Source organism: Ceratotherium simum, chromosome 21, assembly GCF_057802395.1.
Source record: "Ceratotherium simum simum isolate JZ-2026a chromosome 21, ASM5780239v1, whole genome shotgun sequence".
In the NCBI taxonomy this organism is placed as follows: domain Eukaryota; kingdom Metazoa; phylum Chordata; class Mammalia; order Perissodactyla; family Rhinocerotidae; genus Ceratotherium; species Ceratotherium simum.
Window position 1 is genome coordinate 27,201,340 of NC_141920.1, and position 57,667 is coordinate 27,259,006.

Consider the following 57,667-nt stretch of genomic DNA (forward strand, 5'->3'; position numbering starts at 1 on the left):
AGACATTCTACTGTCTGCTCTACTCAAATATCTATCGGATGCACTTTGAGAGAAGAAAAGCACCGGAGACTGCTGGGGGAAGGGACAGCTTCACCTCCACACAAGTGTTCTTCTCTTTTGTTTCACAAACCACCAGATGAACACAGCTGAGCACAAGGCAAGCTTGTTTAATAATCCTGTCTGTCTATTTGGCTTTCTTCTTTTGCTTGCTTTCTGTGGTCACTCAACCACCCTTGGTCAGAATAGCCACCTCGAGACATTGGTAGTAAGGGATAGTGTTATCTGCAGTGTTCAATTCTCAGACGTGCTACATGAATATTTTCTGCCTACAGAATTCAGACTCGGTTTGAGGAAATGTGGTGTGAGAGAGGTGCCGGCAGCTTAGGCTATCCACCTCAGTTCCTATTCAAACAGGTAAATTCTTAGTAAATAAGATAGAAGCAGGGTTTGATCCCGAGAAAGATGAGGGAAGGCGCCATTATGCTCTGGGAATTGCTGAAAGGGGCCCTGGGTTCAGAAAGAATGGTAACTAAAAAGGAGAAAAGCTGCCATATGACAGATCTCCATTTGTAGAATGCTAAGACATTGCACTTGGTACCTCTTCTTTCCCACGAGTTCTGATCCAGAAATGTGCCCTGGGAACTGAGCAGCTGAGTTAAAATATAACTCAAGGCCCACTTGAGTCGCCATCTTCCTGAGGCACCGTGCCAGCAAGGTGCACCAGTGTGGCAGACCTGGGGACTCATACTGTCCCCTCAGGCTTGGCTCATGGACTCAGACACCACATGGAAGCGCTTCCAGCCTGGATTAGTCATTCAATGGGCCTTTAATACAGACAAAGGCAACAACTGCACATTAGTGTATTTCTAAAATTGGGCAAGTTCTTGGTCTCTATCTCTCTCTTACAGACACACATGGACACACTCAAAGAACACAGGCACCATTGTGCTTGCACACTCACACACACTTATGAGCTTCTCTTAGAGGAAAAATGAGTAACATTCACCTAATGACCAACATAAAATAAGCTTTGAATTTCAATAACACAAAGAACTAAAACTCACAAACCGAACTAGTATATGTGAATGGGAATTCCTAACTCTCTCCTCTGAGCATATTCATCGCACAGCCACTCCTGCCATCACCTTAGGCTCTGCCTGAGGGGAGCCACAGTTCTAGGAGTAAAGGCAGGCAGGATTCCTTTGCTTCCATCTATTATGTCTTCCCTTCCCACTGCACCGAGCCTCATGTCTCTGTCTCTACAACTGCCCCGTCACCCTTATGCTCTCTATGCAAATACGGAACAAAATGGGGAACTCAAAAGTGCCACTATATATCTCATTCCCCTAACTCTAGTCCCATCAGAGAAGGCAGAACCAGCCTCCCTTCTCTCACAAAACAGGCCCACTGCAAGGCACGCTCTGGAGACAGAGGATGGACCTAGGCAGGGATGCTCAGAGTATGCGTGCATGGGAAAAGATGGTGACAAATGAAGCGTAAAGTGACATGGTGTATGGACATGGCATCAGCTTACAGATTTACGTCTTTGACAGGATGGTCATGGTTTTGAGGTTTTAAAGAAGCTGTTTCCCTAAAATCTCCAAGGAGGCAAAGGGAATGTTATTTCTATTGCTTCTGACATTAAATCCTTCAGGAGCAGAAATTGGTAGCTTCCTTGGAAAACATTTCCTCATTCAGCAGATCCTAACCACAGATCCACCTCTTACCAAGGTGCATGGATTGTGCCCATTGGGGGCTTGGATTCAAATGAGATTTCTCACTCCTACCTACAAGAGCAAGCACCTATTCAAGTTCTAGGGCTTTCACTTTTCAACCTCACTGTCATTTTATCCTAGAGGCCCCACAGTCTTGGGCCTGCTAAGGTGACTGCTGATTCTGCCCTACTGTTCAGCAAGGAGGGAGCCCAGTGTAAAGAACAGACTAGAAAAGGAGAGGGGAGAGGGAGGGCGGGCAAGGGAAGGGAGAGGAGAAGAAGGCAAGGGAGAAGGGAAGCAAGGTCACTGGTCATTCTCTTGCTTTCCACTTCAACTATCGCACTTTACCTTAGCCATGCATTTCTGAGATGCTAATTAAAGGATGTTTTCCAGAGGAGCTGAGTGCCAGATTACGACCAATACGTTTCAACCAGATTAAGTTGGTTAATCTGCAAAGAGGCCATTGCTTCTCCCCAGGGGAATGGTTCTGAGTTTGGGCTCCAGTTCTCTCTGCAGATTTTTGCTCGTCTCTTCTCTCAGAAGGCAAATGCTGTTTACACCCTGGGAGAGGAGGAACTGGCTTTACTTCGGAACCAGCCCCCGAGACTGTGGATAAAGCTGAGATGCAGGGGTTCCTGAGGAAGAGGAGGAGGATCCCGACTTCCTTCCACTTTTAGGCCTGCAAAAGTCAAGCACATGTTTACATTACCATCCCATCTCTGTCTCTGACACAGATCAGACTCCTTTCCCACCAAGTGCCATTAACATTTCAAGGTAGCTATTCCTCAATGGCCTGAAAGTAAGTATACTTTCAACTGTAAAACCACGAGACTGGTAGAGCCTGACCCTCTGTGCATGACCAACACGACCTGCCAAACAAGGTGTGAACCTCGGGGAAGGGACTCTTGATGCGCAGCAGTTGTTCTTCCATTTAAATCAAATCTGGCCCATCTTCTCCAAATTTGCAAAAAATATTAGGTAGAATTTCTTCCATTTTTGGTTTTTCACCCAGTTGTTTTCCTTAAACTTCTAATCCAGAATTTAATAAGATGGAATTTCTAATTTAGCAGCAAATTAAGAACTTGGTTATTGGGGCCGGCCCAGTGGTGTAGTGGTTAAGTTCGGTGCGCTCTGCTTCAGCAGCCCGGGTCCACAGGTTTGGATCCCAGGCACAGACCTACACCACTCGTCGGTGCCATGCTGTGGCGCAACCCACATATAAAACAGAGGAAGGTTGGCAACAGATGTTAGCTCAGGGCCAATCTTCCTCACCAAAAAAAAGAAAAAAGAACTTGGTTATTTTTTTTTTTTCATTCTTTCCACGCCCCCCCCCCCCCAAAAGCCTCAGTAGATAGTTGTATGTCATAGCTGCACATCCTTCTAGTTGCTGCATGTGGGACGCGGCCCCAGCATGGCCAGAGAAGCGGTGCATCGGTGCGCGCCCGGGATCCGAACCCCGGCCGCCAGTAGCGGAGCGCGTGCACTTAACCGCTAAGCCACGGGGCCGGCCCAAGAACTTGGTTATTTAAATGGGTGTGGTAAATCTAGCACTGAGGCTCAGAGCCTGGGTTGTAGATTTAGATAGACCTGGGTTTGAACCCCGGCTCTGCCACATACTTCCTTGACCTTGGTTACTTTCTTAAATTCTCTAAGTCTCAGTTTTCTCCTCTACAAAATGGGATTGATGATAATATTTACCTCATAAGTTTTTGCAGGAAATCACTAAGAGAATTTTTTTTAAAGCACTCAGAACTGCCAGGTACCTGGTGTAGACCAAAGAACTGTCCTCTACCTCATTAGAACACATGCTCCTTACAGTGGGAACGGGGCACATTGGGCCCTGTGGTATTCAGTACACCTTGCCTAATGCCTGAACCATAAATATTTGTAGAATAAACGAATAAACATAGGAGTAATGGGGCAGTATTTCCTGGTGTGTTCTGTAAAGCATTCCCTGATAAACAAGCACTCTCACCACCCTCTACCTTCATTTGTCCTGTTCAAACATGCTCTGTTCAAACACAGGTCGTCAAAAGCCACTCACCTGGCCTTGGATTTCTTATTTGCAGTGCTTTCAAAGGATGATGCATCCACCTGTATCTCATCTTCATCCTGCAGAGCTGCATCCAATGCAGCCTGGACTTTGGGGGCAATGGCAGGGCCCTCGTAGTCTCTGGTGGTCCGGCTGGGCATGTCCAGCTCTAACAGCACAATGTTTTCTGCCTGCAGAAGCACCAGCCATAATCAGCTAGGCTGGCCCCCAATCAGACACAGAGAGCACAAGCAATCTAGACCCCCTCCAGGAAAAGAACTGCAAATTGCTTGCCCTTCAGAGCCTACCAGGAGCCTGCCTAGAAAAAGTGATGCCATTTTATAACTTCTCCTAGTGGAATCACAAAGGATTTTTATTTCCTTCTCTAGGCTTTTCTCTATTTTCCTTTTTTTTTTTTTTAATTTTTTTAACAATGAACATGTATTATACCTTAGGGGGAATAATCAGGGAAAAATAATAAATTAAGTAAAACCCATTTATTGCAGACAATGTGAAAATACAAAAAGGCATAAAGAAGAAAACAGTAATCACCAACAATCTCACCACCTCCAGCAGCTTTGATGAACATTTTGGTCGCCAAGGGGAGGAAGCAGGGGTGGTGTGTGTATGTGGAGGTATATGGTGTTATGTATGTACGTGCATGTGTGTGGCAGTGTATGCACTTGTAACCACGCTTTAAAATCATTCCGGCCCCGCCTCACAACTGGCCTTGTGGATGGATTCCCTCACTTGATAGCCTGTGGTGGGCCTCTTCCTAGCTCCCAGATACCGAGACAAGTGTGTAGAGGGAAGAGCACCCACAGTTACACATCTTCTCCTCTAGCTCCTCCCACTCAGCGGAGTTCAAGTCCCAGGGCTCCAGAGGTGACAGGGGGGCCACTCCCTAGAAGGTGGGGAGAGAGAGTGGCTTTATATATTGAGATACTGCTTAAAATTTCTCTTAATGGAGTGGGTCCACTGAGAAAAACATCTGAGAGCTGCAGCTTTAAATTCTACCTTTGGATCAGGTTAGCTCCTGGAAATCCACATATTTGACTTGTAGGCTTTAAAGTCATGTTTTTGGCTTAAGACGTAAAATAACCAGCAAGATACATACTCTCTGAAACTGCTAGAAAAATGCTTCTGAGGATTCTGCCACATCACTCATCTTCCATTATATAAAACCCCACCTAATACATCTTTTTTGCTTTTGTTTTATTTCAAATAACTCAATGCCAGCACCTGAGGAGCTAACTAATCCTCATCTGTTTTGCTCTGGCTGCCAAGGGAGACTCAGAAACATATTAAATTTTTTAAATGAAAATCTTTCACTATAAAAAATAATACAGGGTCCCCACTGACAGTTATAAAATACAGATAAGCAAAAAGAAGAAAATTTAAATTGAGTGCACTTCCATTAGCCAGAGATGACCAGTTCAAATTTTGATATATTTTGCACCATATTTTTAAATTAATATATACACTTCCAGTATCAAGTGCTTTATAACTTAACAATACACTGTGTCTACTGGTTCATCCACTTACCAGCTACCTACTAAGCCACAGGCCCTACTGCAGAGAGTAGGTGGGAGGTTTCAATTAGAGAAAACAATACAGTGCTGAATATAGTGTCTGGCACACAGCGAGTGCTTATAATTAGAAGCTCATACAGTATTATTATTGTAAAATATGTTTGGGTCATTAAATAGCTCTTCAATTATGTCACTTTAAATATCTACGTGACTGCCCCACACTATGGTAAATGGAAGTACCATAATTCTTTAACACATCTCCATCTCCTGTCACTAGACATCTACCTTCTTTCCAGTCTCCCACGGAGCCATTTTGAAGCTTATTGTTAATGTTTATTGGCCACTATGGACAGTATGTTTGTACTCTCCTCCTTCCCTAGTCCTGATTTCCTAAATCTCCTTCTATTTTACCTTTCTAATTATTATTACTTTTTATTGTTCTTTTCGTTAGCTATATATTTATATTCATTTATTATTTATTATAATTGTTATAATTATATAAATGTCCTCAGGTGCCTCTGGAAAGAGTCAGGATACAAACTCTTGTGACTTTGCAGAACGGTGCCTAAGGGTTTATATAAGTCTAAATTCCTCTAAAAGAGCGAGGAGAAAAACGTAAGAACAATCTTCTCACCCTATATCGGGCCTCTGGACGAATCATCATGGACATTCTTGCGTGTTGGCTCAATGGTCTCTTATATCCCACAGCTGAGACTGGCCGCTTCATCATCTGCTGATTCCTGGAAATGGACTGCAGTGGTTAAAGCCCTGGCTGGAGTGTGTTCCACAGTGCCAGGATTTTGGTCCTGTGGAACCAGCACTCAGAAGACTCTGAGCCCACTTAAATAGAACCTGAAGCAAGTAACTCCCTGGACTGAGAACTGACATGTAAATGGAGCAGGAGCTGCTTATATTTTCTGCTTGAGTTGCTTTCTGATTCAAACGCGAGCATCATGCGTCTTTTAAGCTGGAAGGGATCAGAGTCATCATCCAGTTCTTAGATGGCTGGCATGAAGCACAGCTGTCAACACTCGCTACCCCTGCATCCTTGGCAGATTATCTGCCATTTTTCTAGCAAGACCCAGACTTAGACTGAGAATCCTTCTCAACACTGTGTCAGACTGACACACAAGATAACACCTATGTGCTGCCCCTCAATTGGCCTAGTACGCTTCACTTGACAGCTGTGGAAGCTGAAATGTAGGAACTTGGAAAAGGTCATTGGTTCACTGTGATAAAGTCTTCCAATTCCTAATACCATACTCATCATCAAACTTTTACTTCATGGACCTATGGCAGTCACAAAGTCAGAGAGGTAATTGGTTCCTAGCTTAAATGAATCAAACTGTGTTCTCACCATACCCCTCTGGCCAAGTCCAGCTTATCAACATTCTTCCCCTCTTCCCCACCTTAAAGTCTACTTAAAGTCAATAGTGACTTACTCCAGTCTGGTTATAGGATGTAATTTCCAATGATCTTCCTCTTCATCAAAGAAGGATCTATTCATAATTTTACTTTTTTCTTCCAGAGGGATAAAGTTTTCTATAATAAGATGCCTGTAAGAGCACACATACATGTGAATACAGATGGAGTGTTGGCTATCTGGTCCCACCTACTGAGTAATTAGATAAGAGTCAAGTCATTCAGCACACATTTACTGAGCAGGTACCATGAGACTACCATCATACAAAGAGCTGGGATACAGACACAAATGACATTAGTCCCTGCCTGAGACAGACAGGTAACAGTGCAGCACTCTTAGGTATGACAGGCACTGATAGTGGTCTGCTCTAGGAATATGAGAGGTCACTTCTGCCCAAGGAGCAGCAGCTTGAGGAGGTGAAAGGACCGAAGAGGGAGGTAATGCCTGGGCTTGACTGGAGTGAATGCGTGTTAACTGAAATATCTTTTGGAGGGCCACTGGTACTGCTAACCCAGCTCATTAACTTCCAAAATGCTGAAAACAGATCAGAAATTAAACTGCCTGCTTCCAATCTCGTGGATTGTTGCCCAAGCTGGAAAACTTCACTTGCTAATCACCAGGACAAGAGCAGGACTAAATGGATTTCAGTCCCTTAGACCACTAAGAATGAAGACCATTCCTGAGGAAAGCCTCTGCCTGAGAAGCACCCAGGGAACACAGCAAACAGTGAAACTGGAACCCACTGGGTTGTGTCTCTCCATGGTGACGACTGTCTCCTGCCACATCTCTGTAATCACTCTTACATAACCTCACGACAGAACAATGAAAAAGGGGTGTGGGAGAGACGCACAACAAACACCACAGAGGTGTAGGGTACTGACTGTGAGAAACAGGTTGACTCACTATTTATTCAAAAGATAGAAACAGAAGATATAACAATGAAAATGGTTACATTAGGGAAAAAACATTTTTGAGAAATGAAATTTTCTCTTTATTTGACATATAAGAAATTATTTTTCATAACATATATTTGTTTTTTTTCTGATTTTAAAGATCCTAGTTATACATTAGGAAATGTGAAAAATACAATTACACCCAATTTCACAATCCAGAGATAGCTATTATTGATATTTTTGTTCTTATCTTTTTTCTAGGTATAGTTACCTAGAAAGAGGACTGACACATATTTAATTTTAAGGGCTCCTTTTCGAATTTAAAACTCGGTCATTAAAAGAATTCCTCTGAAAAGTTCTTCCTTAAAGAAAAATTCTAGCTAATTCTGTGGAAGGACTGATATAGAAAAACACCATTCTGCAACCCGTAATGAAATAATGGGGATCCAAAGATCATTGTTGGTTGAAACCATTAGCTCAGCGATTCTCAAGCCAGGCTGCAAATTAATATCACTTAGAGAGTTCTGAAACATATCCTGCCCAGACCTCAAGAGAGACCAATGGTTCTCAAAGTATGTTCACCAAACCAGCAGGAGCAACAACTGGAACTTGTTAGAAATGCAAATTCTCAGGCCCCAACCCAGCCGTACTGAATCAGACTCTCTAGGTGCGGGGCCCAGCAACCTGTGTTTAACAAGCCCTTCAGGTGATATGGTGCCTGCTCAAGTTTAAGGTACCAAATCCGGGCCAGCCCCGTGGCTTAGCGGTTAAGTGTGCACGCTCCGCTACTGGCGGCCCAGGTTCAGATCCCGGGCACGCACCGACGCACCGCTTCTCCAGCCATGCTGAGGCCACGTCCCACATACAGCAACTAGAAGGATGTGCAGCTATGACATACAACTATCTACTGGGGCTTTGGGGGAATAAATAAATAAAAGTTTAAGGTACCAAATCTGCCCTAGACCAATTAAATCAGAATCTCTCGGGTGGGGCCCAAGCATCACTATTTTTAAAAACGATGATTTTAAAGATGATTTCAGCATGCAGCCAAGGTTGAGAACCAGTGCTTCAGAGCATGCTTTCAGTTAAATGGAAATAAGGAAGATAGAGACACAAGCTAAATGACACCATGGAGAAGCAGACAAATCCAGAATGTGGGATATTTCTACAGGCTATCTGACCCACCTTTTTCAACAAGTCAACCATGAAAAAAGTTTTTAAAAGGAAAGGGGAGTACTCCAGATTAAAATAAGCTTAAGAGACATAATAACCAAATGCAATATGTGGTTCTTATGTAGATTTTAACATGAACAAATCAAGAAAATCTAAGTATGGACAGGGTATGAGATAATTCTAAGAAACTTATTGTCAATTTTGCTAGGTGGAAAGATATCATTGTGTATATAAAAGTCAATTGTATTTCTATACACTAGCAATAAACATTTTGAAAATAAAATTAAGAAAACAATTCCATATACAATGGCTTAAAAAAAAATACTTAGGTATAAATTTAACAAAAGAAGTGCAAAGACTTGTGCACTGAAAACTACAAAACATTCTTGACAGAAATTAAAGAGGATCTAAATAAATGAAAAGATATCCATGTTCATGGATCAGAACACTTAATATTGTTAAGATGACAATACTCTTCAAATCAATCTACAGATTCAACACAGTCCCTATCAAAATCCCAGCTGGGGGGCCGGCTCCGTGGCTTAGCGGTTAAGTGCGCACGCTCTGATGCTGACGGCCCGGGGTCGGATCCCGGGAGCGCCCCGAGGCACCACTTCTCCGTCCAACGCGAGGCCGAGTCCCACGTACAGCAACTAGAAGGATGTGAACCTATGACATACAACTATCTACTGGGGCTTTGGGGGGAAAAAACTGAATAAATAAAATCTTTAAAACAAAAAAACAAACAAACAAACAAAAAAAAACAAAATCCCAGCTGGCTTTTTTGCAGAAATTGACAAGATGATCTTAAAATATATATGGAAATGCAGGGGACCCTGAATAGCCAAAAACAATCTTGAAAAAGAACAACAAAATTAGAGTACTCACACTTCCTCATTTCAAAACTTACTACAAAGCTAAGTAATCAAGACAGGGTGGTATTGGCATGAGGACAGACATACAGATCAATGGAACAGCATTGACAGTTCAGAAATAAACCCTTACATCTATGGTCAACTGATTTGCGACAAGCATGCAAAGACAATGAGAGACAGTGCCTTTTCAACAAACGGTGCTGGGACAACTGGATATCCACACGCAGAAGAACGTACTTGAAACCCTACCTCAGACCATACGCAAAAACTAACTCAAAATGGATTATAGTCCTAAATGTAAGACCTAAAACTGTAAGACTCTTAGATGACCTAAGAGAACTGAAAACATAAGTCCGCAGCAAAACTTGTACACAAATATTCACAGCAGCATTATTCATAATAGCTAAAAAGTAGAAACAACCCAAATATCCATCAACTGATGAATGGATAAATAAAATGTGGTATATTCATACAATATAATATTATTTGACCATAAAAAAGAATGAACTATTGATACATGCTACAACATGGATGACCCTTGAAAACACTATACTAAGTGAAAGAAGCCAGTCACAAAAGGCCACATTACTCCATTTATAAATTTATATGCAATGTCCAGAACAGACAAATTTACATACAACAGCAAAAGTTCAAGCAATAAAAGAAAATATAGATTAATTGGGCTACATCAAAATTAAAATCTTTTGTGCTGTAAACAAAACACCATCACGAAAGTAAAAAGACAAGAATGGGAGAAAATATTTGCAAATCATATATCTGATAAGAGACTTGTATCCAGAATATATAAAGAGTTCTTTATTTATTTTATTAATAATAATAAAAAGTTAAAATTGGGTTAAAAATAACCCAATTTTATTTTATTTATTTATTTATTTTTTAATTTATTTTTCCCCCAAAGCCCCAGTAGATAGTTGTATGTCATAGTTTCACATCCTTCTAGTTGCTGTATGTGGGACACGGCCTCAGCATGGCGGAGAAGCGGTGTGTCGGTGCGTGCCCGGGATCCGAACCCGGGCCACCAGCAGCAGAGCGCGCGCACTTAACTGCTAAGCCACGGGGCCGGCCCAAAAAATAACCCAATTTTAAAATGGGCAAAGGATCTGAACACACATTTCTCCAAAGAATATATACTAATGGCCAATAAACACATGAAAAGATGCTCAACATCATTAGTCATTAGGGAAATGCAAATCAAAAACACAATGAGATACTACTTCACACCCAGTAGGATGACTATAATAAAATGTATTACAATAACACATGTCATCAAGGATGTGGAGAAATTCGTGGTGGAAATGTAAAATAATGCAGCCATTTTGGAAAACAATTCGGCAGTTTCTCAAAAAGCTAAACATAGAGGTACCATATGACTTAGCAATTCCACTCCTAGGTACATATCCCGGAGAAATGAAAACATGTCCATAAAAAACTTGCACGTGAATGTTCATAGCAGCATTATTCATAATAGCGAAAGACTGGAAACAACCCAAATGTCCATTAACTGATAAATGGATAAATAAAATGTGGTATATCCATAAATACAATATTATTTGGCCATAAAAAAGAATGAAGTACTGACATGCTACTTCAACATGGATGATCAACAAGGATCAACAAGGATGATCCTTAAAAACATCATGTTAAGTGAAAGAAACCAGTCACAAAAGACAACACATTGTATGATTCTATTTATATGAAATGTCCAGAATTGACAAATTTATACAGATAGAAAGCAGATTAGTAGTTTCTTAGGGCTGTAGGAGGGAGTAATGAGGAGTGACTGCTAACTGGTACACGTTTCTTTTGGGGGAGGGGGACAAAAATGTTCTAAAATTAGATTGTGGGGATGGTTTTACAACCCTGTAAATATATTTTTTTTAAATAATTTTATTTATTTATTTTTCCCCCAAAGCCCCAGTAGATAGTTGTGTGTCATAGCTGCACATCCTTCTAGTTGCTGTATGTGGGACGCGGCCTCAGCATGGCCGGAGAAGCAGTGCATCGGTGCGCGCCCGGGATCCGAACCCGGGCCGCCAGTAGCAGAGCGCCTGCACTTAACTGCTAAGCCACAGGGCCGGCCCTATTTTTTTAGAAAAATTGACTTGCATACTTTAAATAGGTGAATTGTATGATACATGAATTATATCTCAATAAAGCTTTCTTAAAAATAGCATTGTGGTTATGTACGTAAGTATGTAGGAGTGAGATAACATGAGGTAAGATTTGCTTTAAAATGTTTTTATGAAAGATAGATGACAAAAGAATCTGGATGAGGGTATTTGGGTGTTCATTATACCATTCAGAAAATTCTAGTTAATGAAAGATTCCCTCTTATCAATTGATAGAGGTGAGGCCAGAGCCTTTAAAACATTCAAGGGAGGGTGGAAGGAAACTCGAGAAATCATCTGGTGAAGTCATTCAGGTAACAGAGGGGACCCAGAGACAGAGGGTGACTTTCTCAGGAATAAACAGAAGACAGACAAGGTGGCAGGAGATGAGCTGGAGAGAAGAAGGCAGGGGCCCTGTCCTCAAGGACTGGTTTCTCACTTAACGGACAAGGACCTGGCAAGCGGCTCGGGGTGCCATGGAAGGCACAGAACTTACTTGAGTTTCAGCTCCCTGGTGAGCTCATTCTGGGTCTGCTCCAGCTCCTGACGCTCCTTGATGTGCTCCTCCTGGAGGTCATGGATCTCTGCCTTCACCGCCTGGAGCTTGGAGAAGAGCTGGAACAGAGGGGAGAGGCAGGTGAGGAGGCCGGCCCTCCAGACAACAGAGTTCTCCCTTTCCCCCAGGTCTCAAGACGCCTCTGCCCGGCCTCGTTCCTTTTATACCTTTTTGAGTTTTTTGGTCTTGATGTCCACCTCTTGCTGCAATGAGCTGTATGTCTCTTTCAGTTCCAAGGTCTCCTCATCTCGACTTTCCATCTGTTGCTGGATTTCTCTTTCCCGACGTTTCTGAGCAACATCACAGAATTCATCAGCTTGCCTAGAGACAATGTCTGTACAAGAACACAGGGCTGGCTGCTCCAGATCTGAGTCTCCCACTAGGAAAGGGCCAACACATCTCATTTCCATTCCCTTTGAAGAGTCTAATACAAGAGATATTTGCTCCGTAGCACTAATGCACCTTGCCCCACCCCATTCTCCCCAAAAAGGAATGAAAAGTTACCTGCTCTGCAATTTCCTGCCGCTTCTGCTCCAGGATTTTCTGCTGTTCATTTGTATGATCTACTATATTTTTTCCTCCAACAAGCAGCTTACTCTCCATGGCCTGAGTGAGAAACAAGTAGAATCCATCTCGTGAATGGTCTCCCTCAGAACGTATCTCCTCACAGAGAGGCCCGCAAAAGATCAAGAGCTCAGGATGGAGCCAAAGGGGGTGAACTCTGGAGAAAAATATATGGTGCTCAGCTGTGCTCTTCCCATCACTGGGGTGGGGCTAAGATGGCTCCATGCAGGCTTTACCTTGGAAACACTGGAGATACAGCTTCTCCAGACATACATGAATTTCAGCTTTCTTTAAAAAAATATTTTTTTGGTTCATTTACATAAAGTATTAACCCCACCTGGAATATATTAAGCACCTCCTATGTGCTTGTACTGGGGTTACCAAGCTGAGAGTCCACTGAGGGCCACAGACAAGTAAGCAGCCTCTTACCATATGGAGTCAGAAGCCATCATGAGGAAGAGACAGAAATAATGGGAGAGGCACACTGGAGGGAGAATTTAGGCTTTTGGAGGGAGTCAGGGAAAGTTTCCTGTCTCAAGGGACATCAACACAGAGTACTGAAGTAAAAACAGGAATTAGCTAAGAAAAGAAATTTTTTGTGAGAGGGTAGGGTAGAGAGTGGTGATACACGAAGTTGGCAAAACAATCAGGGGTCAGTTCAAAAACCTCCAAGCCCTGTTAAGGGAGACTAAACTTGATCCCGAGAACCACAGGAACCACTGACTGGCTCTTTGAGCATGAGGGTACACAATCAGAGATGTGTTTTAGAAACATTACTCCCCTGCAACAGGAAGAAGGATTGGAAAAGGGCAGGCTGGGTGGAGGGAGACCAGACAGAAGGCTGTTTGGGGGTCCAGGCCCGGGCCAGGGCAGTAGTGGCAGAGGAGGGCAAAGTGGATGGCTCCAAGAGATCCTGATGAGGCAGGATTCAGAGGCCTTAGGACTGACTGGGCCCTAAGGGAGAGGGAGGGGCAGCTAGCAACGATAACTCTTAGGAGTCTGGCTGGACTGAGAAAAGGCAGGCAGGAGCAGGCTCTGGTGGCTGTGGGCATCTCCATGGAAGTGTCCAGCAGGCAGAGGCTATTGGGCTTGGATGTTAGGAGACAGCTCTGAGCTTGTTATACAGATTGAGGGCCTTCAGCAGTTAGACGGTGGCTGAAGCCATGGGAATGATTTGCACTTGAAAAGCTTGGAATCCAGAAACTCCACAACCTTGCTTTTTTTTTTTTTTAATTTTATTTATTATTTCCCCCAAAGCTCCAGTAGATAGTTGTATGTCATAGCTGCACTTCCTTCTAGCCGCTGCATGTGGGACGCGGCCTCAGCATGGCTGGAGAAGCAGGATGTCGGTGTGCGCCCGGGATCTGAACCCGGGCCCCCAGCAGCGGAGCGCACGCACTTAACCGCTAAGCCACGGGGCCGGCCCTACAACCTTGCTTTTAAGAAACGTACAAACATTAACTGTAGCCCTGCTGCCATCTTTCAGTGAGCCCTTGAAACTGTTTCTCTTCTCTCAAAACGAAGGGCCTGGATTAATTACTAACCCCACACACACACCCTTCCAGCTCTAAAATTCTTTTGTCCTATGATTTTACAGCATCAGGGGATTGAGAAAGACAGAAGTAATGTCATTCTCCCATAAACAAAATGTGTAGGAGATTCAGTGACCTTGAGGTAATGCTGAGTCTTGCCACACTCGGCTTCTAAGAGTTGCCGAAATATCCTAGGTTGTTTAGAGGGTCTGGGTGTTCCCGGGCTTGAATAACAGATGTGATCCTACAAAATAGCACGCAAATCAAACATGGGCACACCCAGTTACACTTCAAGCGTAGGAGTGAGGAGGGGTGAAGTGACATGTGACATAATGGAATCCCGTAGTGAGCCCCTCCCTGGAACAAAGTTACCTCCTAATTGTGTTGTATATGACTCCATTCTCACATCAGGTCATGAAAGTCCTGGAAAGGACCCCTGCCTCTGAAGTAAAATAGTGCCCAGTTCTGTGAAAGGACTACTATGAAGCCACAGACAAACAAAGTACAGCTTCATATAGTGGGGGAATGGGAGGCAAGAAAGAGATCACTTGTCATTTTTAAATTAATAAACACAGACACATTTTAGAGTAGAAATCAAAGCGCATAAATTCAATGAGATGGAACCCAACACTTCAAAGGAATTCTGGCTTGTAGTCAGGCAGTGGTCATCCTCAGACTTCCAGGGCTAGCTTTGCACTCTCCTCTGCCATTAAATCCCTGTGGCAACCCAGGGTCCAGGCACCTGATGGAATTGTATACTGCCACCAGAAAGAAGACTCAACACAGGGGAGCCTCCACACTCGAGAACACCACTCAGCCACCAGCACATGGGGGTTGGAGGTTGGGGGAAGGGGTTGACTACAAGGGAGCATTTGGGGGGTGATGGAACTATTCTATATCTTGTGTAATCAGGGCACTGCATATTAAAACCACAATGAGATACCATTTTATATCCAACAGATATACAAAGATTAAAGTCTGATAATCACAAGTGCTGGTAAGGAGGAGGAGCAACCAGAACTCACACCCTACTCTCGGAAGCTTCAATTCACACGTCCACCTTAGAAAACAAGACATTATCTAGTAAAGTTGAAGGTGCACATACTCTAGGACCTAACGGTGCCAGACAAGAAGTTCTTGCACATACATGTTCTCCTGGAGCCAAGTACAAGAACATTCATAGCAAAAAATGGAAACAACCCACACCATCAGGAGAATGGAATACCACGGAATTCTCAGAACAGTAATAATGAATGAATCACAGCTACAGGCATCAATATGCATAAATCTCTTTAACATAACATTGAGCAAATAAAAGCAAATGGCAGCAGTGGGATTCCATATAAAAGTAAAAATTATGTGAAACTAAAACTATCTTTTATTTAGAGATATATACTTATATGGGAAAACTACAAAGAAAAGCAAGGAAACAATAAACACTAAATCCAAGATAATGGTTACCCCTGGGAGAGGTGGGGGGCACAAAGAGCTTGTAAAGATATGGATGCTGTTCTACTTTTTACACTGGGGTGGGGTGTATATGGATGTTAGTTTTAGTGCTGTTTTTTTATACCTTGCACATATGTAATAATTATTCTTACTATGAATCCAACATTTAATTTTTTTTAATTTGAAAAAATAGTTTTTCTTCATTCAGTTCAATTCAACAAATGTTTATTGGGCACTGGATATCATGGAGGGGTTGGGAACGCAAAACCAAGAGAGACATCATCCCTCATATAATTTCTTTGATAAAACAAAAAGATTTGAAAGAAAAAAGGAAGGGCCTAAGGAAGGGTACAGTACCTTAATTTTGGCGCCCAGCATCTCAGCAGCATCCTTCTCCCGCCGCAGGTCCTCCATCTTTTTCTCCTTCTCCTTCAGCAGCCTCATCTTCTCCTCTGCAACCAAGCTGTGGTCCTCTACAATGGCCCGCTTCTCGATTTCCAGTTTTTCTTGCTGTTCCCTCCAGTAATCATCCTTATCATCCCCTTCCTCTTCACCCTCTTCTCCCTCCTCCTCCTCCTCTTCCCCACCCCCACCGCTGCCACCACCTTCCCTCCGCTTCTCTCGCCTCTTCCTCCTGCCAATGGACCGTTTTTCCAGCTGGGCCTTGAGCCGAGCAATCTCTTCCTGGAATTCTCGAAGGAGGGCATCTTTAGGGTCCTCATTGACCCTTGGCTTGTTCTTAATGTTTTTGGCACGGTTAGCATATCTCAGAGTGGTCAGAGTCTCTTCTACATTGTAAGAGGCAGGCCCCACGTTGGCTACCATCACAGTTTTAGCATTGCCACCGAGAGAATCTTGGAGGAGCCTGGTAAGTTTTGAGTCCCGATACGGAATGTGAGTGCTTTTGCCGTCCACCAGGGCAGAGATGACATTTCCCAAGGCTGAAAGGGACAGGTTGATCTTGGTCGCTTCCTTCAATCTTTCCCCTTGCGCACCGGTCTTGGCTTGCCGTTCACTACCAGCAAGATCTACAAGGTTCAATTTCCCTACACGGATATGGTTTTCTCCATCAAGGCCCACCTCGCTGCACTCAATAGTGATAACAAAAATCGCATGAGAACGCGAACTGTGCTCGTTCATGTTGGTAGCACCGACAGAACGGTTCTGGTTCCCCACATTCATCACGTGCTCTATTTCCTTCACACTCTTGGTGACAAAGGAAGATAGGTCTTTCACATACACTCCAGTGTCAGGCCTCTCTTTGAGCTCCAGCCTTTTGGTCTGATCCTTTGAGAGCAGATCTCGGATCTCCTCCTGGTAGATCTCTAAGTAAGAAGCCCTGACCAGGTACTGTTGATTCTGGGATCGAGAGATATGGGTGAAGATGTGATCAAATGAGTTAGGGATGACCCCTCTTTTTTCAGGGTCACCACGGACTCCTTCCATTGTGTAGGTTTTCCCAGTCCCGGTTTGTCCATAGGCAAAAATCGTCCCATTGAAACCCTGCAGGACGGAGTCCACGAGCGGTCGGAAGGTCTCATCGTAGAGTTCAAACTGCTTGGCATTCCAGTCATAGACTGCATCAAAGGTGAAGGTCTTGGGCATTTCATGGGCCACTCCTTTGGGGTTCTTCACAGACACCTGCCCCAGCTTCACATCCACATCCACCACCTTGTCATACGAAGCAGCCCTTTCCTTGCCATTCATGGGCCGACAGCGAACCACCACCCTGACTGACTCTGAGCTTTTTAACTTGGACATGATGAACTAGCACCGGGTCAATCTTGAGGGCTCTGAATCCAAAATGTCTCAGGATGCTAAGGTCCTAGAAAAAAAGCAAAAGTAAGTAAGGATAGTACAGTTGTCACTGGAGGCTGCTCAATAGCAGCTGACATATCCAAGCCACCTTCATCTTGCTAACCTTCTGATGGCTACATTTAATAGCTTTACTATACTGTGTATCTCCTCATGGGATTTTAACCAGCTTCAGTGGAAAAATAAACACTCTCATCCACCAATAGTGTTAACTAGTCTGTCTTCCCTTCAACCAACATTTTATCTTAAACTATAGGCTGAGGTAGCTGGAAACCTTTTAAAAGCCTGGATAATCTTATATCCTGTTGAACCACTAAAATCTTTACATAGAGCAATTTGGAACTATCTATTAAAATTTTAAATATACATACCTTTTGAGTAGTTGTACTCTTAAGAATTTATCCTACAGATGCATTGTCTTGTACCAAGACATATGGACAAGGATATCTGTTGTGGTACTATTTGTGGTAGCAACAGATCGTGGACTCAGAGGGGACTTATTAAACAAATATTTATTTAATATACAGTGGAATCCTATGAAGTTATTTAAAAGAATGTGCTAATCTAAATGTAATCCTATACCAAGATATGTTGTTAAGTGAAAAAAGTAGGTGAGGAACAGTGTGTATAGTATAATTTATACAGTATGTGAGAAGCAGGATACATGCATGTTAGGCATACAATTTTATTAGAAGTATACGTGTAAAAATGATAACAGTGGCAGCCTCAGCAGGGGAACTATGGGAACAGGGGTCTCGGAGGTCTAGGCAGAGAGAAAAAAACTTTCACTGTATATTCATTTATTTGTACTGTTTGAATTGCCTCTTTTGTGCTGATAATATTTTTCAATTCTAAAATCATCAATAAAAACTGGTTTGTGCCAATGTGTTCAAATAAATGAGGATGTGGTATAATGCATTACATAGAAAGCACCTATCGGATCAGTGAACTTAGAATTTGAATGCAAATAAGAAATTAGGTGTTAAAAAATTTTAAAGTAAAAACAAAAAAGAGAACTTCACTTAGTGCCAGAAAACTCAAGGAGCAGAAGAAAAGATGATTAGGGGCCGGCCCGGTGGAGCAGCAATTAAGTGCTTGCGCTCCGCTTCGGCGGCCCAGGGTTCCCAGGTTCGGATCCCAGGCGCGCACCGCTTGTCAAGCCATGCTGTGGCGGAGTCCCATACAAAGTAGAGGAAGATGGGCATGGATGTTAGCCCAGGGCCAGTCTTCCTCAGCAAAAAAGAGGAGGATTGGCACTGGATGTTAGCTTGGGGCAAATATTCCTCACAAAAAAAGAAAAGATGATTAAATGGGTCCTTTGGGAAGCGGGAGGGAGCAAGCAATAAGAGTAAAGTGGTACAGATGAGGACCTCAAACTCCTGAAAACCTCCGTGTGGGGGTTTTTAAAAATAGGTAATTCACACGGTTCTTGATTCAAAAGGCCCTTCAGTGACAGGTCCCTCTCCCTCAACTGTTCTCCCGTTACCCAGTTCCCTGCCCACAAGGCAAGTGTTATTAGATGTTTCATCTTCTTGAGTAGTTTATGCATAACAAGCAAATATGTATTAACACATACTTATCTCCTCCCTTTTTACACGGCCTAGTATGCTATACAGTAATACACAGTGTCCTGCATCTTGCTTTGTCTCACTAAACAACATATCTTGGAGTTTGTTCCCTCAGTAAATGTAGAGCTGCCTTATTCTTTATGACAGCAGCAAACTATCTCACTGTATGGAAGCATCATAATTTATTTAACCACCACTCTAGCACTTAAGCTGTTTCTGATCTTTTACTGTGAAAAACCTAGGACTACGTCCTTTCATGTGTGGATATATGTAAGGATAAATTCCTAGAAGTAGAATTGCTGGATCACAGGATATACGCATTTTTATTTTAATAGATACTTAGAACAGCGATAACAACATTCTTTTTAGTTGTGAGAATGACCCACTCCCTGCCAACGAAAGGGTGGGAGAATATGAAGCAGTGATGGGCCACTCTAGGCATATATGCTGCAGGTTAACAAATAGAGAGAGTCAATATTTTCCCCCACTGATCTCTCATGAACTGTTCTTCTGCTAAGCACATGGAAACACAAAAAGTTACTTTTCACATTTCTTCTAGTTGTTACATGTAATAAAATGTCTAGAATAAAGAACCGAAGACATCTTACCCTTTCTGAACCTGTTTTCTGTAAAACAAGGATAATTCTCCTTCCTTATGGATGATTGTGAGACTAAGAGGCACTGACAAAGGTGGAAGTTCTTTGTGAACTAATATAAAGCAAGATTAAAATTATTTAACAGATTCATCCCAAACCCTTGTAAAACGGTCATTCCAGAGAATACCAGTGAGCCCTAATTTTATGCATTAAACATAATCACTAGACTAACATTTTCTCTGGTTCAGTTTGTAGTCATCACCCCCCCCAAAAAAAAAAATCAGATTAAATTGAGATCCAAATACCTAATCAATGTTCAGTTAGAAGTAAATCTCAAGCCATTTAAAGAAAACTATGTAAACAGCAGCCCTTCATTCATCACCTTCTAGATGCTATTGGAATTTTGCCAGATGAGAAGAAAGAACCAGATGTTAGAATGGCAGGTCTGTCTACTACGTCTCCTTTTCTTTTCCGGGGGAATAGCCCCCAAGCTACAGCTGTGGCCCATCCCTTGCCTGTCCCTCCCTCCATTTCAACAGAGGCCTGCAAAAGCTGTCTAGGGGCCAAGCTCAAACCCAGTCCCCCGAGCTTCCTTTGGGGGGCGTCTGCTGCAGTGCATGGGACGGTTAGACAGGATCCTAGACTTGGAGTAAGAAACCTAAGGGGGTAGGTGGGGAATGGGTCAGTGGAGAGGACCTATTCTTCTGCATTACCTACCCCTGAAGAGGCAGAGCTGTCCAGCTTTTACCTATTAAAGATTGTGTCCCCAAGCCTGTTCGGAAAAAAAAAAGCCTGCAGCAGGCTGACCTTGACATTCAGTTGCTGATGTTCAGCTGTTATAGCCCAGTATATTTTTTGAGCTCTCCAAAACGATAAAAACAAAAGAATGATAATGACCTACAATAATCTGAAATATCTTTTAAAAAGAAGGAATTCCCAAAGCCTGAGTCCCCTTAATTAAATCTCCACAGAACACAGAACACCATTTCTTTTCTGAACTCACCGAACTTGACTGAGCTAGTCATGTATTACTGACATACTATTTCAGGAAGATGGACTAATTTAATTTCCTACCACGAGGGCTTACAATCTTGCTCTGGGTCCTCCTCAAAGGAGAGGGTTTTCTTGGAAGGATGCCCTGATCCTCTTTCTTTATTACCTTCCTTCTTCTTCTTCTAGTTGGTCTCATTACAGTGATAAATCTTTAAAGGAACTCGCAGCACTGCTAGGAAAGAAGGATCGCCTTCATCCTGAAGACTTTTTCTGCTAGAACTTGTCATTCCAGTGTTAACGACCACTGTGTGAATGGCTACTACATGTGAAAAAGTGAGTTTTTCCCCAACTTCATCTCTTTTGTCTGCTGAGGAAATCAGTGGCACATTTCTCAGGGCAGCCGCACTCTTCCAGACTATTCTCCAACTCTTTCATGTTTGGCTTCAACCCTTACCTTTGCTAGTTGTCGTGGAGTCTTACCTCAAATTCTAGAACTAGGTGTGGATTGGATTCTCAATAACTATGGGCTTCCTATAGAGATTCTAGGACAGAGGTCACAAACTGCTCATATTCTACCTAAAGCATTTTATTTTGCCCACCTATTGTTAAGGGAAAAAAAACCTCGGCAATTCCACTCTTATATACATGTATGTCCTGGTGAAAATCCTTTGCACGTGCACACAAGGAAACATGGACAAGGATGCTTCCTGCAACATCATTAAAATAGTAGAAAAACTGGAAACAACCTAAATATCCATTTATAGGAGAAATAAAGATAAAACATGGTATACAGTCATGCACCACATAATGACATTTCAGTCAATGGACCGCATATACGACGGTGGTCCCATAAGATTGGTACCATATAGCCTAGGTGTGTAGTAGGCTACACCATCTAGGTTTGTGTAAGTACACTTGATGTTCGCACAACGACGAAATCACCTAATGACACATTTCTCAGAACATATTCCTGTTGTTAAGCAATGCGTGACTGTATTCATATTATAGACGGTATACTATTAAGTAGTAAAAAGGAATAAATTAGAGCAGGGGTCAGCCAACTACAGCTACAGGCCAAATCTGGCCCACAGTCTGTTTTTGTAAATAAAGTTTCACTATAACACAGCCACGCCCTTTTGTTTACATATTATCTCTGGCTGCAGTAGCTACCAAATAGCAGAGTTGAGTGGTTGCAGTAGAGACAGTATGGCCCACAAAACCCAAAATATTTACTACCTGATCTTTTACAGAAAAGTTTGCCAACCCTGAATCAGAGGTATATATATTTACATGGATAAATAAATAGGTTGAGTGAAAAAGCAAGCTGCAGAGTGATAACTATGATTAAAGACTTATAAAACAATATGGTGCTCATGGATTCGCATTTATGTATTTATTAAATACAGTCACGTGTCACTTAAGGACAGTGACACGTTCTGAGAAACGTGTCATCAGGCGATTTCATTGTTGTGTGAATATCACAGAGTGTACTCACACAGACCTAGATGGTATAGCCCACTACACACCTACCTGGCTGTATGGTAGTAATCTTACGGGACCACCGTTGTATATACGGTCCATTGTTGACCAAAATATCGTTATATGGCACATGACTATATTTCTCCTACAACTGCCCAGCCCAATCTCCTATTAGTGGCGCCTGACTGTATAAAAAATAAGATAGAAGGATATGCAACAATTTATAATAGTGGCTGCCCAAATTGGGCAGGGTGAAGTGTAAAGAATGGGACTAGAAATGGGAAGGATACTTCAGTTTTATCTGTAATATTTTATCATTTCTCTTAAAAAAAAAAACAGAGAAATGAGGCTTGAAGCAAATAAGAGAAAATGTTAATGACTGTCAATTCTGGCTGTTTCCTGTATTATTCCCTGAATGTTTAAAATTTCTCAAAAAAAAAAATACCGCCAATTTCACATTTTAAAAAACAGATTTTCTGCTTCTCTGGGAGAATGGGAATATCTGACAGCTCCAGGCCTGTGCCCCGAGTGGCAGCATTGGGGACCTGAGCAAGAGCTGCCTCTGGTGGACCTAGCCTCTCCAAGTCTCCCCAACCCTCACTCTCTACTATCTCACACCCAGTATGCTTTGTTCATTTATACTTCCTGCCTGGCTGCTGTAGGCATCTCTGTCTATGACCAAATTCATGTATATATGGTCTGAGGAAGAAAGGCCTGCCATGCTGGTCCATCTTTTTAAATGACATTTACCACGGCTCTGTAATGACATGGAAAATGCTTATCATAAAATGAAAAAGCATTTTACAAAATCGAATGCATGCAATCACAATTGTATAAAAATAAGACACACATCAAAACATCAATAGTGGTCCACTTTGGGTGACGGGACTACAGGTGATTTCCCCTACTCCTTCAACATTTCTGTGTTTCCCAAATTTTCTTTAATGAGTATGTGGTATCTTCAAATGGGAAAAAAAATAAAAGTTTCACAATTCCCCAGAAACATCCCTGCAAGGAGGAGCAATCTGTGGGCACAGAGTGCACACTAACACATCTTGAATCAATACATTCCAACACAATGTCCTCTAAGATCAGACTAGGCAATCACCTGCCAACTGCATGGCCTGGAGTTCAAGGACTCAGAGTGTGTGAAAGGCAGGCCGAGCCACAGATCACACCGGCCATCAGAAAAGCACTGCAGGGCTGGCCCCGTGGCTTGGCGGTTAAGTGCGTGGCTCCACTGCTGGCGGCCCGGGTTCGGATCCCGGGCACGCACCGACGCACCGCTTCTCCGGCCATGCTGAGGCCGCGTCCCACATACAGCAACTAGAAGGATGTGCAGCTATGACATACAACTATCTACTGGGGCTTTGGGGAAAAAGAAAGAAATAAAAATAAAATTATAAAAAAAAAAAAAGAAAAGCACTGCAACACTCGGGCAAGGCGATAAAAGCGACTCCCTGTTAACCAGCCCAAACCAACTCCCTCTGCAGGTTTCTCTCAGGGGAAGCAGCTGTTTCTACTCTGTATCCACCTCATCGCCATCAATACTACTCTCTTTGACAACCATCGCTAACTGTTTTGAAGTATCAGGACTCCTTATTTGCAATCCCTGAACCATGCCAAGAAAGCAAGTCCAATTCTAGGTCTCTGGTGCTCAGGATGGCCAGTTACCACAATGGGAGTTACACAATTTTCAAAACAAAGGTATTCATTTCCAGTTGAAAACTAACATCACTGCCCTGCAGAACTTTTAAAAGGACATGGGATTTGTGTTGTGTTGAGGGAATAGTTCTATACTTGCTTATATGTGCATAAAAAATATGTGGAGGGAGGGCCGGCCCGGTGGCTTAGCGGTTAAGTGCGTGCATTCCGCTACTGGCGGCCCGGGTTCAGATCCCGGGCGCGCACCGACGCACCGCTTCTCTGGCCATGCTGAGGCCGCATTCCACATACAGCAACTAGAAGGATGTGCAACTACGATATACAACTATCTACTGGGGCTTTGGGGAAGAAAAAAAGGAGGAGAATTGGCAATAGATGTTAGCTCAGAGCCAGTCTTCCTCAGCAAAAAGAGGAGGATTAGCACAGATGTTAGCTCAGGGCTGATCTTCCTCACAAAAAAAAAAAAAAAATTAAAAAAAAAAAATGGAGGGAAATGCAAGAGCCAGATAACAACCCCGGGTGCCTGTAGGGAAAAGAGCTGGGTGGCTGAGGGCCAAGAGTAGAAGGGAGACGTTTCACTGTATACCTTTCTATATCGCAAGTTTTTTTATTTTTTTTCTTTTTTGAAGAAGATTAGCCCTGAGCTAACATCTGTTGCCAATCCTCCTCTTTTTGCTGAAGCATATTGGCCCTGGGCTAACATCCGTGCCCATCTTCCTCTACTTTATATGTGGAACGCCTGCCATAGCACGGCTTGATAAGCAGTGCATAGGTCCGCACCCGGGATCTGAACCTGCAAACCCCAGGCCACCGAAGCAGAGTGCGCCAACTTCCCACTATGCCACCGGGCCGGCCCCTCTTAAGTTTTGAATCATGTGACTACATTACCTAATCAGAAAAATAAAATTAGGGGAAAAAAGAAAAAATTAGGAGAAATTTCACAAAACGGTAATATTTTGTGAAATTATAAAACTCATTTTCCTCTTTTCATCTATCCATTTTTACTGACCACCACAAATATAAGGTAATTAAAATGTTTTAACTGATGAACAAAGGGCCCTAGGAGTAAAATTACTTGTCTCAACTTTATGGTGAAGCTTCATAAAAGAGCTTCTATAAGTTCTACAGCAGTGGCATCTTTAACTTCCTAATGTCAATGTAGCATGTCACGTAGCCTCAGCCCTAAAAGGCATTCAGAGCAAAGATGTCAAAATAACAGACTAATAAAATATAGCTGCTATTACAGGCACTGTTCGTAAACATAAAGTCATCTTTTTTGTAAGCCAAACAGTTGTGTGAACGGTCTGAAAACTTTCAAACTGTCTACATACGAGAGCCACAGCATCTCAAACGGGCACAAATTATTTGAGAGCAGGTGAGCAATCAATATGCTGAAATGTAACACTTGAAATGTAATCCTCCCTTGAAACAGCAACTCCACGTCTTGGAGTTACTTTAAGGACATCACTGAATAACTGAATACATGTGCAGGATGCATGTTCATATGTACGTTTATCACAGCACCATCTCTAACCACTTCAATACTCATCAGTAAGGGACTGATTAGATTACGACCCATCTCTAGAATGGGAAATTACGCAGTCATTAAGAATGGCAACAAACCTCCAGGTATTTACATGTGGGAAGATGCTCATGATATTTTGTTGAGTGAAAAAGAGCAGGCTACTAAACAGAAGACTTACTAGGATGCGATTTACGTTTCCATGTGTACATGCACATGTGCAGAGAAAGTCGTGGGAGAGACAGTGTAAAGTCACAGTTAAAAGCACGAGAGTTTGTGTTCAACAGGTCAGGGTTTGAATTTCTACTCTGCCACTTAGCTAAAAAATCTTGAGAAAGTTACGTAAGTCATAGTTTCTTCTTTAAAATGGGGTTAATAACAACTCCTACCTTAAACATCTGTTTTAAGGATTAAATAAGCTAATAAATATTAAATGCTTAGCCATGTGCAAGATGCTCGGGAAACACTCAGGAAATGCCAGCACTATTGATGTCTAGGGGTGAGCCTGCAAGTGATTTTTTTTGCTTTCTCTGGCCTTTATGATAGGTGCATATATTTTGTTTCTTATAATCAAGCAGGGGGATGGCAATAAAGCTATTTTTTCTTTGGGGAAAAAACGTCTAGCACCTTGATTTCAGCTTAAGTGTCTTACAAAGACAGGCTACTTATCTGGGAAGAAAGCTAGAAAAGTCACAGACAAGAAACACGAACAACTAAATGTCTGCCCTGAATTCAGACTGGCGCCATGCACTCCCTGCCATTTGATGACCCAAACAGGCAGACAAAGAAAGTATTTCTCTAGGGAGAAAAGAGAGGGAAAGAAATCCTTTTTTGTATCCAACTGTGAAACATTCATAAAATACATTCAAGTTTAGAGGACACTTTTCATTTAGAATCAGTGTGGGTCTGGGGTTTTGTTGTATTCAATAGGCACAATTCACAGTAAATCAAGAGGTTAATGTGTATCTCTCTTCTAATCCTCAAAATCACCTTATGAGGAATAGGTATTAGCCCCGTTTTAAAAATAAGGATGGAAGGCTCAGGGAAATTAACTTGCCCAAGGTCACAGAGCAATTAAGTGGAACAGTTAGGAGTCAAAACCAGGTTTGTCTTATTTTAAAACCCATATATAAACTTATTTTAAACTCACACACACATATGCATATACATAGGTGTGGATCAATATATGCATAGATTAAAACAATTCTAGCTGTAAGTTGAGTACAGTGAACAAGAAAATCTTCCCCCTACCCCTAGGGAGATACTCAACGAATATGCAAGCATTAATGTATCTGTATTGCCCCCTCACCTTTTTTTTTTTTTTTAAACTCAGGTGGAAGTGTACTATGCACTATTCTCCATCTTTACAGATCTTGGAGACAATCTCCCTTCCTCCTTTTAAATAGCTGCCTAGATGCCACGGTATGGTTGTCTTATAATGTATTTGATTAGTCCCCTGCTGAGGGACCTTCTGATGGTTTCTGGTCTTTTGCTACTGCAAACAATGCTGCAGTGAATATCCTGACACTACACCCTTAGCTACAGGTGGGAGTAATTAGCAGCACTCATTCCTAGAGGTGAAACGCTACACATGTTCCTTTAGACAGAGGGCGGCATCCTACCCCCTCCCTAGGCTGTACCACTTAACCCCACCAACAGGGTACCCTGTGGCCCACACGACCCCAATATACAGAGCACACGCTCTGAACCACCACAAAGCTATGAAGCAGGAAGAGCCTTCCTGCCAGGAACTTCTCCTTCCATGTACTAATCGAGGAGAAAAATGAAGTTGTTTCTCTGCTAAAAATTTACACTCTGATGTAAGAGACTTAATCAACCAAATACAACATTTGGCCTTGACTGGGGACCTTTTTCTGGATCTTGATTCAAAAAAACCAACTGTTAAAAAAACATACGAGATAATCAAGGCCATTTGAACACTGGATATTAGATGATGATAAGGAATTACCGTTACTTTTTTAGGTGTGACAACGGTATTTTTTTTTATTTTTATTTATTTATTTTTCCCCAAAGCCCCAGTAGATAGTTGTATGTCATAGTTGCACATCCTTCTAGTTGCTGTACATGGGACACGGCCTCAGCATGGCCGGAGAAGCGGTGCGTCGGTGCACGCCCGGGATCCGAACCTGGGCAGCCAGCAGCGGAGCGCACACACTTAACCGCTAAGCCACAGGGCCGGCCCTGACAACGGTATTTTTTAAAGAAGGTTCTGGGCCGGCCCCATGGCGTGGTGTAAGTGTGCACACTCCGCTGCTGGCGGCCCGGGGTCCAGATCCCGGGTGCACCGATGCACCGCTTGTCAGGCCATGCTGTGGCGGCATCCCATATAAAGTAGAGGAAGATCAGCATGGATGTTAGCCCAGGGGCCAGTCTTCCTCAGCAAAAAGAGGAGGATTGGCATGGACGTTAACTCAGGGCTGATCTTCCTTACAAAAAAAAAAAAGAGAGATACACACAAAAGTATTTTCAGATAAATACTGGGATCTGGGATCAAAATAATCAGGGGTGGGGTCGAGCGGATGGGAGGTTATAGGTGAAACAGAATTGCAACGTGCTGAGAACCGCTGGAGCCGGGTAGTGGGTTCATGGTTCATTACAGTACTCGATTTTTACGTATGCTCGAGATTCTCCAAAAATGAAAAAAAATTTGCCCTCTGACCAATGGCTTTTCTTTCTTTCTTTTTAACTTTTAAGAACTTTTTAATTGTGGTAAAAGAAAAAAACACATAATATAAAATGTACCCTCAACCATTTTTAAGTGTACAGTTCAATAGTGTTAACTATATCTGCATTGTTGTGTAACAGATCTCTAGAACTTTTTCATCTTGCCAAACTGAAACTCTACACCTATCAAACAACAACTCCCCATTTCCCCCCTCTCCCCAGCCCCTGGAGACCACCATTCTCCACGCTGTAGCATGTGACAAGATCTCCCTCTTTTTTAAGGCTAAATAACATCCCACTGTATGTATAAACCACATTTTCTTTATCCATTTATCTATCCATGGACATTTGGGTAGCTTCCACCTCTTGAATATTGTGAATAATGCTGTAGTGAATATGGGTGTGCTCAATGACTTTTCATTATAATCAGACAGCCATTCAGCTGGGTAGAGAGCCATAGCAAAATCTGGATTTAAAAGGGGGAGGTGGCCTGGAATAATGAAAAAGAGAGGCAGACACACCTGGGATTGAAACCCAGTCCTACCATTCCCAGCTCTGGGACTCCATGCAAATTCCTTCAGTCCTCTGAGTCTATTTCCTCATCCATAAAATGGGAATACCACTGATAGTAAGAATACCACTAATAATAGCAGAGGACAGCATCACAGTGCCTGGTTCACAGGAGGTGCTTCTGCGCTGACCCAATGTACATGAGAAAAACCCTGAGACTTGGAGAGGGAAGTAACACGGCACACTGAGTTAATAAGTGACAAGGTAAGCAGAAATCAGGTCTCCCGGGCTCCAAAGTTCATGGCCTTTTTTCCACACCAGCATGTTCTAAATGTCAGTCATCAGATTATCTCTTCACAATTTTTGCCATATCCACGTACACCACCCATACTATTATTTACTTAAGGTCTTTCTTTAAACCTACTTTCTTCTAACACAAATTTATTTTCAAAAGAAACTTTATATCACTCTCATAAATGGAAAATTAGTATCATTTGTTGTAAATAGAAAGTAACTGAAAATAAATATGAGGACACACAACAATGTTACTAAATTTTAGCTAGATACTGTAGTTTACCTAAGGCCTAAGGCCTGATCTCTCTTGGTTAGAAGCAAACTTAGCAAGAAACAGTTAAGAAACAGACTAGAACCAAACAAATATTCTCCGTGACATAGTCAGAAGAACCAAAAGAATTTAAAAGGGAATCACTCTTGGGGCCAGCCCAGTGGTGTAGTGGTTAAGTTCGCGTGCTCTGCTTCAGCAGCCCAGGGTTTGCAGGTTCGGATCCTGGGCGTGGACCTACACACTGCTCATCAAGCCATGCTGTGGCGGCATCCCACATACAAAATAGAGGAAGACTGGCACAGATGTTAGCTCAGCGACAATCGTCCTCAAGCAAAAAGAGGAGGATTGGCAACAGATGTTAGTTCAGGGCCAATCTTCCTCACCAACAAAAAAAAAGGGGGGAGGATAACTCTTACTATGTCATTCGACATAATTTAGGATCTTGTGTTTGAGTGTCACCTAAAATCGTGTCCTGTTCCACTTGGATCAGCTCTGCAGAATATAACCCTATCCAGATCCCCGAAAGTAGAATCCCATTTTACCAAGATCCCTGGTGATGCGTGTATATATGTGAATGTTGGAGAAGCTATGCCTACATATGCCACTCTTATAGTAAACACTTCCCAAAGCTGATCAACCAGAATGTCCTATAAATCACAGGGTTTATGTCAGTAATATCATGAGTTAAATACTTTTTAAAAACCCCTCTCCAGGGCCGGCCCCGAGGCTTAGCGGTTAAGCGCGCGCGCTCGGCTGCTGGCGGCCCGGGTTCAGATCCCGGGTGCGCACCAACGCACCGCTTCTCCGGCCATGCTGAGGCCGCGTCCCACGTACAGCAACTAGAAGGCTGTGCAACTATGATATACAACTATCTACTGGGGCTTTGGGGGATAAAAATAAATAAAAAAAAAAGAGTAGAATCTAAAAACCCCTCTCCAAAGGTCCACCAGAACTGGTCTTGGTTCACTGTCCAATTCCATAATGGGCTTGCTCTCAGAGCTCACGCAGAACACAAAACTGATAACGGACATACAGTATTTCTGGTTAATGTCACCAACCAACAACCTGTTCAGAGAATGAAGGGTTTAAATGCTAACAGCCCATGTTCTGGGTCCCACTCATAGGGAATTCTGTATCAAAAAGAAAAACAGATCAAGGAGAAGCAGCAAAGACTGAGAAAAACTGTTATTTATGGTATGTGAATTATATCTCAATAAAGCCTTTTTTTTTTAAAGATACTTTTAGAGGATCCTAATCAAATTTTAAGAAGGAAAATACACCGTTCTCCTTTAGAACTTTTTAAAGTTCTAACTTTCCCAAACCATTTATTTGGAAGTGTTCTCTTATGAGGCTAAGAGAGAAGCAAAGGCGTCCAGCACAGCATTATATATGATTATAAAAAGCTGTGTACAACTTAAATGCCCAATGCTAGGGATAGTTTACTAGTTCATAATTACTAAACACGGAAACACAGAAAAATGGTTATGAAATGTTAAGTGAACATTTCCAAATGCAAAATGAGAGGTACACTTTGAGTACATCTATCTAAAAATATATCTGCCAGAGGCCGGCCCCGTGGCATAGTGGTTAAGTGCGCGTGCTCCGCTGCTGGCGGCCGGGGTTCGGAGCCTGGGCGCGCACCGCTTGTCAGGCCATGCTGTGGCGGCGTTCCACATGAAGTGGAGGAAGATCGGCATGGATGTTAGCTCACGGCCAGTTTTCCTCAGCAAAAAGCGGAGGACTGGCAGATGTTAGCTCAGGGCTGATCTTCGTCACAAAAAAATAAATAAAAAAAATAAAAATATATCTGCCTTTTTGTGGTCAAGTAAGCTGAAATTGAGTTAACATTTTCACAGGTAATCCCTCCCCACTGAATTGTAATAATGTCTGCCTTTCAGACATTATTTGTTTAGATACTGCCTTGTTAAAAACAATATTTAAGGAGGCTGCCTTTATAATTAAAAATTTTTAACAAAGGATCTAGTTTAAAGAAATCATCAGAAATGTAGACAAAGGTTAACACAAAGATAACCATCAAGATGTTATCTGTAGGGCCGGCCCCGTGGCTTGGTGGTTAAGTGAGTGCGCTCCACTGCTGGCGACCCGGGTTCGGATCCCGGGCTCCCACCGGCGCGCTGCTTCTCTGGCCATGCTGAGGCCGCGTCCCACATACAGCAACTAGAAGGATGTGCAGCTATGATACACAACTATCTACTGGGGCTTTGGGGGGAAAAAATAAATAAATAAAATCTTTAAAAAAAAATAAAAAAAAAAAAAGATGTTATCTGTAGCATTCTTTATAAACATTTAAATATTGAAACTAGCCTCAATGACAACAGTAGGGAAAACAGGTAAGAACTGCACGTTCACGAGATAAAGTATATTTAGGAATATATTTATCTTTGGACAGTAAGAGGTTAACAGTGGTTATTTCTGGGTGGTGGGACTTAAGGTGAATCTTATTTAATCTTTTCAGGATTTTCCTCAATGGAAATTTATTATTTTTATAATCAGGAAAAAAAATTCTATTAAAAAAATGCTGGCAATTGAAGAAACAAGGAAGAAAGAACACTACATATCTCTTAGGCTAGAATCTGACTGGTTACTGCAGATCTTGCACAACCAGTAACTATTTCCACCAAGAACTATCTTCTTGTGGTTATCGTAAGTAACTTGAGCTGATATTTTATCTTACCTGGATGGAATTTTTTATGATTTACTAGCTAGATTTTTTTGCTTCGGTTATTGAAATGTGTTATAAAGTAATGATTACTGCAATGCACAAAGCTGCTGGAGACAATGCTACAAGCTTTTAGTTTCTGTTTATGTCACACACAAAAGCATAGAAGAGCCAGCCCATCCTGAAACCACCGCTGAAGGTGATATGAAGGACCCCACAGTGGGTAGCAGCATGTCATATCTCAACTCCCAATAATCCATTACTATTTGTGTTTCACTTGGACCCACTTCCGTTTATACACTATGTTCAAATATGAAACAGGCAAGTGCTGCAAATATCTTGCCAAAAACTTTAAAAATAAAACCACACCCACCACAATGATTAGTGGTGCTCTCTAATGCAAACTATGATTTAAATAAATCAGCATACTAAAGATAGATCTGCCAGCGTGTGAAGAGCTCAATGTCTGCAATCAGTGTGACAAAGTGAGGAGACACAATGTGTCACCATGATTAACTGAGACTTAAACACGAACATCCCAAGCTGCAGTGCAGATGTATGATGCTGATAAGATGAGCTGATTGTAAGGATCTCAGACTGCCAAGAAACATGCTCTAAAAGCCCCACCCCGGAAAGTCTGGGAGAAAGCCCAGCATGAAGTCACCAAGGGAGAAGAAAATATCACCCAACTCAAAGCTCAGTCCTTTAGGCAGACCCCATGCCTAAAGGGCATGCCTAAAGGAACACAGACTGTTCCAGGTCCTTATTTTGCATATATAGAGACTGAGGGCCAGAGAGGTTGAGTTACTTGCCGCAGGTCACACAGCAAGCGGCAGAACTGCTATAAGAATTCATGCCTCTACCCAGATCCCACTGCTTTTTCACACTAGCATTTCCTGTGATGGTATAGGCCTTGCCCAAGAAATCTTTCTAAGAGTCTAGGGAGATAAGGAGATGCTGAAAGGAAAATAATGAGCCCACAGGGCAAAGAGGGAGAACTGAGGCACTACAAAATTGAATCATGTGCAATTAGTCAGCAGGTAGTACAGGACTGGAGCCACCCTCTTCTCATGGCTGTAGATATTATCACCAGAATCAAGAAACAGATTAGGGCTGAATGACTCAGAATACGAGCTCCCAGTTCCTATCTGCTTCAGCTATTTCAGCCTGAGCTGGATGCTAAGAAGTATGAGAGGCAGCCTATCTTACAAACTGGATATCTCTTTGTTGCCTATCAGTCAAGTAATTGATACCCATAGTTACGTTAAAATAGCTCAAGGGTTTTCCCCTGATTTCTTCAAACATTCTTTGAAGTCACATTTTTCATCAGCATTTAAAATTAGTTACCCAGGTACAGAAGAGAAAGGCCTTTGACGTCAGGGATGTACTGCCCACCTGAAAAACAGATGTTTGTGGTAGAGTGAGTGGTAGAAAGAGCGATGGACTGGGAGTCAGCAGATCTGGAGACGTCATTTGACTTTTCTGTGCCTCTACTTTTGTCTTCTGGAAAGTGAGATTCATAACAGTACTGATGTTACAGGGTTGCCATAAAGAATGAGATAACGTGTAAAATGCTTAGAACAGTGTTTGGCTCAATAAATGTTAGCTATTCCTATTACTTTCATTATCGTTATCATTGACAAGTCCTAGTTCTCCTACTTATTTCCAAATGAGTGCATCTCAAGCTTTCATGTGCAGAGGAAACACCCGGGGCTCTTGGTAAAATACAGACTGTTTTATGAGATCTAGGCTTAGATTTGGCATTTTTTTTTTTTCTAAGGAAGATTTCCCCTGAGCTAACATCTGTTGCCAATCTTCCTCTTTTCGTATGTGAGCTGCCGCCACAGCATGGCCATGGACAGACGAGTGGTGTGGGTCCACGCCCGGGAACAGAACCCAGGCCGCCAAAGCAGAGCACACTGAACTTAACCACTAGGCCACAGGGGCTGGCCCTTAGATTCTGCATTTCTACCAAGCTCCCAGGTGACATGGATGCCTTTGTCATGCAGAACACACTTGGAGCAGCAAGGATCTACCTAACCCAGTGCATAGCAAGTGCTTAATATTATTGACAAAAACAAATGACCTGTCAGCATCTGAATGCTTCACCTGCAAACTAGGGATAATGCATATTCCACGTGATGGCAACTGACCGAACATCAGTAAATGAGAATGCACAGGAAAGAGCATACTAGACTGCAAACGAAGCTATACAAGTGGAGGTGGTAGGATTATCAGTCTTACTACTTACAATGTTGAATTTACAACATTGTAAAGCCTAAATTTACAAGTGCAGTTATTAGCATATATGGAAAGAAGGCCTGAATTCCCCTGCTCAGAAGAGATACTCCATTCAAGGATCCTCTAGGAATTCTGGCAGAACACGACAGCTTTTTAAGGGATTCCCAAATCAAAAGCTCTGAAACTTTAGAAATGTCATTCGATGGCCAAGGAGAGAACCACCTTGGCAGGGAAAGTGTGGCCATTTGAGGCACTGAGAGTGAGCTTCACGAGTGATTCCATTCTCTCTCCCAGAGCTGGCCAGCCTCCTTCCAGCCTTCAATGGCCAAGATGTCGAGTCAGGAGAGCAACGCCAACAGCCTGAGACAGATGGGCACTGCCCTGGCAAGGCCCACATCTACCACTCCACAAGCTGGCAAAGGGCCAGACGGCATGAAAAGCAGGGCTGATGGATGTCCAAGGTGGAGGCTTCAATGAGATGTACCTGGCTGTCTTCCTGCAGCATAATCGAGGGTCAGCTCCCCACAGACTATAAGGTATGATGTTTATACCTTGTGCCTCTCCTCCAATGGGTTCACAGTGAACCACAGCGAAGTCTTCCTCACAGGGCACCTTACCAAAAAGCCCTCTCATCATTTCAGAGGCAGATGGCACCACCAACACCTACTTAAGTGTTCAGGCCAAAAACCCAGGAGTCATCCTCGATTCGTTTAGCTCTCTCCCCAACCACCATCCTGCTGGTTCTGCTTCCAAAACACATCCCCAATCCACCCTCTTTTATCATCTCCACTGCCACCACCCTGGAAGGTCACCATCACCTCTCACCAAGCCTCCTAATTCCTCTCCTGGCTGCCATTCTTACGTCCCTTAAAATTCATTAGCCACACAGAGGCCAAAGTGTTTTTCAAAAAAACAAAAAATAGATGATGTCACTCCCCTTCTCAAAGCCTTCATTGGCTTCCCATTGCTTTTAGAATAAAATCCCAACTCCTTACTCTAGCCTACAAGGCCCTTATATGATCTGAGGCCTCACCTCCAGCCCCCACATCGGCCCACCTCACCATTCTCCCTCTCCCTCCACCCCCGATTTGTGCTTGGCATAAAGAGATTTAGTAAATATTTACTGAGTTGGAAGTTGGGCTACCAAACCTGGCATCCTACCATCAGCTTTTGTCTTTCCTTGCAACCCATTCTGGCATGGGATTGCAGGCTCCTGGGGCAATCTTGTAATAATGCTGACATTTATGTAATACTGTGACAGCTACTGTCTCAAGCTTGCAATGACCTCGTGAGGCTGACAGACCTGGTATTATCAGTACATCCTTTAATTTATTCATTCACCAACCATAAATAGAATACAAAGTATAGTACACGTGCTATGTTAAGCCCAAATAACAATAGCTAACATTTACCAAACATGCCAGGCACTTAACATGTGCTGGGCTCAAATAAATCCTCACGACAGCCATCCATGACGGATACTATTATTATCCCCATTTTACAGATGACGAAACTGCGGCACAAAGGGGTGAAGTAAATAACTCAGTGGCATGAAGCCTGGAAGAAGCAGAGGCAGGATTTAACCCAGGCAGCCTGATTCCATGCTTTTAAACCAACACGCAATCGGAGGTGCACAACAGCACTGTAAGGGCCCTCAGATATTATCTAGACTACCCCTTTCACTTTAAAGAGGAGGGGACTGGGGACAGGGAAGCCCCCTTTTAAACATTCCAGCTCTTTTTTGAGGTCCACACTTTGGATAGTATCTATTTAAATGAAGCTTTATGTAAGATGTGTTTCCTTGCCACTGGAAGAAAAGTATCTAGCCACAGCAGTTAGAAGTAACAAAAGAATACCCTCATGGCTTTGTAACAGCTACTGTTGAGAAATCAGAGGCAGGGTATGGGGAGAAAATACAGGATTTACGTGGAAACATGTCCAACTCCATCATTTAATAGCAATAAGATTCTTAGGCAAGTCATTCACTTTTCTGAGCCTCAGTTTTCTCATCTGTGAAATGGCGATAACATCACCACCTACCTGGCAAAGTCTATGTGAAGACTGAATGAGATAATGTACCTGGAAAGTGCTTCTTAACCATCTACTTATAAATAGCTGTTACACTTCAAGCACTTCCCAAAAGACATAAAGATACCTTTTTTCATCTGGAAGGGCCAACAAGGCCCAAGCAGAAAATAAGACCATATCCTCAGCCATCTACAGGGACTTGACCTCAGGGTTTCCCCACCAGGGCTACTTGCAGAAGTCCACACCGCCTCCCTTGCTCTAAGCAGAATGGAGAAGTAAAACTGGGCATGGGGGCATGCCAACAGTGGGAGGAATACCCATATGAGCTGGCGCTCTACACACCTAAATCCTACCTGTCTTCAAGTCATCTCCTCCAGGAAGCCTTGCCCACACCCCACGCCCCCCCCCCCATGCCTCATAATAGCTTGTTGAGCACTCACTATGTGCCAAGCTTCCTGACATACCCTGTCTCGTTGGATTCCCACAGCGGTTCATTAATCCATTTTACAGATAAAGAAAAGAAGCCTCAGAGATTAACTTGCCCAAAGGATATACGATCACTAAATGGAAGTGCAGAGCCTCAAACTCAGACACTCAGACTTAAAAAACTGCACTCCGGCCCCCATGCTGGATGCCCTAAGAATTCTCCCTCTCCCCATTTAGGGCTCTTTCAACATACACGCTGCATCCTCTCAACCTCTCTGAGCAGCAAGTGTTAGGACCCCCTTGGACAAACAGGTCAATGAGGCCTGAGAGAGGAAGGGACCTGCCCAAGGTCACACGGTGAGCCAGGGGCAGCGGCGAGGTTTGGACCCCAGGCTTTCGCTCCCCTGCCTCCCTGCAGAGCTGGGTCCTTGACCACGGCCCCAGACCCCTCAGGTGGACCCCGACCCCTCGCGGCCGGGTCTCGGGGTCGGGGCGCATCTCCACCCGGGGGAGGAGGGGCGAGGCCGTCGGGACAGCCGGAGGATGCCCGGGAGGCAGGGCAGAGGATGCTCCCGCTCGCGGAGCAGCGAAGCCAGGCGGCGGCGGCGGCGCGGGCCTCCGGGAAGATCCCAGGCGGCGGGAGGGATCGGCCCTGCCCCGCGGGCGCCCGGGCCCCTCCCCGACTCACCTGCGGCCCCAGCCGAAAGCGGGCGGCGGCGGCGGCGGCGGCGGCGGCGGCGGCGGCGGCGGGGGCGGTGAAGCCCGGGCTCAGCCATTCCCCGCTGCCCCGGATGGGGAGAGACAGCGGCCGCTCACTTCCTTAGCAACCCGGCTCGGCGACCCACTTCCTTAGCAACCGGTGTCAATTTCAATAACTTTATTGGGACACGGGCGGCGGACAGGGAAAGCCTGAAGGGTCGGGCCGGTCACGGTGCTGGCGCTTTGTAGGTGCCCAACACGCCTCGGTCCTTTCCCCCACCTAAGATGCGTGAGGCGAGCGCGACGTGGCCTGACTCCACCCGCTGCTATCTCGTGACTCAGTTTCCCCATCTGTAAAATGGAACGCACTGCCTGGGTCGCGCCACGCGATTTCTTTCCTAAAGAGCTCCCACCTCCATTATCTGACTTTCGGCTCAAACTGCTACTGAGACAGCTCCCATTTAGGGCCCACCCAGTCACTCAAGCCAAAAACTTAGGAATCATGTCTGTCTCTTTCTCTCCTTCACCCGCGTATCCAATAATTCGCCATGTCTCTTAGTCTACCTCTCAATTGTTTCTCCCGTGTATCCTCTTTCTCCATCTTCAGTGCCACCATACCAGGCCAGGCCGGGCTCCCTCCTCTCTAGATTGCCTGCAGTATCTGGTCTCTGCTTCTACTCTTTTGTCCTGCCAATCCGTTTTCCACAAGGCGGCTAGAGTGATCATTTTACAAGGTAAAACAGATCATGTCACATTCTGCTTAACACCCTTTAATGGAGTCCCACTGCTCTTAGAATCAAATCCAAAGCCTTTACTGTTTCCTAGAAAATCGCTAAACTTCTGTTCCAGCCACACTGGCCTGGAAAGCCAGGTTCCATCCCCCCCACCCCCCCACCCCGTAGGAACTCATACCTGCTGTTCCTCACTAAACAGAAGCTCCGTGTGAGCAGGGTCTTTATTACCACTGTATCTGCCTAAAACAATGCGTGGTCCACAGTAGGTGCTCAATAAATATGTGTTGAGTAGTGAATGAATGCTCTTCCCCACCCACACCCTACTTTTGCCTAGTGTGGCAGATATTGCTACTTGCTCCCCAAAACTTACTTTCTTGCCCTTGGATGAACAACTAGACTACATTTCCCAGCCTTCCTTGCAGTTCAGACCAAGTTCTGGCCAATTGAATATGATATATGCCATTCTCAGATCTGGCCCATAAAAGCCTCCCACACTATTGTTCATACTTTTTTTTACTTTACAGAGAAGGATGTTAAAGAGCTTCACTTTATTTTTATTTTTCTATAATTTTATTTATTTATTTATTTATTTATTCCCCCAAAGCCCCAGTAGATAGTTGTATGTCATAGCTGCACATCCTTCTAGTTGCTGTATGTGGGATGCGGCCTCAGCATGGCCAGAGAAGGGGTGCGTTGGTGCGCGCCTGGGATCCGGATCCGATCCCCGGGCAGCTAGCAGCAGAGCACGTGCACTTAACCGCTAAGCCACGGGGCTGGCCAAAGAGCTTCACTTTAAAGTGAAGGACTCCAAGGCTGTAGGCGATGGCTGAGCTGCAAAATGGAAGGAACCTGGATGGGTGAGACACCCCTTAGAGGACAGCTGGCCAGGAAGCCAGCCAACTTCAATCATCTAAGTTGGACAAGAAAATGAATTTGTATTGGATTCAGTGATTGAGATGGGGAGGGTTTTTGTGACAGCGGTTAGCTGGTCCCAACTAGGATATGTAACTCTACATCGTTCTTTGGCTTTCAGTTCGCTTCCCTTCCCCTGTTAACCCACCCTACTTCTCTATCCACCATTATTCAGTATAGTTAAGTCAGTGAATTGTGTTTACCCTATAATGACTACAAATATTGTTTTCTACTGAGCCAAATAATATGTGTTTATGTTTCACTGTGTTTATGTTTCATTTCTTCCACATCCTTTGGTATTTTCTGAAGTTAATAATTGCCTTGAATTTTTTCCATTTTCATTAGTTTTCTGTGTAGCTATCGTTAATTTTTTTCTATATATTCAATAAATCAGGCAAATACTTAGCAGTGATTTTTCCAGATGCTTAACCATAACAAATAGTCCATGAACTTTTTTTTTTTCTTCCTGAAAACCTCAGCTGTAATCTGGACCAGTGCTCTCCAGGCACAATTCACAACCATCACACTTGGACTTGCCTTTGTCTTTCTCCTGCGTTGGGATCCCTGTTCTCTGGATTCCATGTCATCTGGTTTATGGATTCACTCCCTCAGCAGCACATCTTTCAGTAGATTCCTGAGAAACGGTGCATGGAAGCAAATATGTTTAGTCTTTGTATGTCTAAATATCTCTTTATACTGTTCTCATACTTGACTAATAGTTTAGCGAGGTATAGAAATCTAGGTTGAAATTTATTGTCTCGGAATTTTCAAGGCACTGTATCACCATCTTCTAGTATCTAGATTTAAGACATCTAATGCTGTGCTGAATCCTGTTCCTTTGTATATGGCTAGTTCTCCTCCCCCTCCTCCTCCTCCTCCCCCCCCTCCCCCTCCTCCTCCTCCTCCTTCTTCTTCTTTTTTAATCTTTGGACACTTTTAGGCTGTTCTCTTTATCCAGAATGTTGTGATATTTGATGATGAGTCCCCTCAGTGAGCATTTTTCCTCACTTGTGTTAGCTGGGCCCTTTCAATCTGGAGATTTGTATCCCTCCATTCTGGAGAATTTTCTTGTATTATTTCTTTGAAAATTTTCTCCTCTCTATTTTTTTTCCCTTCTGTTCTCTCTTTCTGGAACTTCTCTTAATCAGAAGTTGTACCTCATGGACTGAGCTCCTACTTTTCTCATTGTTTTTCTCTTATTTTCCCTCTTTTCTGCTTTTTGTTCTACTCTCTGAGAGATTTCCTCAAATTTAGCATCTATCTCTTCTATGGAAGGGTTCTGGGCTTACCTTTCAGTCATCGATATTCCCCTCTGCAGATGTAGGTCATAACTTCCTCTCCCTGCTAAGTCAGTTACTACCTCCCCTTCTGTCTCTGTCAGGAAAAGCTTGCCAAAATCTCTGGGCCACTAATGTCTCCCTCCTGTCCTATTAGCATTGTGGGCTGATACATTTTTTAATCTTTATTGTCATATAAGTGAGGTTCGAGGGGAAAAAAATAAATACATATCATCAATCCACCATGTTTAATTGGATATCTTTACAATTTAAAAAAACAAAAACAAAACAGGTAGATAAAAGGATATGAACAGATAGTTCAGAGAAAAGAATAGAAAATGTGGCTTTTAAATATATGAAAAGATGCTTCTGCTCACTCATATTAAATGAAATGAAAATTAGGACAACATTAAGATTTTTTCACTATCAGAAAGAAAAAAAAAAACTCTAATAAGGCACTGTCGCTGAGGGTCTGGTCTTGATTTTGTCCTCAGCAAGCTGTATAAAGCTGTGTGGAGAAAAAGGATTAGTAGTAGTGGTACTAAAGTGTAGGGTGACCAACTCCTCCTTGTTTGCACAGGACTTTCCCAGTTTTAGCACCAAAAGTCCCATGTCCCAAGAAATCCGTCAGTCTGGAGAAACTGGGATGGTTGGTCACCCTAGCATGGTGGGATACTTTTTTGATATATTACCAGCATGTTTCCATTCCTTTTCACACTGTGACCCCTTTTCTATCCAACTTGGACTGTGAGGCATTTATCACTCAGGAAAGAGTTGTTTCAGTGGAAAAATAGGGAAAGGACTTTCTGAGTCCCCAAATCCTGGAGAGGAGACTCAGGGAGTGGAAGAAGTCTGACAAGTCAGAGCAGGCTTCAACCCCCTGACTGTGGAGCTTTGCTGGGAGAGGAGAGACGGTGAGAATGCAACAAGGGGAAAGAGGCCAGTGGGGCTGGGACAAGGGATCCTGATATGGAGAGATCGTGTGGATCACAGCAGAGACCCTTCCTCTCCAGCTTCCACCAGAGCAAACTCCAGTCTAGAATGATCTCATCTAATTCCATTCCATCAGGTCTAACACCATCATATCAGTTCATCATAGGCAATAGAAACTAACTCTGGGGCCGGCCCTGTGGCTTAGCAGTTAAGTGCCCGAGCTCCGCTACTGGCAGCCCAGGTTCGGATCCCGGGCGCGCACCGACGCACGCTTCTCCAGCCACGCTGAGGCCGCGTCCCACATACAGCAACTAGAAGGATGTGCAGCTATGACATACAACTATCTACTGGCGCTTTGGGGAAAAAAAAGGAGGAGGATTGGCGATGGATGTTAGCTCAGGGCCGGTCTTCCTCAGCAAAAAGAGGAGGATTGGCATGGATGTTAGCTCAGGGCTGATCTTCCTCACAAAAAAAAAAAAAGAAAAGAAACTAACTCTGACTGATGGTAGCAGAGACGGAATTTATTCAAAGGGTAATGGGAAATTAAAAATGTCACCAGGAAGTTTCTAGAAGGGGCCAGGAATGAGGGAGGCCAGGTCATGTGGGACCATATACCACTGGGCCAGTCTGGTGAGGACACTGGATGCCCAGCTTTCACCACAGACATCTGGCCATGGGCACTGTCTCAACACCACCTCACTATCCTCCCCATGAGGATCTCCCACAGTCCCAGCTTCTTTGTAACCCAAGCTCTGATTGGTTGAGCCTTGAACACATGCCCATCTCCTGCCTGCAGTGGAAGCTGTCAATGCAAACATCTGACCTTTTGGCTTCTTTGGTGGGAGGAAGACTCTGCCTTCATTTACAGAATGAGAATTCCCCAAACATAGGAAAGGGATTCTGTTGCTAGGCAGGAGAAAAATATCCCATTATAACCAGATATCCCCTTTGCCAAGCTGCTCCATCTGTCCTCGCCCTCATTGTCACTCAGTAAGGACACCTCTCCCAAGCAGCAAGCATGTCACCCAGTGACCACCCAGCCAGAATGAAGCCCACTGTCATGAAATTTTGCTCAGTCCCCATCTGACTTATCCCGTGAGGACATCCCATTTTAATGGCTAGGGACATCCTGAATCTCCTGTGACAGAGGAGGGCACTGGATTCCCAGGGTTTTGGGGGCAAGAGGGGAGTGAGGAAAGGGATCTGCTGGTACCTGTTGTGGGCGGGACTAAGTGAGGCCAGCTTTCAGTCTCTTCCCAAACTAGGAGAAAGGTAAAACACAGCCCTGAAACCCGTGGATGGTTTTATTATGATCTCACCCAGGGAAAATAACTTCTGATGGACTCCCCACGGGGTTGACCAATGGCAGATGGCCTGGCTCCCTGTGCCAGGGTAAAATCTCCAAATTTCACTTCTTTTCTGACATTCTAGAGCCACGCTGTCCAACAGATCTTTCCACAGTGATAGAAATGTTCTGTATCTGTGGTGTCCAAGATGGTAGCCACCAGCCACACGTGGCTACTGAGCACTTGAAATGTGGATAGGGCTACTGAGGAATTAAATTTTATTTATTCAATTTGAATTAATTTAAGTTTAAATGGCCACACGTGGCTAGTGGCTGCTGTATTAGACAGTGCAGCTCAGGGCTATGAAAAATGACAAGCATGGACTGTGGGATCTAGGTGGTCTTAGGTTTGAGTCCCAGCTCCACTCCTCACCAGATAGCCGAGTGACTCAGTGCAAGTCACATTATCTCTCTGGGACTTGGTTTCCTCATCTGCAAAATGGGGCTAGTCAGGCTACTGCTCAGGTTTACTGTGAGGATTAACTGAGATACGATGTGGGACAGTGCCTGGCACTTACTAGGTGCTCCATAAATGATGCATCTCTTTCCTTCCTTTATTGGGTCAGGGCCATGGTGTCCTCCAGGGAAACAATAGTTGCAAATGTAAGGAGTCTTGCTGGTTAAGAGAGTTGGGTCTTCTTGGAAATTTAATACCATTTGGGGAAGGGGGCTGAAAAGGGGTCATATATAAAGACTGCAAAGGTAAGTGAAATAAGTCAGACAGAAAAACATAAATACCGTATCATCTCACTTACATGTAGAATCTAAAAAACAAACAACAAAACAAAAAACCCCCGAGCTCACGGATGTAGAGAACACATTGGTGGTTGCCTGAGGTGGAGGGTGGAGGTGGGCGAAATGGGTGAAGGGGGTCAAAAGGTACAAATTTCCAGTTATAAAATGAATAAGTCATGGGGAAGTAATGTACAGCATGGTGACTACAGTTAATAATACTGTATTACATATTTGAAAGTAGCTAGGAGAGTGGATCTTGAAAGTTTTCATCACAAGAAAAAATTTTTTTGTAACTATGTATGGTGATGGATGTTAACTGGACTTATTGTGGTGATCCTTTTGCAATATATGCAAATATCAAATCATGACGTTGTATACCTGAAACTAATATAATGTTATATCAACTATACCTCAAAAAAAAAAAAAAAAGAAGAAGAAGAAGACTGCAAAGGGAATGATTTATTAAAATGCAAGGAGGTGGCATCCCAGAGCCCCTTTCAGGAAGAAACAAGATGCTGGCTTGGACGGAGGCCAAGCACCTGAGATATACTTGATGGTTCTCGCTTGGCTGAGTGCCCAGGTTTGGTATGGATGAGACTCTGGGACCCGAGGGAGTCTCTAAGGGCTGGGAATCAAGCTAATGCCTTCCAAGTTCACATCTTTGATGTTTTCTGAAGAAAGCCAGACAGGAGTTGGCTGCTAATTGCTTCCTCCTCAGGCACTTAACCTACTGCATGACCTTGGGCAAGTTAGTTCACCTTTCTGGACCTCATTTCCCTCCTTGCCTCCTGCAGGGTTGCTGTGAGAATTTACCCAGAGAATGCTTTCCCAGCCCTAAGGCACCACAAATGGTGGAGAATGAAGAAAAAACAATGATAATTAAAATCTCAGAGCCAGAGGAGGTCACAGAAGCCTGGTGACAGTCCCAGGACTGGGTTTTGTCTTACTTATTTGTATCCTCTGTGCTTAGCACAGTGGCTGGCACACAGCAGTGCACAATACATGTATTTAAAAACATATATCATCATCAGTCACTTTTCACATCAGCAGACTTTTTTTTTTTTTTTTTTTTTTGAGGAAGATGGGCCCTGGGCTAACATCTGCCAATCCTCCTCTTTTTGCTGAGGAAAACTGGCACTGGACTAACATCCGTGCCCATCTTCCTCCACTTTATATGGGACGCCGCCACAGCATGGCTTGACAAGCGGTGCGTCTGCGCATGCCCGGGATCTGAACCGGCGAACCCTGGGCCGCCGCAGTGGAGCGTGTGCACTTAACCACTTGTGCCACCGGGCCAGCCCCCATCAGCAGATTTTTTAAAGCATGATACTCAAGGTTGGCAAGAGTGGAGAGAGGAGCATTTTCATCCGACTGCTGATGGGATGAAATTGGCACAAACTGTAAGGAAAATTAACATGATGACCAAGAACCATTTGAGTCAGCCCATTCCACTTACAGGAATCAATTCTGAGGAAATAATGAGAGATGATCCTAAAGATTTAGACACAAGTGTGCTCATCCCAGCTTCACTTACAACAGGGAAATATTATGTCCAACATTAGGGGGAAGGATAGATACACTACGATATGTCAGTAAGAGGGAATATTATGTTGTCATTGAAAATTAAGTTTTTGAAGAGCATCTAATGATATGGAGAAATGCTCATGAAAATATAATAAGGAGGAAAGTAGAATATCTATGTCCATTAGGAAGACTTTTAACTGTGTGGTGACCATCAAGAAACAGTCTCTTACACAATCAATAGAATGAAAAGAGCAACCTACAGAAAATATTTGCAAATCATATATCCAATAAGAGGTTAATATCCAGAATATATAAAGAACTCCTACAACTCAACAACAACAACAAACAATCTGATTAAAACATGGGCAAAGATGGGGCTGGCCCCGTGGCATAGTAATTAAGTTCCCGCGCTCCGCTTTGGCAGCCCTGAGTTTGTGGGTTCGGATCCAGGGCGTGAACTTACTTACACACCTATTATCAAGCCATGCTGTGGCAGGCGTCCCACATATAAAATAGAGGAAGATGGGCACGAATGTTAGCCCAGGGCCAATCTTCCTCAGCAAAAAGAGGAGGATTGGCGACAGATGTTAGCTCAGGGCTAATCTTCCTCACACACACAAAAACATGGGCAAAGGACCTGAATAGACATTTCTCCAAAGAAGATATACAAATGGCCAACAAACATATGAAAAGACACTCGACATCACTAGAGAAATGCAACATCAATGTCAACATTACGGAAATGCAAATCAAAACCACAAAAAAAAAAGAAAATAACAGTGTTGGTGAGGATGTGAAGAAATTGGAACCCTTGTACATTGTTGGTGGGAATGTAAAATGGTGCAGCCTCTGGGGAAAACAGTATGGGGTGTCTCAAAAAGTTAAAAATGGAATTAACATGTGATCCAGCAATTCCACTTCCGGATGTATACCCAAAAGAAGTGAAAGCAGGGTCCCAAAGAGACTCTGCCTTGCACACCCATGAGAGATTTGCACACCCATGTTCATAGCAGCATATTCACAATAGCCAAAAGGTGGAAGCAACCCAGGTGCCCATCATTGGATGAGTGGATAAACAAAATGTAGTATAAACATACAATGGAATATTATTCAGCCTTAAAAAAAAAAGAGGAAATTCTGACACATGCTACCACATGGATGAGTCTTGAGGACATTATGCTAAGTGAAGTAAGCCAGTCACAAAAAGGTAAGAACTGTATGATCCACTTATGTGAGGTACCTAGAGTAGTCAAAATCACAGAGATATGAAGTAGAATGGTGGTTGTCAGGGACTGGGGATGGGGGAGTGGAGGAGCTGTTGTTTAATGGGTACAAAGTTTCAGTTTTACAAGATGAAGAGCTCTGGAGATTGGCTGCACAACAATATGAACGTACTTAACACTGCTGAACTGTACATTTTAAAAGGGTTAAGATAGTGAATTTTATGTTATGTGTATTTTACCACGATTTTTTTAAAAAGAAAGAGGCCCTTAGCTCTTTTCATCCTACTCCATCCGCCATCCTCAGCAAGTTGTCTTCCTGTCCTCGCACTTGTCACCTTGCTGCAAGATGGCTGCTCCAGGCAACGCACACTCACACTGCATCTCAGACAGGAAGAGGCAGGGGCAGAGGCTTTGTACCTAATGAGGCTGTCTTTCCATCCAGGGGGGGTGGGGCAGCAAACCTACCACTCAGGTTTCATGGCCAGCAGTGGGCCACATGCACGTCTCTGGTGCTGCCCAATAAAACTTCCTGCAGTGACGGAAACCTTCTATGTCTATGCTGCCCAATACTGTAGCCACAGTCATGTGTGGCTTTTGAGCAGTTAAAGTGTGGCCAGTGCAGCTGAGGAGCTACATTTTAGATTTTATTTCATTTAATTAATTTAGATTTTAAAATCCACATGTGGGTAATGGTAACTGAACTGGACAATGCAGCGATGCAATCTAGAAGAGGAATAAGATTAGCATGAGTGGGCCAGACCAGTCATGATTCATCTTCCGGGACAGGCTGAACCTTCTCTGAGATTAAGGTAACTCCATCACTACCTAAAGACAAAAAGGAAGTTCTGTGAACAGGGAAGAAGGGGGTGTGTGTATTGAGTACACGACCAACAGTAGCTGCTACAGGTATGCTACTCTACTTACTGTATGATCACACATTTAGTTTATAATTTTATTTATTTATTTATTTATTTTTTCCCCCAAAGCCCCAGTAGATAGTTGTGTGTCATAGCTACACATCCTTCTAGTTGCTGTATGTGGGACGCGGCCTCAGCATGGCCAGAGAAGCAGCGCGTCGGTGCGCGCCCGGGATCCGAACCCGGGTCGCCAGCAGCGGAGCGCGCGCACTTAACCGCTAAGCCATGGGGCCGGCCCACACATTTAGTTTAAAAAGAAGTGTGTATGTGTGTGTACAGTGTATGTGTGTGTAGGCATAGAAAAAGCTAGAAGGATATATATCAAATATTTACCTTTGGGTATTGGGATTATAGTTGATTCTTATTTTCTTCTTGACAACTTTTCACATTTTCCAAATTTTATATAGTAAGCAGGAATTATGTTTACTGTGAAAATGAAGTAGCTGCCACTACACCTATTAGAATGACCAAAATCCAGAACACTGACAACAACAAATGCTGGTGAGCATGTGAAGCAACAGGAACTCTCACTCATTGCTGGTGGGAATGCAAAATGGTGCAGCCTCTTAGGAAGACAGTTTGGCAGTCTCTTACAAAAGTAAACATACTCTTACCATATGATCCAGCAATCGTGCTTCTTGGTATTTACCCAAAGGAGCTGAAAACTTATGTCCATACAAAAAGCTGCACATGTTCATAGCAGCTTTATTCATAATTGCCAAAACTTGGAAGCAACCAAGATGTTCTTTGGTAGATGAATGGATAAATAAACTGTGGTACATCCAGACAACGGAATATTACTCAGCACTGAAAAGAAATGAGCTATCAAGTTATGAAAAGACATGGAGGAAACTTAAATACATATTACTAAGTGAAAGAAGCCAATCTGAAAAGGCTACGTACTGCACGATTCCAACTATGTGACATCCTGGAAAAGGCAAAACTATGGGGACAGTATAAAGATCAGTGGTTGCCAAAGGTTGGGGGGGAGGGAAGAATGAATAGGTAGAGCAGAGGATTTTTAGGGCAGTGAAAATACCCTGTATGATACTATCATGGTGGATATATGTCATTATACAATGTCCAAACCTATAGAATGTACAAGAGAGTACCCTACTGTAAACTACGAACTTTAGGTGATAATGATGTGTCAATGTAGGTTCATCACTTGTAACAAATGTACCACTCCGGTGGGTGATGTTGATAACGGGGGAGGCTATGGATGTGTGGGGACAGAGGGTATACGGGAAATCTCTGTACCTTCCCCTCAACTTTGCTATGAACCTAAAACTGCTCTAAAAAAATGAAGTCTTAAAAAATAAGCAAACTAATTAGCTGTTGTGGTCTTAAAGAAGGACATTATTAGCACCCCCACCATTCTGGCCCTGGTGATTACAGTTCCTGAGGTGGTCACCACCTGGAGGGTCATGAAGGTCCATCAGGACATGGTCACTTTTCTTTCCCTCCTCTGAGCAGCAAGGCCATCTCTGGTGCCCTGGGCACAACCAGACTCAGGCTCTGCAGAAAGCTAGCATCTGACACAGGGCAGGACAACTCATCAGGAAACACTTACTGAAATCATGTGGGCAGGGCATCGCTTTAGGAGCAACAAGACACCTGAAGATGGCTAAGACATGGAGTTTGCACTGGGATAGGACTCTGGAAGCATGGGGAGTCTTGGATATACCAAATCTGTATGGCCTTGGACAAGTTGTTACCCCTCTCTAAGTCTCAGTTTCTTCATCCACAAATTGGGTGTGACTCATACTGAAAGACCTCACAGAATTCCTGTGAGACCAGTTGATAATAAAATGCTATAGTGAAATGCTTTACTTAATGGCCATATGGGAGAAGCACAGCAATTATTCTAAAGGGCAACTAAAGATTCCATATGGGGATTGGGGAGTGCAGGGTAAGCGAGAATCCCCAGGTTTGGGGCCAAGCAGATCTGGGTTTGGATCTCAGCTCTGCCACTGACAGCTGTGGAGCCTTGGGCAAGACTCTCGATTTCTCACAGCGAGCAAGTATCGGGCCCAAGGAGCACAGTGTCATATCAAAGTTTGCAAACTTGAGAGTCAGTCAGACCTGGATTCACAACCTAACTCTGCCATTTATCAGCTATGTGTGATATATCAGCTTTTCCCAAGGAGCATCAGAAGTAAAGAAATTCGAGGCACATCCTGGAAGCAGGAAAGCGGGATCAGGGGATGGAGAGAGAGAGCACATGGGTTGGGGAGGGAGACAGATAACCCACAGGTACTAGGTGGTAGCCTAGGATAAGGAGACCAAGGGAAAGGCCACAGGGGAGTGGGAAGTCCCAGAAAGGACATTTGTGGAGTACTTATAATGAACTAAGCACATCAATCCTTCCAATCACCTTATGAAGGTACTATTCTCATCCCCCTTACAGATGGGCCAACTAGCCCAGAGTACATAGTGACCACATGAACCTGGAGCTCACACTCTCACCTCTCCCTACAGCCAGGTGGCCCAGCTCAGTCCCTTCACCTCTTTCAAGTCCTGTGAAAATACTGGGTGTGCCTTTAGGGCAGCAAGATGAAAAAATATTCTATTCCCCTCCTCCCTGGAGGCTCCCAGACTTGGAGAGAGGAGACGCAAAGACATAACTGTGATTTGAGACGAGGCCTGCGGAAGCATGTTAGCACATTCAGCAACTGGCATATTGTGATATTTCTCAGTTATCCTGTCCCTGCCTCCGCAGACCTGCTCTGCCCACGGCTCTCCGATGGCTCTTCATCTCCCGGAGGAACAGACCAGAGGCTCCTCCTGCCAACATGGGTCCACCTCATTGTTGGCTGTATTTCCCTTTCTCTCGGGCCAGGCTCCATGAGCTCGCCAGCCTCTCTGGCCTCTGTTCCCGGGGTTCTTTCCACCTGGAATGCCCTCTCCTCTGGACCCCTCTTTACACACGCGCGTGCACACACACACACACACACACGACATATCTCTGTCCATATCTGTTCATCACCCCCCACCCCAAAGAGGGATCCTGCAGACTTCCTCTCTCAGCTGAGTTTTGTCTCGGCCCTCGACTAAGGAAAACGCTGTATGTTCTGGCACCTACGGGGCAAATGTGAACTGCACTTCTATTAATAAAAAACAAAGTCCCCAAACCTTGGAATATATCCCAACCACCCTTACCAAAAATTACCTTTGTAGGCAGAGCTGGAATCAGTGGATGGAAGCCCCAGAGGGGCCCTCACAACAGTTTATTTATTTATTGCATTTATTTAGCACTGCACATTTATTTATAAATATTTGTTCATTATCGATATATTTATAGCACTGCATTTATTGAGTGCTTCCTGGGTGCCAGGCACTTTGGTAAGTACTTTACAGCCTTTCTTTTTTTTTTTTTTTTTTTTTTTTTTTAAAGATTTTATTTATTCAGTTTTTTCCCTCCAAAGCCCCAGTAGATAGTTGTATGTCATAGGTTCACATCCTTCTAGTTGCTGTACGTGGGACTCGGCCTCACGTTGGACGGAGAAGTGGTGCCCCGGGGCGCTCCCGGGATCCGAACCCGGGCCGCCAGCATCAGAGCGCGCGCACTTAACCGCCAAGCCACGGAGCCGGCCCTTTACAGCCTTTCTTATCACACATCTACGTCTTTAAGAGGTAAGAACTATTATTATCCCCATTTTACAGATGAAAACTGAGGCTCCAAACAATTACTCAGTAAGTAAGTGGCAGAGCCAGAGTCAAAGTCTGTTCTAACCCGACTTCAAAGCCCGTGACTTTGGCCTCTTCTGGGCTCACAAACTGGTGGACTGTAGGCAGCATCTGTCAGTAGTTGTGTTTTATTTGGCCTGCTCAATGTTTTATAAAATCGAGAATTAATCGCCTCTATTTAAAAAGTAGGAGATTTCCCGTATAAATTGGGGTTTCCAGCTTCTCTTGAAATATCCAAAGATTTGGCCACCCTGGGCCTGGGTTCCCACATGGCAATAATTGGCTGGAGGGAGTAGCAATTGCCCCCCTTAAAAAGGGTGTGTAAATTCCACTTTGCTGTATGCTCCCCAGCCTTCCACAGAACCGCCTCCTTCATTTTCCTTGCCTGCCTAACCCTTAGCAGCATTCGAGTTTGTGACTCCTGGGTCCACACTCTCTAATAGTTGGAATTGCCTTGCAAGGTAGTGAGCTCCCCATCACTGGAGATGTACAAACTGAAGCTAGCTGGCTACCTGGTAGGGGTGTTGGAAAGGGATTTCAAGAGTCAGTTGGGGAACAGGATAAAATAGCCTTTATAATCCCTTCCAGCCCTGCAATGTCAAATATGTACTTAAGACTTTGCAGCATATATTGTTAAGAACTAACTTCCCGTCTGGTCTCAACTTACTATTTCAACCTTTCCTTTCCCTTCACCTTGGTTTCTTGATCTATTTACATATTTTTAGTCACATGATTATGCTGTATGAATTCTTATAGGCTTACTCAAATCCTTTTTGGAACAAGGCATGGGGAACAAATAAATCCATACATAAAGGGCTTGGTTCCAGGTACTGAAAATAAACAACAACAGAAAAGAATTACAAGTTATAACTAACTGCCAAGTTATCTCAGTTTCCCTGAGATGCTTGGGCTCAAGGAGATGAAGGACCTAAGAGTCTGGGATGCAGCAGCTGTGAGCATGTGTCCAGGTGCTCCCAACCCACTGTCTCAGGACCACAGCCTGCAAGTTTTATTTCCCACTCTTTATTTAAAACAAATTTTAAAATCATAGGAGTAACTGGAGCAGTTTTTTAAAAAATGGCTGCAGGGGCCAGCTGAGTGGCTCAGCGGTTAAGTACGTGCGCTCCGCTGCGGCAGCCTGGGGTTTGCAGGTTCGGATCCTGGGTGCACACCGACGCACCACTTGTCAAGCCATGCTGTGGCGGCATCCCATATAAAGTAGAGGAAGATAAGCACGGATGTTAGCTCAGGGCCAGTCTTCCTCAGCAAAAAGAGGAGGATTGGCATCAGATGTTAGCTCAGGGCTAATCTCTCTCACAAAAAAACAAAAGCTGCAGATTCCTTAACACTCCTCCCATTGAGAGGGGGAGTCTCTATCCTCTTTCCTTGAACCTGAGTAGGCTTGTGGCCGATTTAACCAATAGAGTATGGCAGAGGTGATGTGAGGCCACGTGACTTCCGACATTGGGTTATAAAAAGATATGCAGCTTTGCCTGGTTCTCTTTGCCTCCTCTCCAAATGCTTCCTCCTGGGACACTTCCTCTTGGAACACAGCTTCATGCTGTGAGGAAGCTCAAGCCACACTGAGAGGCCATTTGTAGGTGTTTCAGTCAATGGCCCTATCTGAGCCCAACATTCCAGGCACCCGAGCCCAAGTACCACAAATGCAGTGACCCCAGCTGTTTTACCAGCTTAGGCCCCAGACATCATGGAACACAGACAAACCAATTCTGCTATGCCTGGTCCAAACTCTCAACTCGTAGAATGTGTGAGCACAATAAAAGGATTCTTGTTTTATGCCACTAAGTTTGGGGTGGTTTTCTATCCATCAATAGAAAATTAGAACAGTAACCCAATGAGTCAAACCATAAAGAAAAAGACAGTGTAAATGGTAAGTTCCCTTTCACAACATTTCATTCCATCTCCCTCCTCAGAGGTAACACTGTTAACAGCTTTAAGTGTACTCTTCCAGACCTTTTTCTATACACTTACATATGCATGCATAATAGAAAAATATAGATCTTGTGTTTCTTTTTTATTTAAGTGAGATTATACGCAAAGGCATCTTGCTTTTTTCTATTAATAGTATGTCTCACGATCTGTTTAAATTTACAAAAGAACTTGAATTGGTAATCTATTCAGATGCTGTGAACCAGCTTCCAAGATGGCCCTCACTGCCCCCACCTCCTTGTATTCAAATCCTTGCATAGTCCCCTTCCACACTGAACCAGCAATGGCTTGTGTGACCAATAGAATATGGCAGAAATGTTGGTATGCCACTTCTGAGGTTAGGTTATAAAAGGCATTGCAGCTTCCATCTTAGTCTCTTGCTCTCTCTCCTGGATCCCTTGTTCTGGGGAAAACAGTTGCCATATCAAGAGCATCCCTGGGGAATAACTGAAGTCTCCTGCCAACAGCCGTGTGAGTGAGCCATCTTGGAAGTAGACTCTCCAGCCCCAGTCAAGCCTTCAGATGACTGCAGCCCTGGCTGACATCCTGACTGTAACCTCACGATGACCCTGAGCCAGAACCACCCAGATAAGCTGATTCCAGATTCCTGACTCTCAGAAACTGCATGAGGTAATCAATATTTGTTGTTTTCAGCTGCTGAATTTTGGGGTAATTTATTCACAGCAATAGATAACTAATATATGTGGTTTGAAATATTTAAAAATTAAAAAAGAATATAGCAAAAGCTCTTTGTCACTCCTACCTCTAAACACCTGGTCCCCCATCCTCTCCCACCTCCCCCACCTAATTCCCTTGGTAAATGTAAGGTTTATTATCTTGGGTACAGAAGCAGACATGCCCTTGGCCCCTCTTATAGATTATCTGACCCAAGAACTCCTGCAGCACAATGCATTCCCTTTCAGCAGCTGTAAAATCATGCCCTTCTTTCTCTGCAGGAATGGGGCCATTGGCTTTTTTAGCCTAGATGCCACCTCTCCCTGCCAAGGCCTCAGACACCCACGAGCATCCCCACATCCTGTCTCAGGTTTGGGGGTGGGGGCTTCCCCGCCTTGCACACTAGTGGAAAACATTACCTGGCCTTTTTCTTCATCTCATAGAAATCAGAAATCAACCACTCACCTCCCAACATGTAGTCTCAGCCTAGTCCCTGGCCTTCTCTCCCAGGGTGCCCCAGCCCTGCACCCTTCACCCCAGACTTCCCAATGTGCTCCGATACCCCACCAAGACATCACTAACGTCCCGAATGCTCTGCCCCCACCCCATCCTTCTGAAAACAACCGCCTATCTTTAAGACTCAACCCAGGGGTCATCTCTGTGAAGCTTCCCCAACATCCTCATAGGTCTCCTTGCTTCTAACCTGGCCCCTCTCAGTCCACTGTCTGCTCAACAGCCAGAGGGGTTGATGCAAAACCTGAGGTGGTGCTTCCAGTTCCGGTAAGCTGGAGTAAGCAGTCTCCACCCTGCCTCTGCTGCTGAGGCAGCTCCAACCCTGGACAGAGGCATGGAGCAGTTAGTTGAGGGCTCTGAGATGTCAATAGTAGCAGGCAGATGGGGGAAGACCAGTAATCCAAGTACCACCAATCTGCCAGTGAGTCTACACTTCTTTTTTCCCTCTGGTATTTTCCAGGCTGGTCTCAATGCAGCCCCAAACCTAAAAGTGGGCATCAGCGTGAACAGAGGGAGTGTCAGGAGAAACCCTCTAGTTCTGGCTCCAGAAACAGGAAAGAGGTTTCCTAACACTCAGAGAGAGTGAGAGAGATCCCCATTTGTTTCCTTTTATCTGTTCTCTTGTGTCCTAGCCCCCAGGCTCATGGTGGCAGAGGTGGTGGCAGGTGCCTGCAGGAGCCTGAAGTTACGAGGAAGGGGAACCTTCCTCTCTAACTGGAGGAGTTTGTGATCCTGAGATGGAGGGATGAAGCCCTATTGCTTTGGCCCCAGACGTGGGTGCCGTTGTAGGAAATGCATATCAGCGTCCGGTAAATAAAGCCCCAGGGAACCAGAAAGTCCCAGGGAGATCGCAGTGAGGGGGGTAGTTTGGGAAAGTGACCCCACAGAGTTATTTATGGACTTCTGGGCTCACCCTCCAGCTGCACATGAGTGGATCGCCCCTAAACAGCTTACCACAGACTTTGAGAACTGAGTCATGAGCTAGGCTACCACCCGAGTTCCAGACTGTTCCATGAGTGACAGGCACACAGGGCAGATGCACGTGGCATTGTAGAGGGTTTGAAAACAGGACTGATGTTGGAACCACAACCACAGAAGGCAGGTGAAGCTTGCAGCCACTTTACCAATTGCCTGCTAAGACAAAAATATCAATATTCTCCATGGGATTTAAATGAGACCCAGAGCTCATAACATAATATTTAAAATATCCAGGACAAATTATTCACAATACAAAGGAAAATCTCAATTCACAAGGGAAGAGACAATGAAAAGAAGCCAACACCAAGATGTTGGAATGATCTGAAAAAGATCTTAAAGCAGCTGCTATAAAAACACTCTAAGGAGAGAATGGGGAGCTAGTGTTTAATGGGTATGGAGTTCTAGTTTGGAAAGAAGAAAAAGTTCTGGAGATAGATAAGTGGTGGTGGTTGCACAACAATGTGAATGTACTTAATGCCTCTGAACTATATACTTAAAATTGGTTAAAATGGTAAATTTTATGTTATGTTTTACCACAATTTAAAAAAATACTACAAGTACTAAGGATTAAGACCCTGAGCTTTCTTCAGCTTTTTCATAAATAGAATATATATATACACCAAAGGGAGATTTTAGAACTGAAAAATACAATAACCAAAACAAAAAACTGAACGGATGAGCTAAACAGTAGAATGGAGATGTCCCAGGACAGAATCTGTGAACTTGAGGATAGATCAATAGAAATTGCCCAGTCTGAACAACAGAGAGAAAAAGATTGAAAAGATAAAGAGGTCTAAGAGACTTGTGACATAACATCGAACACACACGTGAGCAGAGTAGGAGAAGGACGGGAGAAAGGGGACAGTGCCCAAATGCTCATAGCAGCTCTAGTCATAATCCCCTCTAGACTGGAAATAACCCCTTCACCGGGCAAGTCAGTAAACAAACTGTGGTATATCCACACAATGGAACACAGCTCAACAATAGAAAGGAATGAACTACTGACACCTGCAACAACCTAGAGGAGTCTCAATGGCATTATTCTGAAAGAAGCCAATTTCAAAAAGTGACATACTGTGTGATTCCATTTAGATGACATTCTCAAAAAGACAAAACTCTAGTGACAGATCAGCGGTTACCACAGTTAAGGGTGGGGAGACTGTGTCACTACAAAGGGAAACATGAGGGTTTTTTGAGGGGTGATGGAAGTGCTCTGTATCCTGTTTGTGGTGGTGGTTACGCAAATCTACACATGTGTTAAAATTCATAGAATTACACACCAAAAAAAAAAAAAAGTAAATTTTACTGTATGTTAATTCAAACAAACAAAAAACTTGTGGAAGTCAGGCTCCAAGATAGCCCACAGTGATCCTCACTTCCTTCTGTTTATGCCCTTGTGTGGTCCCCTCTCTCGTTGAATAGGGCTGGCCTGTGTGACCAACAAAAATGGCACAAGTGATGGTGTGAGACTCCTGAGGCTGGGTCATAAAAGACATTGCAGCTTCCATCTTGGTCCCTTGAATCACTCACTCTGCGGGAAGCCAGTCACAATGTTGTGAGGACACCCAAGCAATCCTGCAGAGAGGAGCTGAGGCCTGCTACCAACAGCCAACCCCAGCTTGCCAGCCCTATGAGTGAGCCACCCTGGAAATGGAGACTCCAGCCACAGTCAAGCCTTCAGATGAGTGCAGCCCTGGCCAACATCTGACTACAACCTTGTGAGAGACCAGAACCATTCAGCCAAGCTGCTCCCAAATTCCTGACCTACACAGAAGCTGTGAGAAGAGATACACGATTATTGTTGCTTTAAGAGACTCCATTTGGGGGTTACTTGTTATGCAGCAATAGATAGCTAATGCCAAGATATAGATCATATAAAACCTGAGTCAGATCATGTCACTCCCCAGCTCAAATTCTCCCAATGACTTCTCATGTCACTCATGGACAAGCCAGAGGCGAGGCCCACTTTGATCTGGCCCATGCTCCCTCTCACATCTCACCCCCTACCCCTTCTCCATGTCCCTCAAACACGCCAGGCTAACCTCCACTCCAGGCCTTCTGCACTTGCTGTTCCTTCTGCCTGGAATGTTCTTCCCCACATAGCCACACAGCTCACTCACTCACCTCCTGCAGGTGTCCCCTCAATGTCACCTGGACACAAGAGGCCTTCCCTGACTGCCCCAGTAACTCTCCTTCTCTTTACCCTGTTTCATCTCCTTCATAGTCTTCATCACTTCCTCACACATTATATATTTTTTTGTTCCTTATCTGTTTCTCCCCCACAGGAAAGCAAGCTCCATGGGAGGAGGGACTCAATTCATAATGGTTCAAAGGTTTAATTTGTATTCCCATTTTACAGATGAGGACACTGAGTTTCAGTGACTACATCCTGGATTAATGTTAAAGCTAGGCCCTGCACCCAAGCCTCTGGACTCCAAACCTAATGCCCTTTTACAAAGGTCACCCACTCCAAAGCCCTCATTTTATAGTTGAAGTGGAGACAAGGGTTCAGAGAGGGCCAGGGCCTTTCCTGCCACAAGGAGGCAGTTACCTGCCTCCCCCTGTACACCATTGGCCTATGTGGCTTGGGTCCTTGGCTCCCTCCAGACCCTACTCCTCAGAAGCCTAATCCTGTAGAGACAGGAGGGGGTCTCTCCCGCTGGCCCATCTCGCCAGCAGGCTGAGTGCTCAGGGTTCCTGTTTGCTCTCTGACAACGGCTGGGAGAAGAAGCTCTCACTATGAGCAAACACAACATTGAAAAGCCAAGGAGAGGGCTGGCCCCGTGGCTTAGCGGTTAAGTGCGTGCGCTCCGCTGCTGGCAACCTGGGTTCGGGTCCCGGGCGTGCATCAACGCACTGCTTCTCCACCCATGCTGAGGCCGCGTCCCACATACAGCAACTATAAGGATGTGTAGC

General features: G+C 43.9%; 1 protein-coding gene across 2 annotated transcripts; it reads right to left on the reverse strand.

Moving 5' to 3' along the window:
• Nucleotides 1-807: 807 nt before the first annotated feature.
• On the reverse strand, nucleotides 808-37,476 carry KIF3B (kinesin family member 3B). 2 transcript variants are annotated; one of them, XM_004442481.3, is made up of 9 exons: nucleotides 37,335-37,476; nucleotides 16,231-17,698; nucleotides 12,833-12,934; nucleotides 12,496-12,618; nucleotides 12,269-12,387; nucleotides 6,722-6,835; nucleotides 5,914-6,019; nucleotides 3,760-3,938; nucleotides 808-2,394 (listed from the first exon to the last, which is right to left on the reverse strand). In XM_004442481.3, the coding sequence occupies exons 2-9, from the start codon at nucleotides 17,632-17,634 to the stop codon at nucleotides 2,298-2,300; spliced, it is 2,244 nt and encodes a 747-aa protein (XP_004442538.1). In that variant the 5' UTR covers nucleotides 17,635-17,698; nucleotides 37,335-37,476; the 3' UTR covers nucleotides 808-2,297. The 2 variants fall into 2 exon arrangements, with proteins under 2 accessions (XP_004442538.1, XP_087301552.1); XM_087445426.1 differs by lacking the exons at nucleotides 808-2,394; nucleotides 3,760-3,938 and adding an exon at nucleotides 4,230-4,651.
• Nucleotides 37,477-57,667: the final 20,191 nt, after the last annotated feature.

Bases quoted from the DNA above. Each gene is read 5' to 3' on its own strand.
- KIF3B (XM_004442481.3), bottom strand. From the start codon at position 17,634: ATGTCCAAGTTAAAAAGCTCAGAGTCAGTCAGGGTGGTGGTTCGCTGT. The intron at 6,836-12,268 runs GTAAGTTCTGTG...GTGCTCTTACAG, and splicing joins ACCAGGGAGCTGAAACTCAA to GCATCTTATTATAGAAAACT. The intron at 6,020-6,721 runs GTAAGTCACTAT...GTCCATTTCCAG, and splicing joins CATCCTATAACCAGACTGGA to GAATCAGCAGATGATGAAGC.